The sequence below is a fragment of the Cibotium barometz genome, chromosome 24, assembly GCF_041138505.1.
Source record: "Cibotium barometz isolate CiBa-2024 chromosome 24, ASM4113850v1, whole genome shotgun sequence".
Lineage (NCBI taxonomy): Eukaryota > Viridiplantae > Streptophyta > Polypodiopsida > Cyatheales > Cibotiaceae > Cibotium > Cibotium barometz.
The window spans coordinates 33,860,176-33,932,264 of record NC_141069.1 but is presented as its reverse complement, the minus strand read 5'-3'; the positions used below and the strand labels follow the sequence as shown (position 1 = coordinate 33,932,264).

The 72,089-nt window shown below is 39.5% G+C and overlaps 1 protein-coding gene across 1 annotated transcript; it reads right to left on the bottom strand.

The window, feature by feature from the left end:
- Positions 1 to 54,915: 54,915 nt before the first annotated feature.
- Positions 54,916 to 55,544, bottom strand: LOC147625211 (histone H4). The gene has a single exon (XM_086818963.1). It carries the CDS (start codon positions 55,393 to 55,395, stop codon positions 55,084 to 55,086), a length of 312 nt encoding a protein of 103 aa, XP_086675089.1. The 5' UTR covers positions 55,396 to 55,544; the 3' UTR covers positions 54,916 to 55,083.
- Positions 55,545 to 72,089: the final 16,545 nt, after the last annotated feature.

The following is a 72,089-nucleotide window of genomic DNA, read 5'->3' as shown; positions in this document are numbered from 1 at the left end:
CATGGTTATCACCCAAATAAACCACTCCTTCATTGCCAGCAGTATACCTGACAAACAAGTCTCTGCAACCTGTGACATGAAAGGAGGCACCTGAATCAATGATCCATGAGTGCATACCATGACCACCTGTAAGAAGTGAATGGGCATCAAGTGAAGACGTAAATAGGACCTTATCCTCACTGCGACCTGTATGTGACACATTGATTTCTTCAATCTTGACTCCACTTTTGCCCTTTGGCTTTACATCTTTGGCTTCATCTTTCTCTTTGTCTTTGCCTTTTCCTTTTTCCTTTTGATCATTTTTCCATTTGTAGCATTGCTTTTTAATGTGTCCCTTCTTGCCACAATAATGGCATTCCAAATCCTTTTTGGAGCGAGACTTGCATTCATTGCATTGGACTTTCCAATAGAGTTGTTTTTCCTGTTCATCTCTTCTTGAAGAAGAGCACCCTCAACATCTGCATATGACAGCATAGCATTCGAATTGCTAGTGGATGTCCTGAATGTATCCCAACTCTCTGGCAAAGTGCATAACAAAAAAGTGGCTTTGAACTCATCGTCCATTGCCAACTTTTGATTTATAACTTGGCTGACAATACCATTAAACTCATTTAGATGGACTGTCATAGATGCCCCTTCCTTCATCTGAAGACCTATGAGTTTCTTCAACCAATACACTTTGCTTGAGGCACTTTGCTGGGCATACAAGTCCTGCAATCTCTGCCACATTCCCCAAGCTGTCTTCTCTTCACGAATGCTGAAAAGTAATGAGTCTGACACAGACAACATGATAGTAGATCTTGCCAGCTCATCCATATCTTCCCACTCTTCAGCAGTAAGAGAAGCGGGCATTAAACCCCTTTCTTTGATAGGCTTGTGCTGCTTCTTCTGGAGCAACACATTATAGCACTAAGCTTGTGCTGCTTCTTCTGGAGCAATACATTATAGCACTAGGTTTGCCAAATATCATAATTATGTGACCCTTCAAGCTTCTTGATGTGAAGCAATGAAGAGCTCTCACCTGTGGTTGCCATAGCAATATGCAACCTGTCAATGCCTGACTCCCTGCAAAATGTGCAAACACTGCACCAAAAGCACACAAAGTGCTCACAGTTATTCTCCCAAGCTTTATCTCCCACTGCGGAAGCACGAATGCAACTTTACTCCCACTTTATGTGATGAAATCACCAAAATCTGGTTGCTGCAGATTTAGAACAGCACCTTAAATGTGATCTGTTGCCCTTCCAAAGTACTGTACAGCAGTACTAAGTGCTCACCAATGATGTACCAAACCTGTACCGGCAAGTATAGCAGCTGAAATTGAACCTTTTTCTCACTCAAATCAGTGTACAGCCATGCCAAAACTTGCACAAAGCTGTGCCAAATCTGTACCAGCAGGTACAATAGCAATAAATGCTCTCCTGGCTGTCCAAATGAGTGAAAATCAGATTTTTACAGTCTCGAACACTGCATACAACAGTTCCTAACAGAAATTGGGCAAAAGCCCCTTGACTGCAAGCTGATTTCTGAGGATTCAAGGCATAAAAGTCTTGCCTGCTGCTTTGCCAAGCTCAACAAGCATAAAATCTTGAAAAGCCCCTTGATTTGAGATCAATTTCTGATCATACATGGTACATTGACGCACATGAAGGCATCCAGAGTGTTCACGATGCTTCCCCCTGGCCACATATACATCCAATACATGAAAGCCCCTTGATTTACAGGCACATTGAGTGCTTGTAAGGCATCAACACATTGTCCACAGCATCAAATGCGATTGCCTACATGCAAATCAATTCAATCGGCACAAAAGCCCCTTGATTTGCACTACAATTTGCTGCAATTTTGCCCGAATGTGCGATTTCTCACATCATACAGCATGTATGACTGCTTAATTGCACAATTACATCAAAAGCCCCAAATTTTGACATCCAATTTCCTGCAAATTGATCCTGATTGTGACCAATGTCACCCAATTTTGCCAATTTTGCTCAAAAATTGAGCAATTGGGCACCTGTACCTGCTCAATTGATTATTGTACTTGCTCAATTGCAAATCCCAAAAAAAAATTTGAGAAAAATACCTTGTAATTTCTGATTTTTCTTTTTGTTGCAGGAAAAGGGGTTGATGATTTTTGCTGTTGCAGAAAATCTGATGCTGTTTTACAGAAGGGGGGTGATGAAGCTGCTGTAGCTGATATATGGATGGCTGGCTGCTATGAAGCTCTCCTCAGCAGGCAGCGAAGTGCAGGAGGCAGCTCTCCTCAACTGGCAGCGAACCAGAACAACACAGCGCCGTAGGCCTGGGTGCAGCAAGCGACGACATCTCTTGCACGGCTGCGTCTTCGCAAGTAATAGCGTCGGGTTCACCACTTCGCGTCGGGTTCACCACTTCGTGCAGGCCTCCTCGCTACCTTTTGCCACGTGCTCGCCCAGTCTGCCTGCGAATGATTCAACGCCCGCCACCTTCGCCTTCGCGCTACGGGTGTTTTGTTGACGTCGCCTCCAGCGCTACACGTCGCCACTTCGCCTTCTTCTCCACCTGCACCGCCTGCCCTTCTACATGCCCGAGCTGCCACCTCTCGCGACTGCTGCCTTGTGGCTTGCTACACGTAGCTCTACCACGTCAATAATTAGTCGACCTGATTCAGCTCTGCAGCCTACGTAAGTTGCAGAGAGAGAGAGCTACGCTTTCCTACATTCAACACAGACAGCTGTAGGCGCCTAGCTCCACCATCATGTTGGAAGTAAACTACACATGCAGAGAGCTGTAGACTGGCTCTGATACCAGTTGAATGGGAGAAGAGATTAGGGTTAGAGTTATTCATGTGGGAGACATACACAGAGAGAACAAGGGAGAGAGAGAGAGAGAGAGTTGTGGGGATAAGTCAACTCACCAAGTGTGAGTGTGTGACTCCCCTATCACACATGTATATTGCACTAGTACACATAGTGCACTTAGTACATTAAAAGTACTAAGTGTACTATGTACTATAACTTATGGGCTTGTACACACTATAAGGGTGGGCATTATGCCTTTACCCCAACACTCGATATCACCAAGCAAAGCCCTGAATCTGCGGAGCTTCTCTGTACCCAATGCTTTGGTGAAGATGTCAGCGACCTGATCTTGTGTGGTGCTAACATAAACAAGGTCAACGTCTCCTATGCCAAAACCTTCTCTCTGACAAAATGGTAGTGGACCTCTATATGCTTCGTACAAGCATGAAAAATTGGGTTCCTAGGCCAATTGTATTTTGCTAATGTTGTCACAAAAAATGACAACTTGTCTATCCCCACTGATAGACCCAAATCTACAAGTAGCTTTCTCAACCAAGCTACCTCACATGCTGCCATAGCAGCAGCTCTGTACTCGGCCTCTGTACTAGATAGAGCAATCCTAGGCTGCTTCTTACTGCTCCAAGTCACAGCAACACTCCCCAAAGAAAACATGAAGCCACTAGAAGATCTTCTATCCGAAATACTACTAGCCCAATCAGCATCTGTGTACCCATGTACACATATCTCTATCCTAGTTTCATAAAATAGTTGTTGAAGGCATAGTTCTCTTAGGTTGAATGTTGCTGAGTCGGATATGTGCTGAGTCGGATATGTGCTAAGTCAGAATTATAAGGCGGTAGGAATGTATGATGACTTTCTTGGGAATCTTGGAAGTTAAGATAGGTAACGGTTACTCAAGAATATGTTTTGGAGAACGAGTAACGATTTTGAGCAAGGTAGAGAAGAAGGAGAAAAGGAAGAGAGAGAAAGAGAAGAGGAGAATGAAGCAGATTTTTAGGGTTTTATCTCTTGTGTGACCTTGCTCTGTCAAAGTTCTATCTGTGCATTACGTTTCTGTTGTGTCTGAATCTCTGTTTTTGCCTAATCAACATGTTTCTTGTGGAGAAATTGTATCTGCTTAACTGCTTGGCTATGTAACCATTAAACACTGTGGCGATTCGCGGTGGTTTCAACCACAATGGTTGATTATGGAGCCTACAATAGGAGCATGCAAAACAAGTGCTGCAGATTTAGGCACTGTTGCAGATTTAGGAGGCAAAATCAGATTCAGGAGGCAAAATCAGATTTAGGAGGCGAAATCAAAGGCGAAATCAGATTCAAGAGGTGAAATCAGATTGACATAATTAGTTATGGTTCTTGGAAGTCAGATACTGAATGATTGCTCTGATCTTGTAGAAAGCAGACTACTCTGAATCTGTAGAGACTGCTCTGATCTTGCAATAGACTACTCAGAACTTGCAGGTGGAGCAGAATCAAAATCTGCAACTGCAGCAAAATCACAATCTGTAGGTGCAGCAGAATCAAAATAATCTGCATATCCTTGGATGGGATGGTGGAATTCCTCATTCAAAGTGCTACTTCACATTGGAGGTTGACGTGTTCCAAGTAAGACATCATTCAGATTTTGCATAATAAACACCTCAAATTCTGATCATGAGTGGGGTGGATCTCAGTATAGCACCGCAGCTCTCCATTCCAAGCATACATATGGACTCTATTTGGTGTGGTGCATTGAATATGAGAGCTCACATAGCTATCTAATTTTTAACTTCAAATATGGGTAAAAAGAAGTGTTTGATTTGCATGAGTCATAACCATGCAGCAAATGAATGCTCATACATGTGTGAGCCATGTTCAAAAGGAGATCAATGCATGAAATTTTGCATGGTTGGTTCGAGCGCTCAACTTCACAAAATCATTTCAAAGTTCAAATATGCATCCAAAAATGGGTCTTGTGAGAAGATGGAGAGAGCTAGAGAGAAGCTAGAAGCCTTTGAAGAGGTTCTTGATGATGCATATGTATATTGTGAAAAGCATGAGGATAGGAAGAAGAGAACTTGTTCAAGCCTTAAGCGGATAGCTAGATTGCAAAAAGCATGTGCAGCATTGCATGAGAGTTATGAAGATGAGTTTGAAAGTGAATCAAGTGATGACGATGATGAGTGGGGATACCCAATGGGAGTGTCGATGATTGAGGGAAAGGGAGTACAAGTGGGAGTGAGCCAAAGATGCCACCAAGAACCCATAGATACCCCCAAGCCAACATCGGGCATTCAACCAAATGGGGAAATTCTTCACCACACGCATCCCAACAACCAAGATGATGAAATCATGTGCATGAGCAATATTTTTGCATCACAAAACTCCAACTCTGAATTTTCAAAAATGGAATCAAAACATATTTCAGTTCAAAGCTCTCAAAGAGAATACTTTGAATTTGAGAATTCCATGTTTTTTGTAAGTTTCCTTGACCTAATGATGCAAGGTGATGAGAAAGTGATGAGCCATGCTCAATCTCAGCAAGTTGGGACTAAAAATCAGCAAAATTCAGATCATGATGGGGCCAAAATCAGCAAAATTCAAATCAGGGTAGTCACCTTGAATGCCAAAATTTTCCAATTTCATGCAAAACAAATGAAAACAAAGCTAACATGTTTGATGTTGATTCTTTACATTCTATTCCAACTCTCATGGCTGAAAATGACTTTGAAAGTGATCCCATGGATCAAAATGGGGATTCTCTGATAGTTGAGGTAGATCAAAACCAATTTTCCACACTCTCTAATCCATGTTTTAGCATGAAAAAGAATTTTTACAGCAAGCAGGTGCAAATCTCATTCAAAGAGGCTGCTATGTCGGATTCTTGGTATGACCAATTATTGACATTTTTGACTGAAGGCATTATTCCAGGGTGTTTTGATCAGTTGTTGCAGAGCTTGAAATTTCCTGAAGCTTTTGTGAGGGTTTGTTTGACTGAATTATGCTGTGTTGGAAGTTGCTTAGTCGGACTTTACTGGCTCGAAGTTTTTAAGTTGGGGACTGCATGCACACTATGAGTGATGATTACTTTATGGAGATGTTTTGAGATTGAATATGCAAATATTTTATGGAATCAAGCTGATTTTCACATGGAGGTGGATATTCCGAAATCAGATTTTCAGGTCTTGATGCCTAAATTGCAAAAATCTGATTTTCAGAACCAGATTTTAATTTTGCAGAGGTTCCAAAGATTGATTCTACTCATGTCTACTCCATTATCTTGGAGAAGGGACATACTCATTGAATTTTGGTTTCATAAATTCATTTTGTATGATGTACATTGGATGTTGATCTATATGAAAGGTTCCCAGCCTTGGCATGTTGCCTTAAAGTGGTTCACATGTATTCACATACTCATAAGGGATGCACAATGGGTATGCACTTGTAATGCCTTTAAGCTACATCTTTTTGAAGAATCTGGGGGAAAGTAATTATCAATCTAGTTGTATGTTTAAAGTATAATAAAGCTGAGGAGATAGCAATCAAATGGGTGGATGTTATGCCAGAAGTTCTAGTGGAAGATTCAGCGGATGTGACTGATTATCAAGGTAGAAATGCTGACATATGGCTGCGGAGTTGCAGCGGAATGCGGATCGGATGCGGAAAGGAGGATGTTGAGAAGGTGGTAGTGTTGATTGAAGACAAGGAGGCGGAGCCAGATTTAGTCGAATGTCAAGCAGCGGATGCAGTAAAGAAGTCATCGGAGGCTGCTGATAAAGAAAGTGGCTAAGCTGATCAAGGGATATGTGGATCCGAGTCAGATTTCTTCGAAATCTACCACCGGGACGTGCCATGTGTTGAAGGCATAGTTCTCTTAGGTTGAATGTTGCTGAGTCGGATATGTGCTAAGTCGGAATTATAAGGCGGTAGGAATGTATGATGACTTTCTTGGGAATCTTGGAAGTTAAGATAGGTAACGGTTACTCAAGAATACGTTTTGGAGAATGAGTAACGATTTTGAGCAAGGTAGAGAAGAAGGAGAAAATGAAGAGAGAGAAACAAAAGAGGAGAATGAAGCAGATTTTTAGGGTTTTATCTCTTGTGTGACCTTGCTCTGTCAAAGTTCTATCTGTGCATTACGTTTCTGCTGTGTCTGAATCTCTGTTTTTGCCTAATCAACATGTTTCTTATGGAGAAATTGTATCTGCTTAACTGCTTGGCTATGTAACCATTAAACAATAGTCCACAATGCAAAGTGGACCTCACATACCTCAGTATGCATCTCAATGCATCCAAATGCAGCTTCCAAGGAACCTGCATAAACTAACTCACCAACCCAACAGCATAGCTCAAATCTGGCCTGGTGATCGTCATGTAGATCAAGCTTCCTACTATGCGCCTATACATAGTAGGATCCTCCAAAATCTCTCCTGAATCTGCACTCAACTTGCCATTCTGATCCAATGGTACTGAGATAGGCTTACAGCCTGTCATACCATACTTGCACAACATGTCCAAGCCATACTGTCTCTGCAGCAGTAATCCAATACCATGTGGTGACCTAATCACCTCAATGCCCAAGAAATATCTGAGCTCCCCCAGATCCTTCATCTCAAACTTCTCTCTAAGCAAGATCTTTGCATCAAAGATCTCGGCATCATGGTCCCCCATAATTGTAAGATTCCTCCCCCAGCCCCTCATGATGTCCAGTATCTTCCCTTGTAATCAATTCCCTCTTCAGAAATAGAAAAGATCTTGTTTCTATCAGTTTTGGCCTAGAGAGAGAAAATCTTCTAGAGAGTGGTTATTCAGATTTTAAATATTTTTGGATAGAAAAATACCTCATCTTATTAAAATAAGTTTCCCTGAAATAGAAGTTCAAAAAGATTTTCAGAAGGTGCATTAGAAATTAAGTATAATCTGTTCAAGAGGCATTATCTTGGGGGTGAAGATTTTTTCGAAATTTTAAATTAAGGTTCCTATGGACCAATAAGATTAAGGTTCCTATCTTGGGGGTGAAGATTTTTTCGAAATTTTAAATGAAGGTTCCTATGGGACCAATAAGATTCATCCAAATGTAGGGAGGAGATAAATGAAGAAATAAAAGAAAAATACCCCAAAAATGAGTAAATACTCACATAAGATGAAGAGTTGACTAAGGACAAGGTTAATAGTTAAAAAAGGGAGATATTTAGAAGTAATGATGCATTTTTGACACCTCTGCATGGGGGAATTTCCCTCATGAAGAGGGCGCCTATTTCACATGCTTGAATGAGTTTTAAACTCCCAAATAATGAGATATTTTTATCTCTCCTCTCTCCTGTTTCAACTAGATCCAAAAAGTGAGCAAAACTGACCTAAAAATGGTCAAAAATTGACCAAACTGATTTGGAAAATTCTAGAATCAGTTTGCTTGGTTAGAGGCTCACTTTTTCCTAAAAATAGAAGCCCTCCCCTTTGTTGAAACTTAATAGTGTTTTATGCACTGTTACTCTGCTCCTCCCAAGCCAAGAACTGTGAATTTATTAATAATTCACTAGTTTTTGACATTTCCCTCCTCCAAAGATTAGTGGCCACTCTTGTTACAAACAAGAGTTGAACCCTTAAACCATCAAGCCAAAGGAAAGCTCCAAGAAATTATGTAAGTAGAGATTCTTGTAATTTTCTTTATTGATTCTATGTTTTTCTAATGTTTATGATTGTTTGAAGTGGTAAATGGATGTTATGCCTTGATCGAAAGGCTTTTCCCCTCTCTCTTCTTAGAATCAACCCTTCTTTATCCTAGTTAAGTGAAAATTGTTGGAATTAAACTTTTTATAATGTTTTCTCTTTTATAAGTGAAATTTGATTAGTATAGATTACTTTAAATCAATTAGAGTTAATTTTTAAGATAAAATTAAGTAAAAAAATTTGAAAAATGGTCAGCCATACAAAGGAGGTTATAGCAAAATTTTTGGAAATAAGAATTATCTTTTATTATGCTAAAAGAGTAATTCCTATCAATTCTATACTTTAAAAGTGTCATTTTCTTGCATAGAAGATGCATATTGATTATTATTATTTTTATGCATAAAAGAATAATATTCTTTTATTATGAAAGTGTTACTTTCATCAAAATAGATTTTCATGCATAAAGAAATAATTTTCATGCATAAAGGAATAATTTTCTTTCATTATGAAAGTGTTACTTTCATCAAAATAGATTTTTAGGCATAAAAGATTATTTCTATCATATTTAATTTTTATGCATAAAAGTATGCATAAAAGATTATTATTTTTATTATAAAAGTGTTACTTTTATCATATTTGATTTTCATGCATAGAGGTATGCATAAAAGATTATTATTTTATTGTAAAAGTGTTACTTTTATCATAATTGATTTTCATGCATAGAGGTATGCATAAAAGATTATTATTTTATTGTAATCCGCTTTTTTATAAAGTATGATTTTCATCATAAATGATTGTATGCATAAACATATGCATAAAAGATATTTTCTTTATATTAAAAGTGTGATTTCCATCATAAATGATTTTATGCTTAAATTAGATGCATAAAAGGAATTCTTTTATATTAAAAGTGTGATTTTCATCATAAATGATTTTATGCATAAACAGGATGCATAAGAAAAATTCTTTTATTCTAAAAGTGTAATTCCTACTAAATCAATTTTATGCATAGAAAGATGCATAAGAAATCTATTTTTAGTTCAAAAGAGTTATTTTCATCCATTTTGATTTTATGCATAAGAAGAAGTATAAAAGATTGAATTTTAATTCAAAAGTGTCATTTTCATTTAAAATGAATTTATGCATATGAAGTTGCATAAAAGATTGATTTTTATTTCAAAAGTGTTATTCTCCTTAAAAATGGAATTTATGCATAAATAGATGCGTAAAGAAATCTTATATCAAAAATAAAAATTCTCTTGTATTCTATAAATAGATACGAGAATGTGAAACGAATCAGATAGATGATAATGAACGAGGAATAGATGGAGATATATGTATGTGAAAGAATGGACGTAGTTATATGTATGTGGAAGAAATGATATGGATGTATGTGAATGTTGATGTGGATGTGTGCATGTGGATATGGATGTAGATATGGAATGTGGATGTGGATGTATGAACGTGAATGTGGATATGAATGTGGATATGGATGTATGTGAATGTGAATGTGGATGTGTGAATGTGGATATGGATGTAGATATGGAATGTGGATATGGATGTATGAATGTGTAATGTGGATATGGATGTATGTGAATGTTGATGTGGATGTGTGGATGTGGATATGGATGTAGATATGGAATGTGGATGTGGATGTATGAACATGAATGTGGATATGGATGTATGTGAATGTGAATGTGGATGTGTCAATGTGGATATGGATGTAGATATGGAATGTGGATATGGATGTATGAATGTGTAATGTGGATATGGATGTATGTGAATGTTGATGTGGATGTGTGGATGTGGATATGGATGTAGATATGGAATGTGGATGTGGATGTATGAACATGAATGTGGATATGGATGTATGTGAATGTGAATGTGGATGTGTGAATGTGGATATGGATGTAGATATGGAATGTGGATATGGATGTATGAATGTGTAATGTGGATATGGATGTATGGATGTGAATGTGAATGAATGTATGAATGTGAATGTGGATGTGGATGTATGAATGTGGAATGTGGATATAGATGTATGAATGTGGAATGTGGATATGGATGTATGGATGTGAATGTGAATTAATGTATGAATGTGAATGTGAAAGTGGATGTACGGATGTGAATGTGAATGTGGATGTATGAATGTAGATGTGGATGTGGATGTATGAATGTGGATGTGGATGTGGATGTATGAATGTGGATGTGGATGTGGATGTGAAAATGGATGTATGGATGTAGATGTGAATGTAGATGTACGAATGTAGATGTACATCTACATTCATAGATGTACATCTATGAATGTGGATGTGGATGTGGATGTGAATGGATGTATGGATGTATGGATGTAGATGTGAATGTAGATGTACGAATGTAGATGTAGATGTGAATGTAGATGTACGAATGTAGATGTACGAATGTGGATGTGTATGTGGAATAATGAATGCAAATATGAATGTGAATGGATATGAAGTCGATATGAACGAATGGATGAGATGAGATGTCAAGTGAATCAGAATGTGAATGAATAATATAAGATCTGAACGAATGAGATGTAATGAGAAATGGAAGTGATGAGACGTAATGTAAATTAAGAAAGATAGGAATGGATGTTATGCGAAGTGAATGAATCTGATGTGATGGGATGATGTATCTGGTCAAGAATGGATACACTTATGATTTGGATTTGGATTAAGTAATATGGATTGATGTGGAACAATCTGAAAAGATGTGAGCTCATTATTGAAACTGTATTTGTGAACTGTTTGCAAATGACTGTTTTATGTCAAAGATGCTGGGGAAGCATTTTGACTGTCTTGAGTATGTGGTCGTGGAGACCTACCTGATAAAGTTGCAACAGCTGACGGAGAGTCAACGGAGGACGTCTCGCGTAGCAAGGTCGGATGAGGTCTTGACCAGCCTCGGTTCGATTTAAATGGTGATCTTCCGATACGGTGGATGAGGGACCAAGGAAGCGGCCTATGAGTGAAGCGCTAGGTGACTTGCGAAGGATCCTAGAGGGTGCTGACCATACGGTGCTCGGGCTCTGGGTCGCTGAAGATACCCACACGTGCGTCGTGGAAGATATTGGAACAAGGAGTAAGAGTTGTTTTCTGAAACCGGGCATGGACCTGGTTGATTGACCTTGCTGGTCCTCTCAACGGATAAGTCCATGGCTCTTTTATATAGATCGGTTGGTTGATCTTGCTGATCTTCAACAGAGATTCCATCTTGATTTTTATAAGTGATTATATTACTGGGTACTATGGTCTAGGAGCTATTGAAAAGGCCCCTGAGTGGACAGGTGGTGAGCGTTCTGGTTGCCAATGATGCCATAGATATTCCAATGAAGGAATGATTGGAAATAAGGACTCAACCAGAGATTTTGAGGATTGAGATCAGTGAACAATGGTTTCATTAAAGGATTGTTTTAAAGATAGCTGATGCTGAGAAAAAGGCAATTTCATATTGGGTGTGTAAGTGGTGTGACTAGTTTATGTTTGCATGAACATCCAGCTAGGGGGCCTGGGAACTCTTTTCCCTGGTACCCGGGACAAAACCTAACCAAAATCTAAATTGGATCCTATCACTACAGTGGTTGGGCGGTTGGCTAATCCATGGGACTGGATGGGGTTAGGCTGGACTGATGGATCCGTAAATCGAGACTCAATTTCAGTTTAGTTCAATAGATGAAGTAAATCCCGGACAAAAATTGTTCTATGGAAAAAGAATCAACGGCTGTGCCTCTTGATGAGGAAAAAAGTGTTGGTCTCTATGATCCAAGTGCAATCTGTCCCTTGATCTGATTATGGAACTTACGAGTTCGGTCAGATCAATTCAGTTAGTTAAGGTTTTTGACTACGTTAGGAAAAAGTTATCTTGGTGGAATCACCCGTGCTTTTCGGGCAAAGGAAGTTTTTCCGGGTTCGGTTTGGAAAAATCGACGGATTAGTCTCTTGTCCGGATATCCGTGGGGCGATTGACATTTCCCTCTTCCAAAGATTAGTGGCCACTCTTGTTACAAACAAGAGTTGAACCCTCAAACCATCAAGCCAAAGGAAAGCTCCAAGAAATTATGTAAGTAGAGATTCTTGTAAATTTTTTTATTGATTCTATGTTTTTCTAATGTTTATGATTGTTTGAAGTGATAAATGGATGTTATGCCTTGATCGAAAGGCTTTTCCCCTCTCTCTTCTTAGAATCAACCCTTCTTTATCCTAGTTAAGTGAAAATTGTTGGAATTAAACTTTTTATAATGTTTTCTCTTTTATAAGTGAAATTTGATTAGTATAGATTACTTTAAATCAATTCGAGTTAATTTTTAAGACAAAATTAAGTAGAAAATTTTGAAAAATGATCAGCCATACAAAGGAGGTTATAGCAAAATTTTTGGAAATAAGAATTATCTTTTATTATACTAAAAGAGTAATTCCTATCAATTCTATACTCTAAAAGTGTCATTTTCCTGCATAGAATATGCATATTGATTATGATTTTTTTATGCATAAAGGAATAATATTATTTTATTATGAAAGTGTTACTTTCATCAAAATATATTTTCATGCATAAAGGAATAATTTTCTTTTATTATGAAAGTGTTACTTTCATCAAAATAGATTTTTAGGCATAAAAGATTATTTCTATCATATTTGATTTTTATACATAAAAGTATGCATAAAAGATTATTATTTTTATTATAAAGGTGTTACTTTTATCATATTTCATTTTCATGCATAGAGGTATGCATAAAAGATTATTATTTTATTATAAAAGTGTTACTTTTATCATAATTGATTTTCATGCATAGAGGTATGCATAAAAGATTATTATTTTATTGTAAAAGTGTTACTTTTATCATATTTGATTTTTATGCATAAAAGTATGCATAAAAGATTTTTTTATTATAAAAGTGTTACTTTTATCATATTTAATTTTCATGCATAAAATATTATTATTTTTATTATAAAAGTATTACTTTTATCATATTTGATTTTCATGCATAAAAGTATGCACAAAAGATTATTTTTTTATTATAAAAGTGTTACTTTTATCATAGATGATTTTTATGCATAAATGGGTGCATAAAAGATATTTTTTTTATAAAGTGTGATTTTCATTCATAAATGATTGTATGCATAAACATATGCATAAAAGATATTTTTTTTATATTAAAAGTGTGATTTCCATCATAAATGATTTTATGCTTAAATTAGATGCATAAAAGAAATTCTTTTATATTAAAAGTGTGATTTTCATCATAAATGATTTTATGCATAAACAGGATGCATAAGAAAAATTCTTTTATTCTAAAAGTGTAATTCCTACTAAATTGATTTTATGCATAGAAAGATGCATAAGAAATCTATTTTTAGTTTAAAAGAGTTATTTTCATCCATTTTGATTTTATGCATAAGAAGAAACATAAAAGATTGAATTTTAATTCAAAAGTGTCATTTTCATTTAAAATGAATTTATGCATAGGAAGTTGCATAAAAGATTGATTTTTATTTCAAAAGTGTTATTCTCCTTAAAAATGGAATTTATGCATAAATAGATGCGTAAAGAAATCTTATATCAAAAATAAAAATTCTCTTGTATTCTATAAATAGATACGAGAATGTGAAACGAATCAGATAGATGATAATGAACGAGGAATAGATGGAGATATATGTATGTGAAAGAATGGACGTAGTTATATATATGTGGAAGAAATGATGTGGATGTATGTGGATGTGGATGTATGTGAATGTTGATGTGGATGTGTGGATGTGGATATGGATGTAGATATGGAATGTGGATGTGGATGTATGAACGTGAATGTGGATATGTAAATGTGGATATGAACGTGGATATGGATGTATGTGAATGTGAATGTGGATGTGTGAATGGAGATATGGATGTAGATATGGAATGTGGATATGGATGTATGAATGTGTAATGTGGATATGGATGTATGTGAATGTTGATGTGGATGTGTGGATGTGGATATGGATGTAGATATGGAATGTGGATGTGGATGTATGAACGTGAATGTGGATATGGATGTATGTGAATGTGAATGTGGATGTGTGAATGTGGATATGGATGTAGATATGGAATGTGGATATGGATGTATGAATGTGTAATGTGAATATGGATGTATGTGAATGTTAATGTGGATGTGTGGATGTGGATATGGATGTAGATATGGACTGTGGATGTGGATGTATGAACGTGAATGTGGATATGTAAATGTGGATATGGATGTATGTGAATGTGAATGTGGATGTGTGAATGTGGATATGGATGTAGATATGGAATGTGGATATGGATGTATGAATGTGTAATGTGGATATGGATGTATGGATGTGAATGTGAATGAATGTATGAATGTGAATGTGGATGTGGATGTGGATGTGGATGTATGAATGTGGAATGTGGATATAGATGTATGAATGTGGAATGTGGATATGGATGTATGGATGTGAATGTGAATGTGGATGTATGAATGTAGATGTGGATGTGGATGTATGAATGTGGATGTGGATGTATGGATGTGGATGTGGATGTGGATGTGAAAATGGATGTATGGATGTAGATGTGAATGTAGATGTACGAATGTGGATGTGTATGTGGAATAATGAATGCAAATATGAATGTGAATGGATATGAAGTCGATATGAACGAATGGATGAGATGAGATGTCAAGTGAATCATAATGTGAATGAATAATATAAGATCTGAACGAATGAGATGTAATGAGAAATGGAAGTGATGAGACGTAATGTAAATTAAGAAAGATAGGAATGGATGTTATGCGAAGTGAATGAATCTGATGTGATGGGATGATGTATCTGGTCAAGAATGGATACACTTATGATTTGGATTTGGATTAAGTAATATGGATTGATGTGGAACAATCTGAAAAGATATGAGTTCATTATTGAAACTGTATTTGTGAACTGTTTGCAAATGACTGTTTTATGTCAAAGATGATGGGGAAGCATTTTGACTGTCTTGAGTATGTGGTCGTGGAGACCTACCTGATAAAGTTGCAACAGCTGACGGAGAGTCAACGGAGGACGTCTCACGTAGCAAGGTCGGTCGAGGTCTTGACCAGCCTTGGTTCGATTTAAATGGTGAGATTCCGGTACGGTGGATGAGGGACTAAGGAAGCGGCCTATGAGTGAAGCGCTAGGTGACCTGCGAAGGATCCTAGAGGGTGCTGACCATACGGTGCTCAAGCTCTGGGTCGCCGAAGATACCCACACGTGCGTCGTGGAAGATATTGGAATAAGGGGTAAGAGTTGTTTTCTGAAACCGGGCATGGATCTGGTTGATTGACCTTGCTGGTCCTCAAAAACGGATGAGTCCATGGCTCTTTTATATGGATCGGTTGGTTGATCTTGCTGATCTTCAACAGAGATTCCATCTTGATTTTTATAAGTGATTATATTACCGGGTACTATGGTCTAGGAACTATTGAAAAGGCCCTTGAGTGGACAGGTGGTGAGCGTTCTGGTTGCCAATGATGCCATAGATACTCCAATGAAGGAATGATTGGAAATAAGGACTCAACCAGAGATTTTGAGGATTGAGATCAGTGAACAATGGTTTCATTAAAGGATTGTTTTAAAGATAGCTGATGCTGAGAAAAAGGCAATTTCATATTGGGTGTGTAAGTGGTGTGACTAGTTTATGTTTGCATGAACATCCGGCTAGGGGGCCTGGGAACTCTTTTCCCTGGTACCCGGGACAAAACCTAACCAAAATCTAAATTGGATCCCATCACTACAGTGGTTGGGCGGTTGGCTAATCCATGGGACTGGATGGGGTTAGGCTGGACTGATGGATCCGTAAATCGAGACTCAATTTCAGTTTAGTTCGATAGATGAAGTAAATCCCGAACAAAAATTGTTCTATGGAAAAAGAATCAACGGCTGTGCCTCCTGATGAGGAAAAAAGCGTTGGTCTCTATGATCCAAGTGCAATCTGTCCCTTGATCTGACTATGGAACTTACGAGTTCGGTCAGATCAGTTTAGTTAGTTAAGGTTTTTAACTATATTAGGGAAAAGTTATCTTGGTGGAATCGCCCGTGCTTTTCGGGCAAAGGAAGTTTTTCCGGGTTCGGTTTTGGAAAAACCGACGGATTAGTCTCTTATCCGGATATCCGTGGGCGAGGCCCCGAGTGTGGGATCGTGCCCCACACAAGAAGTGCTACTTCCGCTGCTAGCACCTAGAATTCGTTGCGCGGTGGGGACAAGGATCTCACAATAATGATCAGGTCATCTACATGGATGACAACAAGCACAACCCCTCTATCACTGTTTCTCACATACAGCGAGAAATCTGCATTGGCTACATGAAAGCCAATAGTGACAAGATATTCAAAAATCTTGTCAGACCATGCTCTTGGTGTATGTTTTAAGCCATACAAGGCTTTCTTCAACCTGCAAACATGCTTGGGGTGACTCACATCCTCATAACCAGGTGGCTGCAACATATACACCTCTCCTGCAAATCTCCATGCAAGAATGCATTCTTTACATCCATCTGATGTAAAGACCATTGCTTTGACGCAGCCACTGTTATCACAACTCTCACTGTTGCCATCTTGGCAACTGGGCTGAAAGTTTCCTCATAATCAATGCCATATGTCTGCGCATATCCTTTGGCTACTACCAATCTAGCCTTGTACCTGCTTATGCTTCCATCACTGTTATGTTTTACTTTGTACACCTACTTGCATCCAATGACTTTCTTACCTTCAGGCAATTGCACTAAATCCCAAGTCTCATTTCCATATAGTGCATCCATCTCCTCATCCATAGCTTTCTCCGAACACACATTTCCAACAGCCTCATCAATGCATGTGGGCTCTACAACCTACACAACTTTTGCCATGTATGCATAGTGATGTGCCACATAACCATCATAGGCAAACCTTTGCACAGGATTCTTCACTCTCCCAGATCTTCGCATCTTTGCATTCATGGCTTTCATAGCCTTCTTTATACAAGGTATTCTCATAGCTGGTATCCCAAGATCCTCATCAAGGCTCATCTCTCAGCCACTAGATTCTTCATCAACATGAGAATGCCCTGCAGAAATGCCAGGCATACTAAGGGGCTCAATCACTTTCTCTTTGCCTTATATGTGATGTACTAATCACATTTACACGATTGGTATTATGACGCAGCCTGCCACTCCATGGTCTATCAACTGAACCACTAGATGAGGACTCTCCTGGTCCACTCAAAGACTGTGAGATTGCTGACTTGCATTCTATGCAACCACATTTCCACGTACATCAGCCACAACAGCTTCTTTTTCAGCAGCATACCAGTTGCTCATCTCATCAAAAACAACATCCCTTCTTACCCTCAACTCACGTGTAGCAGGGTTATAACACCTCTATCCCTTTTGCTCAAGGGAATACCCAATAAACACACATTTTTCAGCTTTTGGATCCAGCTTAGTTCTCAGCTCATATGGCACATGCACATATGCAATGCATCCAAAGACTTTCAGATGAGACAAATTAGGTTTTGTGCCAGTAAACCTCTCCTCTAGAGTTACATCATGTATGGCTGCAGTTGGAGTCCTATTCATAATGTAAACTGCTATAAAAACAGCCTCAGCCCAACCAGCCTCAGCCCAATAGCTATGCGGCATATTCTTCTCTCCCATCAATGCTTGCGCAATCTCAGCAATGTGCCATTTGCAAACATTGCAGCACTCACTTTAGTTATGTTTACATTCAATGTAAACATTGCAGCACTCACTTTAGTTATGCTTACATTCAATGTAAACATTCTGCCCACTCTGTTGCCTTTTACAACCAACGTGCACTTGTCTTTAAAGTCTTCAACATAACAACCATCAGAGGGTTAAACCGAACCTGCAAACCCTGCTCAATCATCTGGCTAACTGAAACCGAATTCTTTGTTATGTTCAAAAAAAATGAAGTACATCTGCAAGGTACTTCACTTTGCCATCCTGCATAGACAATGGCACATCTCCAACATGGGCAATTGGATGAGCAGTGTCATCCCCTGTTTCCACAAACTTGGTCTTTCAAGGTTTTTCATCTCCTTGAACCACTCCCCATGACTTGTCATGTGGTTCGAAGCACCTAAATCAACGTACCATACATCATCTTTATGTGCTACTTCAACATTTTCAGACATGGCATTAACGACATGCTGCATAACAAACAACCTTTCACTATCCTCATTGCTTGTACTCGAGGATACATAGTTGTTTTGCTGCAATTTCCCATTTTGCATGTCAACCTGCTTCTTATAACAATCTGCCTGCACATGTCCAGGCTTACCACAATAAAAGCATCCACGTGTATCATTGTACTGCCTTTGCCAATTTCCACGACCTCTTTGACTCCCCCTGCCTCTGAATTGGCCTCTTCCACCTGCGTGTTGTTATTGTTGTTGTTTAAAATTCTGGGAGTGTTGTTGTTGCTGCTGCTCTGCTGGCCATAATTCTGATTACCTGTTTGGCCACCTCCTTGGCCGCGTCCACGGCCTCCTCTACCTCGTCCTCTTCCCGAACTTGTGTAGAAGGCCTATTGCTCGGAATTGTTTTTGTTTCATGAAGACTGTTGGTCTTCACCTAAGCCCTTCTCTTCTATAATCAACATAGACACCAAATATGTGAAATTGGAAATGTTTTCCCGAGTCTGAATAGACGTATTGAATGCCTTGTATTGTGGCTTGAGACCACGTAGACAGACTTCCACCTTATCATCATCATCTACTGAAACGCTAATAGATGCAAGGGATTCCACAATACCCTTGATCTTCAATGCATAGTCATTCACAGACATACTCTTTTTCTCCACAGTATGAAGTTCATTCTTCAACTGTATCTTTCGTGCCTTGGTATTCGTTTCATAGAGTTTTACCAAGGTGTCCCACGCCTCCTTGGGAGACTTGGCATCCTGAATGTGCCCAATCATGGTCTCCTGTATACTGATAGAGAGTCAATACATAACTTTTCTAGCTCCTTGGTTCCAATCCTTAAACTCTTTCATATCTACAGTAAATCGGATTGATCTCCGGTATCTCCGGTGCCTCTTTATGCTATGTAGTCCCAGTAACCCTTTCCCATCAGGAAATTTGTCAACCTGAACCTCCAAGCATGGAAGTTGTTCTTATCAAGCTTCTCAGCAACAATTTGGTTTATGCCATCATTTGACATCTTGCCAGACACACAAATTTACCAAAAACAGCACTCTGGTTTGTCCTGCACAAACTGCTGTATTTTCTGTAGCGGTACTGTACTACACTCAAATGTCACAACCAGTTACCTCAATGTGCATACATACACCCAATGACAACTGTTGACCTCCTTGCAGCACACACAATGTCTACACAACCAATCTGTCTTCTTTGTAATTCTTAAAACAGAGTTCTGCACAGAATCGATGGCTGCCCGAAACAATGGAGGTTCTAACGCACCCGAAACGCGTTTTCGATCCAAAAAATTTTGTCCGATAGGTCTGATAGTTGCCCTATAGCTTTACTCCTACAAAGAAAGCTCCTCAATCAGAGATCGTTTGCCGGTGCCTCCCGTAGAGCTCCCGACAAGGGTGTAGTCGCTAATACAAATAGGGAAGTGTAGATGAAGCTCTTACCCTCGTACAGCTTCTTGTGCTTCTCTTGCTTGCAACTTAGCCCTTAGGATGAACCAGGCTCTGATACCATGAAAAGATGTAGGGGAGAAGAGAGCTTGAGCTCTTGCAAAGCACACACACACTCACAAAACCCTAAAAGAGAACACACAAGGTGAGAGACTGAAAATCTTCTTCTTCTTCACACAACACTCAACACTCCATATACAAAGATAAGAGTACACACAATATGAAAAGGTACTCAACCAAATACATACTAGGGTTCTCTATAGTGTGAACCTCACAAGACTCATCTAATGCATTTTTCTCAAACATTCTGAACATTGTGTTTGCTTGAGATCCCTCTTTTGTTTCTTCTAGAATCAGAGCAGGTACGTCCAGTTCCCTTTCCCTTGTTGTGGCTCGTTTCGTGGTGGATACATTGTATCCCTAACCCAATTAGCCCTTAGCTTGTCTTCATGAAGCCGTTGACATTCTTCTTCTAAGGCCTTGGCATCTTCGAGCTTTCTTATCTCCTCATCGACATTGGGGTACTCACCGACTCCTTTCAAAGTTGAGGGTCGCTCCCTTTGCTCCTCTAGGTCCGGCTCTTTGTGGTTGATTCTTTGATCGCCTTATTCTCTCGAATGGGTGGATCCGGTGTTGATCGTATCTTCTTCAAATCCATCTTGGATTGTGACCCTTGTGTCACCCTTACCCACTTTTTTCACTCTTCTCTACGGCCAGTTCTAGAAATGGTCGTATCTGCTCGGTTATTCCCCTTGTCTCCCAATTGGGCTTGGGCTCGTGTCACGACATTGAGTGGTAATCGAAGTCGAATACATGTGTGGACAAAGACATGTATTTATAAAGAGTAATGTTTGGACATGTATATAGAGGTGCAGTTGAATTAATGGACATGCAAATAGACACATGCCCATATGGAAACGAGTACAAAATTTTGTATAGCCGCATGTTCACAAACTAGTGTATGGACACACGAACTATGTATGGATAAATTCCTATAGACATGCAAATGGATGCATGTATTAGGATATGTGTATAGACGCATGTTTAGATGTGTGAATGGATGCATGTGAAAGAATGTGCACAAGCAGAAGCAAATAAACATGAGAGAGAGAGAGAAACATTGCAAGCAAGAACAAGAGCTTTATTAGCTTGAGGTTACAGAGTACAAGAGCCAGCAAATAGGGCAATGTAAGATGATTAAATGAATAAAAGAGAGCAACTCTTATATACTTGTGCATGAAGTAGGTCGGCTGTAGAAAACCAGACGACAGGACCTCCACAACAGCATAAGAAGATGCAATATTTTAACACCCCCTCTGCATCTTGAAGTGTGCCAAAAAGTCAGAAGAAAATTGATGACGAAGGTGCAACAATGGACACCTTTGCATGGCCAAAACTGAGTACACCTCGAAAAATGCACATGTCAGCTTGTTGTCTTCAGAAAACATAATGCCACTATAAAGAGCAAAAGAAAATCTGCTTGGCTCCAAACTCAAAGTAGAATTGTGAACACATCACATTTAATAACCTCAAACAAATGAACATGAAACACATCCTGTCCATAGTCTCTGTTGACCAATAGTTCTGGAACTCATCCAAGCAATGAAGGAAACTTGGTTGATCCTGGAACTCATCCGGACCATCAAGTGAACTTGCCTGTCTTTATACTTGGAACTCCAACACACGGGTCCCATGCTCAAGATTTAATATAAGAGAGCTTTTGAAATCCCCCTCTCCCGCCCACAAGCCGTTTCTAGAAGACAGCACGCGGGGGGATGCCCTCCCTTAGGATCAGAGCAGGACACCAGTCATGTTCTCTCCAGTCTGTAAGGCCTTGGGAGAGCTGGGGTTATCACTAGACGAGTCTGTGTCAGTGTCCTGTGACTTGTCTTTGCCCTTCTTTGAAGACTTGCCCTTGTCTTTGGCTTTGCCTTTGTCCTTTGACAGGTGGCCTTTCTTACCACACTTGTAACACACCGACTCCGAACTTTCTTCTGCACTGTCCCCGCCGCGAGTGCCTAATATCAGGTCCAATAGATGATGAAACTTTCAACTTCCCCTGTGAAACTAGGATGGATTCCTCTTCCAAGAGAAGAGTACACAGATCATCAAACTCGAGGGAACGTGTTGTGATCTGAACCCGCAAAGCTCGGGAAACCATGTCATAATCTGTAGGAAGCCTGATGAGGAGGAGAGCAGCTAACTGAGAAGAGGTTAGGGCAGTACCCATTGCCACTAATTGGTCATGGATTACCTTAACCTTCCCTGCTGTAAACTCCAAAGAAAAGAGCTGACCCAATAGGTTGACAAACCGCATTGTAGAGTCCCATGCATATAGATCTGTCAGCTTTCTCCAAACAAAAGCAACACAATCCATGTTTGCACGGCGGGGGAGACCTTTTGGTGAGATGGCTCGTACAAGTGCAGAGTGAGCTTTTGAGTCTTGATTCTCCCAAGCTGAAAGTTCTGCGAGAAAGGCATCCTCTTGGTCCTAAGTCCACTTCCTAGAGCTAGTAGGGCGTTCGGGCTTTCGTTCATGGCCCTAAACAATCTCCGAGAGTCCCTTGTCTGTGAACCAGACCTTCATCTGTAGCTTCCAGTGATCATAGTTTGAACCACTGAGCTTGTCCTCCTTGTTCGTGCAGGGGGGACCCATGTCTGCCTCAAAGAAGCTATGTCTCAAACAACCTCTGTAGCTAAGCAATCCACGTGCTCTCTCAAGCACCTTTCCACAGGATCCAACTAGGGACTAGTAGCCCCCTCTGAAGATGCAGGCTGGATAGTAGCAAAAGAAACCCAAAACACACCACTGCGACCTCCTACCTAAAGGGGGAGGGGATCTTGGAGGGAGAAGAGCTGATGTGCCACTTGTCAGGCAAAAAATATCCTTCAAGGATCTACCACAAAATTGATGCTCTAGCGAGAACTCCTCCACTTGCTTCTATAGAAGAAAACGCAGCCTAGGGGCTAGCCAACAGCAATAGGAGGGCTTGTAGATCAAAAAAATGCAGCTAATGTAGAAAATGCAACCACTGTTGAAGTATCTACAGCCTGGAGAATCTAGGGAAGCAAAATACGCAAGGCATAGTTGAAGAAGGAGAGAGACAGAGAGCAAATTTTGTGCAACAGCTGGAGCCTAAGCGTATGATACCATGAAAGAATGTGCACAAGCGGAAGCAAATAAACATGAGAAAGATTGCAAGCAAGAACAAGAGCTTTATTAGCTTGAGGTTACAGAGTATAAGAGCCAACAAATAGGGCAATGTAAGATGATTAAATGAATAAAAGAGAGCAACTCTTATATACTTGTGCATGAAGTAGGTCGGCTATAGAAAACAAGCCGACAAGACCTCCACGACAGCATAAGAAGATGCAATATTTTAATAGCATGCACATATGGACATGTACGAAAAAGTGTATATGGATAGACATGAATGTATGGACATGCATATTTATAAACGAATGTATGGACATATAGGTGCATATCATGTATGAACATGTATCAATATTCAAGTTTGTGGAGAGCTTGCTCAAATTTGTTGGAGAAGAATCATCTTCCAAAGTTTCAAGTCTTAGTTATATTTTGCAAAATTTATAGAGAAATGCCTTCTCGAAATGGTCAATTTCCTCTTCAAATTACAATGAGAAGGTTTTCAACCCGGCTCAATAAAATGCACTTCCCGAACACTGACACAAGGCTATTTCCACAACTGAGCCTTCCAGAGACACTCTAATGAGGTATCATTACACAATGCATTCTACAAAGCAAGTTGCATTTTATAGACATCCATAGATATACCTTCATACTCAAGTCTATCTGTATGTGTTCATACATAGGCCTATGGATATGCACATGTTCATACATGCATACTTTTACAAAAAAAATAATGGGCAACACATACAAAACACATGCGTCTACATACAATTATAGATATGTGCCCATACACATTTCTTTAGAGTAACGTGCTCCATAGACGTGCGCCTACACAGATGTTTGAATATGCTCATGTCCATAGGCATGCATGCATTTGCACATCTCTAAACATTTGTCCAAAAACAATTCTATGGACATTCACATGTCTAAGTTCTAGGCTAAGTCGAACCTATCTTTTCCCGAACCCTGCCTTGTGTGCATGGTGGGGGGTGCACGATCATTCTTGTCAAGAGTAACCTATCATGATTGACGACATTCTTAGGTGTTCTTGACTGGCTATCTATGGAGTTCCTCTTGGAATCGTCATTCCAACAAAGAATGAATTGGCATGATGCTCAAGGAGACGATCAACGTACCTTCTCAAACCCTAGACTGGGGGAGAGTTTTCCATGAAGAATAGGCCTTTCATCTACCCCACTGCTGCCTAGAGGTGTAACACAAAGGGAGGGATGGAAGTGTTGAGATATCGAGCTCATCTAGTGAGGCGGTGGGACACTGATGACCCACCTGGGGGATAGGCCCCACACTTACACCATTGGCATGGTTGGTGAGATCATGGGTGATATGCGGCCAGTGGGATGACAGGCTGTGTAGTGACAGCCATTCTAGAGACTGCTGCTGGCATAGTTATAGCGCCAGCTCATTAGTTGGGTTCACACTATAGATAACCCTAGTATGTATTCGGTTGAGTACCTTTCATATTGTGTGTACTCTTATCTTTGTATATGGTGTGTTGAGTGTTGTGTGAAGAAGAAGATTTTCAGCCTCACCTTGTGTGTTCTCTTTTAGGCTTTTGTAAGTGTGTGTGTGCTTGCAAGAGCTCAAGCTCTCTTCTTCCCTGCATCTTTTCATGGTATCAGAGCTTGGTTCATGCTAAGGGCTGAGCTGCAAGCAAGAGAACCACAGGAAGCGGTACGAGGGTAAGAGCTTCATCTACTCTGTTGGCGCGACTACACCCTTGTTGGGAGCTCTACGGGAGGCACCGGCGGCAAACGATCTCTGATACTGAGGAGCTTTCTTCGCGGCGGGAGTAAAGCTATAGGGAAACTATAATGTCTTATCGAATAATTGGACATAAATTTTCGAGCCGAAAACGCGTTTCAGACGCGTTACGACCTTCGTTTTTCAGAAAGCAGGCAATTTCGAGTACTACGGGTAAGTCATCGATTCTCTGCAGAACTGTTTTAAGAACTGCAGGAAGACAGATTGGTTGTGCAGACATTGTGTGTTCTGCAAGGAGGTCAATAGTTGCCATTGGGTGTATGTATGCACATTGAGGTCACTGGTTGTGACATTTGAGTGTAGTACAGTACCGCTGCAGAAAATACACAGCAATTTATGCAAGACAAACCAGAGTGTTGTTTCTGGTAAATTTGTGTGTCTGGCAAGATGTCAAATGATGACATAAACCAGATTGTTGCTGAGAAGCTTAATAAGAACAACTTCCATGCTTGGAGGTTCAGGCTTACAAATTTCCTGATGAAAAAGGGTTACTGGGACTATATAGAAGGTGAGCACATGAAGAGGCACTGGAGATACCGGAGATCAATCCAACTGCTATACATATGAAGAGGCACTGGAGATACCGGGAGATCAATCCGACTGCTGTACATATGAAAGAGTTCAAGGATTGGAACCAAGGAGCCAGAAAAGTTATGTATTGGCTCTCTATCAATATACACGACACCATGATTGGACACATACAGGATGCCAAGTCCCCCAAGGAAGCGTGGGACACCTTGGTAAAACTCTATGAAACGAATACCAAGGCACGAAAGATACAGTTGAAGAATGAACTTCATACTATGGAGAAAAAGAGTATGTCTGTGAATGACTATGCATTAAAGATCAAGGGTATTGTGGAATCCCTTGCATCTATTGGCGTTTCAGTAGATGATGATGATAAGGTGGAAGTCTGTCTACGTGTTCTCAGGCCACAATACAAGGCATTCAAGACGTCTATTCAGACTCAAGAAAACATTCCCAATTTCACAGATTTGGTGTCTATGTTGATTATAGAAGAGAAGAGCTTGGGTGAAGACCAACAGTCTTCACAAAACAAAAACAGTTTAGAGCAACAGGCCTTCTACACAAGTTCAGGAAGAGGACGAGGTAGAGGAGGCCGTGGATGCGGCCAAGGAGGTGGCCGAACAAGTAATCAGAATTATGGCCAGCAGCAGCAACAACAACATTCCTAGAATTCACAACAATAACACACAGGTGGAAGAGGCCAATTCAGAGGCAGGGGGAGTCAAAGAGTTCGTAGAAATCGACAAACGCAATATAATGATACACATGGATGCTTTTATTGTGGTAAGCCTGGACATGTGCAAGCATATTGTTATAAGAAGCAGGCTGACATGCAAAATGGAAAATTGTAGCAAAACAACTATGTATCCTCGAGCAAAAACAATGAGGATAATGAAAGGTTATTTGTTATACAGCATGTCGTTAATGCCATGTCTGAAAATGTTGAAGCAGCACATAAAGATGATGTATGGTACGTTGATTTAGGTGCTTCGAACCACATGACAAGTCATGGGGGGAGTGGTTCAAGGAGATGAAAAACCTTGAAAGACCAGGTTTGTGGAAATAGGGAATGACACTGCTCATCCAATTGCCCATGTTGGAGATGTGCCATTGTCTATGCAGGATGGCAAAGTGAAGTACCTTCTTGCAGATGTACTTCATGTCCCGAACATAACAAAGAATTTGGCTTCAGTTGGCGAGATGATTGAGTAGGGTTTGCAAGTTCGGTTTAACCCTGATGGTTGTTATGTTGAAGACTTTAAAGACAAGTGCAGCTTGGTTGCAAAAGACAACAGAGTGGGCAGAATGTTTACATTGAATGTAAACATAACTAAAGTGAGTGCTGCGACGTTTGCAAATGGTTCAGGAATTGTTGCAGACATAGACATTTGGCATAAAAGAATTGGACATGTGAATGTGCAGAGAATGAAGTCTATGCAGACTAAAGGAATTGTGACAGGACTGCCAAAGTTTAAAGTTGAAGGTATGCAGAAAATATGTGAAGTATGCCAATTTGGAAAGTAAACAAAGCATGTATTTCCACATGACAGAATGTGAGCAGAAATGCACTAGATGTTATGCATTCAGATGTATGGGGTCCTACGAAGACCATGTCTATGGGAGGCTGCAGGTATTATGTGACATTTATTGATGACCACACAAGGAAAGTGTGGGTATACTTCATGAAGGAGAAGGGTGGGTGTTCACTCATTTTCAGAATTTCAGAGTTATGGTTGAAAAACAAAAAACAGTAAAGTGCCTAAGGTCAGATGGAGGGGGCGAGTACTTCTCCAATGAGTTCTCTAAATTTTTGAAGAAGAATGGTATTCGGAGACAGTTTACATGCAGATACACTCCACAGCAAAATGGAGTTGTTGAGCGAAAAAACAAGCACATTGCTGAGATTGCGCGAGCATTGATGGAAGAGAAGAATATGCCGCATAGTTATTGGGCTGAGGCTGTTTCTATTTGTCTCATCTGAAAGTCTTTGGATGCATTGCATATGGCGCTAGATGAGCTGAGAACTAAGCTGGATCCAAAAGCTGAAAAATGTGTGTTTACTGGGTATTCCCTTGAGCAAAAGGGATACAGGTGTTATAACCCTGCTACACATAAGTTGAGGATAAGCAGAGATGTTGTTTTTTATGAGATGAACAGCTGGTATGTTGCTGAAAAATGTGTGTTTACTGGGTATTCCCTTGAGCAAAAGGGATACAGGTGTTATAACCCTGCTACACATAAGTTGAGGATAAGCAGAGATGTTGTTTTTTATGAGATGAACAGCTGGTATGTTGCTGAAAAAGAAGCTGTTGGAGCTGATGTGAGTGAAAATGTGGTTGCACAAAATGCAAGTCAGCAGCAATCACAATCTTTGAGTGGACCAGGAGAGTCTTCATCTAGTGGTTCAGTTGATAGACCATGGACTGGCAAGCTGCGTCCTGCAAATGTGATTAGTACATCACATATAAGGCAAAGAGAAAGTGATTGAGTCCCTTAGTATGCCTGACATTTTTGCAGGGCATTCTCATGTTGATGGAGAATCTAGTGGCTTAGAGATGAGCCTTGATGAGGATCTTGGGATACCAGCTATGAGAATACCTTGTATAAAGAAGGCTATGAAAGCCATGAATGCAAAGCTGCGAAGATCTGGGAGAGTGAAGAATCCTGTGCAAAGGTTTGCCTATGATGGTTATGTGGCACATCACTATGCATACATGGCAAAAGTTGTGCAAGTTGTAGAGCCCACATGCATTGATGAGGCTGTTGAAAATGTGTGTTCGGAGAAAGCTATGGATGAGGAGATGGATACACTATATGGAAATGAGACTTGGGATTTAGTGCAATTGCGTGAAGGCAAGAAAGTCATTGGATGCAAGTGGGTGTACAAAGTAAAACATAACAGTGATGGAAGCATAAGCAAGTACAAGACTAGATTGGTAGCCAAAGGATATGCGCATACATATGGCATTGATTATGAGGAAACTTTCAGCCCACTTGCCAAGATGACAACAGTGAGAGTTGTGATAACAGTGGCTACGTCAAAGCAATGGTCTTTACATCAGATGGATGTAAAGAATGCATTCTTGCATGGGGATTTGCAGGAGAGGTGTATATGTTGCAGCCACCGGGTTATGAGGATGTGAGTCACCCCGAGCATGTTTGTAGGTTGAAGAAAGCCTTGTATGGCTTAAAACAAGCACCAAGAGCATGGTCTGACAAGATTTCTGAATATCTTGTCACTATTGGCTTTCATGTAGCCAATGCAGATTTCTCGTTGTATGTGAGACACAGTGATAGAGGGGTTGTGCTTGTTGTCATCCATGTAGATGACCTAATCATTATGGGGGACCATGATGCAGAGATCTTTGATGTAAAGATCTTGCTTAGACAGAAGTTTGAGATGAAGGATCTGGGGGAGCTTAGATATTTCTTGGGCATTGAGGTGATTACTGCAGAGACAGTATGGCTTGGACATGTTGTCCAAGTATGGTATGACAGGCTGTAAGCCTATCTCAGTGCCATTGGATCAGAATGGCAAGTTGAGTGCAGATTCAGGCTCCCCACATTCATCCCAGAATTTAAGATTTCAAATTTTGATGTATTTATTATTTAGGGGGTGGGGAATACATTATTTAGGGACACCCACTCCACGAAGAGGTGAAAGAATAGCGTGTGTGTTTTGTACTCCTCGCATGGATTTGTCGATCGCGTGTTAGTGCAACGATTAGAATAGATTTCGAGAGTCCCCAGGTTGTGGGTTCGAATCTCCCCTCTGCGAGATGAGCGATGGCACTTGTGTGTGGGTGTGACCAAGTTGTACTTTCTAATTTCAAGCCAGTATTTTTAAAAAACATGGATTTGGGTACTTAATGGAACCCTTCATATATTATTCTTCAATATGTTTAGAGAGCCTTCCCACCATTTGTCTTGCCTTAGGCAACACATCGAGAGGAACAAGGGGAAACTATTCAGTGAAAGCTATTGAGATCAACCATTAAGTGATCCAAGCATGGAAGTTGTTTTACAATTTTTGCTTTTGAAAATTTTTTGGTGCAGATATATTTTGATTAGCATTTATTGTTTTGTGTAAGTATAGTTATTGTTTTGATTAGCATTTATTGTTGTGTAAGTATAGTTATTATTTACAATTAAAAATCAACCATCAAGTGATCCAAGAGTGATGGGTTCTTTTGCAATTTTGTTTTTGAAAATTACGATTTAACATAGATATGTTTTGATTACCATTTATTGTTTGTGCATAGTTATTGTTTGTGTAAGCATAGTTATTGTTTATAATAAAAACACTACACAATGAAATAGTAGCAAGACACTCTTTAATTAGCATTTATTGTTTATATAAGTATAGGTATTGTTTATAATAAAAACACTACATAGTGACATAGTGGTAAGACAAACTTTTGCAAAAGGGTATTTGCAACTTGTTTTTAAAGGTAGAATTTGACCTTGCTAGAAGTATAAGGAGCACTTAATATTGCTAGTAGAGAAGTGCTTCAAAAAACAATTTCCCTTCACATTGAAGGGTGAAAAAATGTGAACCCTCTTTGCATATGAAGGGCACTTTTTATATAAAAAAATGATACATTGAAATAGGAATCTTTCTCTAAGTACAAACTCAACCCATATACTCTTAATTGCTTGATCAAATTGAATAGAGAAAATAAGACAAAGCATAGAAGAGGTGAACGTAAACAGTTGAACGGAAAATACTTCACCACATAAGACAAACCATTGGGTTCAATCTCTCCCCCCCCCCCCCCCCATGCATGTGGCTCTCTCCATGACATGGGTATTTTAATCATACTCCAAAATTTAGCCCTTGAGCCAATAATAGAGTGCACTTAAGAATGGGCTTTCTTTTTACAAAATTGGCAAGGCACTTATCCTATTCACACCTATATGCCTTCCACCATAAACTTTATTAACGTGCACCTATAATTTAAATGAGCATACCCTCACACAAAAGGGGCGAATAAAATAGATCATGGCGCACTGCCATAAAATAACCATATGAAATAATAATTTGAGTTGAACAAAATAGGATCCTCTACATGTGACACACTCACACCGCTCATTTACCTTATGCAAGCTTTAAATAATTTGCTCGCACATTCATTTTAGGGTTTGGTTCCTACATACATATCACTCGAGCATATACTCTTTTTAAAATAATGAGCATTAAAAATCTAATAACCCATAAGAGTCCTCCCGTTTGAAGAGCAGCTATCCTTAATTGTGAAAAGAATTTGAACTCCTTAAAGAGTCCTCTTGTTTTGAAGAGCAATTGTCCTTAGTTAAATGTTCCTCCCCACCACAAAGTATACTCAAACGTTTAATGATGAAGCATGGCTCATAGGCTTTATGGACATGGAATACTTCAAATATCCAATGATCAAGCATGGCTCGGAGGCTAATCAGCTCAAAGGTTGATCCGCTCTCAAAGGCTCATATAATCATGGAATCTAAATAACTTGTACAACACCTCAATTGGTACCCTCGTATGGTTTGTGCGACACCTCAATTGTTTTTCCTCGCACGAGTATGACACCTCATTCGGTACCCTCGTACTCATCAGCAAATAAATTTGTTAGGTGACAGGCAATGAAACACAAGTAATAAAAATCACTAGCAAGTAACATAGAGATATTCCTACATGGTAATTTCTAGGGTCCCATATCACCAGAAAATACTGCACAGAATTATCTCTATCTCAGGAATAAGGCTAGAGATATGTATGCATCAAGATTTCTCATCTAGGATTAGTCCTCGTGTCCCATACCATGGAGACTAATCCTAGATTTCTCATCTAGGATTAGTCCTCGTGTCCCATACCATGCATCAAGATTTCTCATCTAGGATTAGTCCTCGTGTCCCATACCATGGAGACTAATTCGTAGAGAAAAAAATCATAAAGTAAAGCTCAAGATGGAAGGGCCAGTTCCCTCAAGAAGATCTACTCTTATGCATAAAATATCTTCCCTTAAAACTAAGAAATTTGAAGTAGTATTATTTCACTAATTATGGTTATTGTTGTCTACAAAACTTCAAAAGAAGAAATAAAGTAATGAAAATCTATTCAATAAACTTTTAAATTAAGCTTTGAAATGTGTTATATTTTCTTAAGAAAGTTAGCAATAAAATACTATATAGTTTTAATATGAAATAACAATGAATATGTATTATTTGGTGTGATCAATCGAAGTATTTATGTATAGATCATTGTTTATTAATATTTTCAAACTTAATTGTTTGGAGTCATGATAGTTAATGATTCGATATGTATTTTCTCCCACGTGTCATTAAAATATCATAATTTTTCTCAATTTGAGTTTACTAGAATCTAACCCTTTTGGTATCAAATAAAATTTATAACCTAAATTTTTATAACCTAAATTTTTTGAAATATCTATATAGGAAAATAAATATCATAGAACTATTTAACAAGCATGCTCCTCCAATTGAGGACATTTATAGTGTCATGAAATGGCACTATAAAAGTTGTACATTATGAGATATTGGCCACCCAAGGCCTAGTTAAGTAAGTTTTGGGCACCTAAGTGTAAATAAGGACCAAATGTATGTAAGGCATTTTCTCATAATGAAAAGACACAATCCCCCTTTATGCTATAGAGAGCTCTTCTTTATGTCTTGAGAGAGATTAAGAGAGAGAGAGAGAGAGAGAGAGAGAGAGAGAGAGCATTCTAACCTTGTGCCTCTTCTATGCTTGTATGATTCATGCTTGTGTGGGAGAGTGAGAGAGAGTGATTGCCTTATGCGACGGTGTGAGCGACTCTACGATGATAGCGTGGACGTGGATCTTGGAGGTTTGGAGCTTAACAAGTGAGCTTGGAGGCCTCAAGGGACTCAATTTTGAAGCATTGGTAAGTGCCCTACGATGGTTGTGATTTATTGCTCATCCTTTAGGTGAATGGATTGAGTTATCTCTTGGATGTGTGGTAGCCCATAACCTTTTTGGCACCGCTGCCAAGGGAAACACCTTTGTTTCTTCCTTCCTCTTGGAGTTTCAGCTCCCATTGCATAAGATTCATAATTGCCTTTGCATTTTGGTAGTGCATTGTGTAGGAAATAAATGGATAATAATTGTGAAGAAGTAAAAAATCGTGTGAAACTGGTTGTGTATATGTGTGGTGGAGTGGCCTTGGAATAGAGCTTCACTGTTTTTCTAGTTAATTTTGATATTTGCATCATTGGAATTTGTTGTGTATATTTGTGGTGGAGTGGTCTTGGAATAGAGCTTCACTGTTTTTTCTAGTTAATTTTGATATTTGCATCATTGGAAGCATCAATGTGAATGAGCAGGTTGGTGTTCTATTTTTTTTCTTTTCCAAAAATCCACAAAAATCTAAAAAATAAGGAGCCATTGATTGTACCTTGAACTTGTATTCCACTCCTTAGATGTGGCACAATCATTTTGGGAACGGTTGGATAAGTATTTTGCACCCAAAATCATAATAGTCAACGCGAGAAGTTTCCACGTAAAATTGCAAGAAAATGTTCACGTCGTGAACCATTTTCTGCAACTTCATGCTGCGAACAGCTCCCGACATCAGTGCCATGATTAACGCCGCAAATCACGGGATTACCTTGCCAAAAAATAGGTAACCTTATCCTGACACCTCTGATGCCACAAGGTCTGACAAAATCAAGAATCGTGAAGGTGTAGAAATTCGTTCACGACGTCAACTATTTCAGAACTCCTCACGACGTGAACCATTTTTTGTTCATGACGTGAAGACTTTCACGGCGTGAACCCATTATTTTTCATGACGTGAACTTTTTCCTACAAACTCACGGTTTAGTCCAATCCAACGCACGAGTTTGGTATAGTCAGGTTAAGACTACGAAGGTCTGGAAAGGAGTGACACCTACAACAAGGACGAGGAATTCAGACCCCAAGAGCAAAATTTGAACACATGAAAGTGTAGAAAAATGTTCACGACCGACGTGATCTATTTTCTAACACTTCACGCCGTGAACTGTTCTCTGCAATCTCACGACGTCAGAAACATATCGACATAATCTGATTAAAACTAAATTGGGTCATCAAAGTAGCTTATCAAATCATACATACATGCACTTAAGATCTAGAAAGCTCATCGAAGACTATCTTACACATGACGATTAAAACTAAATTGGGTCATCAAAGTAGCTTATCAAATCATACATACATGCACTTAAGATCTAGAAAGCTCATCGAAGACTATCTTACACCTGACAATAGTGCATCAAATCACCCAGGATATTCCTATAAAAAAAGTGTGGGTTTAGGTCACTCGGTAAGCACTCACTTGAGTGTCTTAAGGAACCTGACCACCGTTGAAACTAGTAGTAAAGAGTCCATGGAAGAAGGGTTGAGGTACTCTGGGTTTGGGGAAGAGGAGAAACCACCCTCCCCAACCAGATCTAGTGGTATCATTGATATCGCCTAGGGATTTTTTGGTCTCCAAACTAGTCATGAGACGAAGAAGCGCAATCTACAGGCATGGGTCCGTCAACCAGCGCTGGACTTGGTCCAAGACAAGAAGTGCCCATCCAAACGTCATATTCAAGGCTGTTGAACACTAGCACCCCCGAATGAGGCGGGACATGGAAAGTGCGGCCAAGACGGGTCAAGTATTCTTTCCCACCTCAGAGGAAATAGAGTTAGATCTAAGAAGGATCAAGATAGAACAACAGTGTACGAGAGTTGAGCTTAAGGAAACAAGAACTCGACACTCAAAGGACGAGAGCTGAACTAAAGGAGATGGGAGGGTTAAACTTACTCCAATCACAAGGTAAGGAGCCGGAATTAGTCATGGGAAGAAGTGAGAGAGAAATTCCAAACTTGGAACCCATAAATGAAGAGCCCAGAGCTGAGGAGGGGTTTGTAACCCTAGAAGAAGAGGATAATCTAGCAAGAATAGCGGGTGAAGTGGAGGACCATCTGTACACCAAAAAAGATATTGAGCAGATGATCAATCATCCTACGTTCCTACAAAACAAGTACCTTTTAATTTTGCAAAGGCGTACAGAGGCAACTAGTGATGAGCCACTCCAAGGTGCAGTGACCGGAGATACCTAGAAGAGCCAACACATAGGAAGAGGATGAGGTCTAGGTAGGGGGGGAGAAATTCCTCAAAGATCAGGGGTGGATCCACCCATTAACCTTAATATATAGCCACAAGGACGGATCTGTTGAATATGGCTATAGAGATGGGCCGAGGAATGGTCAGGGAACTAGGCACCGCTCTAGAATCCCGACCCTCCCATATGAAGCCACATATAATTTCCAAACTCGTCCAAAAATTCTCTGGGGGGACAGAGACCCTATCCAACATGTAGAGATTTTTGAATCCACATGCAAAACCTGCGAACCTGTCAGTGATGTGACAATGATTCATGCTTTCTCACTGACCCTCGAAGGGAAAGCGCATCAATGGTTCCGAACCCTCAAACCCGAGGATAAGGTTAACTTCACACGACTCAAGAATGTGTTTGTGCCCAGATTTGCCAGAAGTGGTGAACCGATGGAGCCCGATGACACAATTGCACAATATCAAACAAAAGGAAATGGAATCAATGAGAGACTATGTGTCTCAAATTAAGCACTTAAATTCAAGGTGCAAACTATGGGAGAGGTTAACTGACGATCAATTATTGCCTTGCTTTCGGAGAGGGGTTAGAGACCACAAGATGCGATACTAGCCCGACCAACCACTCTAGATGCATGTTGCAAACTAGAAATTGAATATGAAGATAATATGCTGGAACTGCCACAACTAGAAGATGTCAGAATATCTTCAGCAACTACGACTTCTCATGTCTCGAGTCACCAAAAAATTGAACTAGGAGCAAGCAAGTTGGAAACATGACTGTGGATGAGCTCAGTAATGCAATACTAGAGAAATTGAAGATAAAGGAGGGAAGAGAAACATCTGGGCATGGGCATAACCATCTTTACCCCCGCAGGGAATTGATGTGGTGCAGATTGAATCACACTACCACCGAATGTCCACAATTAAGAGCAAGGCTATTACTCTATTGTGCACACTATGTAAAATTAGGGAATCATGACACTTCAATGTGTAGATATCCAAGATTCCAAACTATTGCACAGCTACCAGCACCTAGAGCTCCATTGGCTTTACCAACACCACCTGGATAGATCACGGTTGTTGCAGGACAACCCAACTCTTCCTATTTACCTAGGGGGATGTTTTGGGTACAAGACACCACCTCTACCACCACAGGCTAAAATCACGACACCACCTCTACCACCACTAGTTCTACCACCACAAGCTAAAATCAAGACACCACCTCTACCACCACTAGTTCTACCACCACAGGCTAAAATCAACCAAGTATTGATTGAAGAGCCATCAGAAAATGTTGATGTGGTACGTGAAGTAGAACTTAGCAGACAGTACTATGAAGAAGATGCGGAGGTCATGCCTAAATTCTATGTCCTACAAAAATAACACGCTAGTACCTGTGTTTCAAATCATGGTATAGTGGAAGGGCAAGGACATGAACTCAAACATGACGAGAGGACCGCTACAATGTTTTGGCTGTGGAGGGCTACAATGTTTTGGCTGTGGAGGGCTACAATCAAATCATTGATGAGTGCCCAACCAAGAATATGGTTCATACTCACCAACCCCAACAAGTGACTGCTACACCCAATGACATGCCAGTACTCACTTGTACTAAATGTGATATTGATCATTTGATCAAGGATTGTCCATATCGCACAAGTGGTTCGACTTCCACTACTAATCACGCCACCATCCGAACCATTAGTGTGCAGCCTGGAAATATCATACCACTCAATATCATACCACTCAATGTCCTGACACGAGCCCAAGCCCAATTGGGAGACAAGGGGAATGAGCAGATACGACCATTTCCAGAATTGGCCGTAGGAGAAGAGTGGGTATGGGTGACACAAGGGTCACAATGTCATACCACTCAATGTCCTGACACAAGCCCAAGCCCAATTGGGAGACAAGGGGAATGAGCAGATACGACCATTTCCAGAATTGGCCGTAGGAGAAGAGTGAAAAAAGTGGGTAAGGGTGACACAAGGGTCACAATCCAAGATGGATTTAAAGAAGATACGATCGACACCAAATCCACGCATTTGAGAGAATAAGGGGATCAAAGGACCAACCACAAAGAGCAGGACCTAGAGGAGCAAAGGGAGCGACCCTCAACTCTGAAAGAAGTCGGTGAGTACCCCAATGCCGATGAGGAGATAAGAAAGCTTGAAGATGCCAAGGCCTTAGTAGAAGAATGTCAACGGCTTCATGAAGCCAAGCTAAGGGCTAATCGGGTCAGGGATACAATGTATCCACGAAACGAGCCAACAAGGGAAAGGGAACTAGACGTACCTACTCCAATTCCAGAAGAAACAAAAGAGGAATCTCAAGCAAACACAATGTCCAGAATGTTTGAGGAAAATGCATTGGGTGAGTCCATCCATTCCTTCCATATGGATGAATACGAGACACACACCTCGGGGGGACAAACCCTCAATCACCAGAGAACCCATAGATATCGGAAGTCGCGACTGTACTGTCCACGCCGTACAAATGCCATTGGGGCAATTGTTACACAATTCACCAACCCTATGGACAAACATAAAGGAATGGGTAGAAGGTGGACTAAATCAAGCCGATACTGTAGAGAAGGTTCTATCACCTCTGGCAAAAAGAACCTTAAGACACACAAGGAAAACCTAAGTCATCAAGGTACCACTTAATCAATTGGGACGTTATTACGAAAACGACACAAATACTACAATCTCAATTCATCATGGCGGATACTAGGCACTGGCTATCTTGGATGGTGGGGTGGGGTGGGGGTTAGCATCATCACAAAGCGTTGCTGGTGGGAAAATTGTGGAAAACCAGATCTGAAAAGAGCAAATTCAATCGTCGTTAAAATGGCTGACGGAACATCTTCAAGGCCCATTGGACTTTTGGAGAATGTGAAACTCAAACTCTTTACATTTCACTACCATCATACATTTGTGGTAATGGACTTCCTGCGCCATCCTGACTCATATGACATAATATTGGGGAGACCCTTCATGAGGGAATCCCAATTGGTGTATGATTGGGCATTAGATCATGTGTATGTGCATAGGGATTCACAAATTTTAAAGATAGATATGAGAACATGGAAAGCACATCCCATGGAAGGGCCATCGTTCAGTAATGATTCGGTCACAGCGGACCACATCTGTACAAATATGCCAAACCACAGTGGAAAATTCCAAGGAAGAAGAGGAAACGAAAAAGTATGGTATCACTTCCTCCTCCAGACTTCAGTGAAAACTGGATGCATATGCTAGCTACCATAGATGTGATGCAACGTAGGGGGAACCTAGTATGTGGAATCTGGAAATGTCCCTAACGACCTTTGTTTGTCCCTAACAACCTTTGTTTGTATGGTTAAGTGGCAAACCATTGATGAAGAATCAGAAGAGGAAGCCTCTAGCATAGAAGGGACTGTAACACAAGGCCGTACCAATGCTCAACACCTCAGAAGATAGCGAAAACAGAAACGATATATCGCCTGACAAAATGCCCTATTACGAAGAAAACCCACGGATGCCCAATGGTGCTGAGATACCTCAAAGCCACTAAGGTACATGATGAGTTTTCTAAGGATTGGGGTGATGAGTTAAGATATCATTGGAAGGAAGACACAAGGAGACAATCACCCTTCAAGATCCAGAAACACCGAAGCTTACCAAAGCTGGGCGTTGAAAACAGAATAAAGCTTTGGCAGAAGCTGAACGACGTGAGACTAGAAAATTCATGGCTAAAACAAAAAGTGAGAATGAGGATAAACCAGACTTGCTCTCAGTGCCAGACCACTTCAAAACCTACACTATTGATGAGACGAATGGAAAGTGGTCCACCGACTGACGGAAACAAGGGTTAAGGAGGATGGGCTATCCACATCATAAATACAATGGCCCAGCAGAAGTCAAGGAAGTTGATATTGCGGGACCAAGGGAGGAAGCCAGACCTGTACACATTGCTAATAAGGACTTGACTTCGGCTGAAGAAGATGAGCTCGTTGCCCTCCTTAAGGAATTTAAGGATTGATTTTGCCTGGAATTACAAGGAATGAAGGGTGTACCAATTGAGGTAGTGCAGCATACGATTCCAATCATGGAAGGATCAAGACCAACCAGGTAGAACCATACCAGATGAATCCTAAACTTATGTGGCAATTGTAAAGGAGGAAATAGACAAGCTCATTGTTGCGGATTTCATCTATGAGATAGAACACATGGATTGGTTGTCACCAATCGTAATAGTGCAAAAAAAGAATGGAAAACTTAGGATATGTGTCGATCTTAAAAAGGTCAACGCAGCTACTAGGCAAGACCATTATCCATTACCCTATACTAAACATGTTTTGGAGAGAGTGGCTGGTGAAGAAGCTTACAGCTTCTTGGATGGATTCTCCGACTACAATCAAGTGTCCATAGCACCAGAAGACCAGCATAAGACAGCTTTCAGGGGATATTTGCATACAAGGTTATGCCCTTCAGTCTCACCAATGCCCCAGCAACATTCCAACGATTGATGTGCACAGCCTAAAAAAAATGTGGCGGCTTATCAAGCTTGCTGCACCTTATCAATTTATTGCGGGGAGAACTATATAAGCTAGGTAAAGATAATGTGCTAAGAAGATGTGTGAGAGAAGATGAGTTCGTCATCATTAGATGAAGCTCATCTAGGGATAGCAGGTGGGCATTTTGCTGGAGAGATCACAGCTCGCAAGAGGTACTTCAAGAAGGATTATGGTGGCCTCTGTTATTCGGAGATGCCATATAATTTGTCGAGGTGCGAAGAATGTCAGCGCTTCGCTATCCCACAACAAAGGGACAAGATGCCGCTCACCCCTATTATTGTAAGACAACCTTTCAAAAAATGGGAAGTAGATTTTGTTGGACCTATTAGTCCCGTGGCACACCTATCACAAACCCAATATGTGATTGTGTGGCCCACGGACTATTTCACCAAATGGGCAAAAGCCAGAGCCTCGAAGTGAGCTGATGCACGAACAACAACAAAATTCTTATATGAGCAAATTATCTCGAGGTTCGGCTGCCCATTAGAATTAGTTAGTGATCGCGGCTCACATTTTATTAATGAGGCGATTGATCATTTACTTACGGGATTCTTAGTGGTCCATTGGAAATCATTAACTTAGTATCCACAGGGCTAATGGTCAAGCAGAGAGTACAACTCAAATTTTGTGTACTATCTTGACAAAAACCTTGGAAGCAAGTCGAACGGACTGGGAACATAAGCTGACAGCAACCCTATGGGCATATCGAACATTGTTGAAATATGCAAGTGAATGGGAGTGCATGGAAACAAGCTCTTAGCGTGCAAGAGACTGTAAAAGGGAGTCTGTAATTGAGTGGGTAGTAGTGAAAATGTGAGAGGTATCTATTGATGAGAGAATCAACGGTAGCATGAGTGAATATAGGGGTGTGGAAAGATTCTAGGAAAAGGTGCCCTAAGATGTAGGGGAGGTGGCACAATCAAGGAGAAATCGGTGGGATTAGATGCTTGGCATCTTGTGGATATACAACCTATAAATTGAGGCATTGGCCTAATGAGAAATTGCTGGTTTTTGAGTACCCATGCCTACATTATCATATTAGATTAATTATTCACTAATCTCATCTTAATCACAAGCTAATTATGTCTATTCTTGCATTTGATTAATTATTCACTAATCTCATCTTAATCTCATCTTAATCACAAGTTAATTATGTCTATTCTTGCAGTTGATCCACCATAGCTCATCACATTGCTGCAAATTTAACATGGTATCAGTGCCAAGCTTAGGATTCATCTGATTTTTGAGCCTAATTACTTTGCTAATTACTCTACTAATCATAATTAGAAGTTAACCCAATTTTTAGCTCTTTTTTACTAACTGCCTACACCCCTAGCTAGCGGAGGGGCTTGATCTCCCTCCAGGCTTAACATTAGGCAACAAACTCTTAGGCATACATAGCCACCTTGCCTACAGTCCATCCCATCAAATCAGTGTGTCAAACCGCCACCACGTGCAGAAATCGATGATTTCGCTATGCCTACTTTTCTGAGGAAAACTTCAAATCGCTCTTCACTACTTGGAATTGGGAGCAAAGGAGCTAGCCCAAGGGGTTTTTTGGATGCTCTAAACATGCTGGTCTCAGATTTGTGAAATTCCTTAAGGAGAAGTGGCATCAAGCTCTGCATCAAATCTACAAGGGACTTTGGTAAAACAGAGATTAAGCATTCAATGTTTGGTCAAATCTTTTGTTTCTTGGCTTGATCCTCTACTAGACTAATTGTTATTGATGCTCTTGAAAGGATCTGAGCTCATTTGAACTCTAAGGCACCAGATCTGGCCTCCCTGCACACTCCATTTTTTGCACACAAAACAAGGGATTATTTTACTAATCAATGATTAATTAGCACTAATCACTAATTTTTGGTACAATTGATGGTTCAAATTTACCATTGGGTGTCTAATACAGATCCCTATCACTTCATATTGAAATTCGAAGATGGTTTGATATTCCAACCATTTAGTACAAATCAGCTACCCTTGGTCTTATGTAATTTTTGGTGAATTCATGCTGATAAACTTGTTGTAATCATCATTAAACATCAAATTTGAGTTGTAAAAGGGTAGACACTGCCCTTGAATCTTGAATTGGATCAAGAGGCAAGACCCCCTTCACATCATCATAAGCAATGCACAAGAAATAGCTAAATTTAATGGGGAGATGCAAGGCATTAGAGAGAAATAATGTGATCCTTAGCCAAACCATTGTACGAAGGATCAAAGAAAATACAAACCTCAAGGGAAAGTTGGAACAAGATAAAGAGTAACTCCAGAAGGATGTTGCCCACACCCATGAGCTCACACCCCTTCATGCCCAATAAGTATAAGAACTCCAACACAATTCCATGGCCAAAGAAGAGGAGCTACAACGACAAATCCAACAACTATCTACCAATCTGAAAGCAGCAGAGGACAAAGCCACTCACTTACAGTAGCAAGATAGAGAACAATCAAACAAGGCACATGCAGAGAAAGTAAGAGCACTTAACGATGCCATCAGTGCTAATCAAGTCAAAATGCAAAAGATGGTATTAGCACACCAAGAAGCAATGGCACAAATCACGCAGTAATTACAAGTCAAAGGCTGACTGCCGAAACACTCCAAAGAATCACATAAGCTCAAGAAAATGAAGCAACAGCCACGTGTGCCCAAGAGGAAGCAACCCGGAGATTCGAAGAATTGGATGCTACAAGGAGGGTTCGTGAAACTACAATATCAAACCTCCTCAGCAACAATGACTCTCGTCTACAAGAGTTGGAACGCCAGTTGGCGATACAAGACCGAAGAATTGGGATGCTGCAAGGAGGGTTTGTGAAACTGCAATATCAAACCTCCTCAGCAACAATGACTCTCCTCTACAAGAGTTGGAACGCCAGTTGGCGATACAAGATCGAAGTCAATGGCCAGAGCCTGCAGATTACCTATGCCTACTCCTTGAGCATGCCTCGGAGTTGGGTCAGTTTTGCTAGTAACTCCTCAGGCCCCTCCTCAAACTCTTACTTGTTTTTGTCTACACTAACCCTCTCTTTACTTCAATACGATATAAATCTATTTGAAGACCTAGGCCTAGGTAAACTAACCCTCATTAAATGCAGAATCTTGAACACGATGTTGACCCTACAATTATAATGGGAATTTTAAGGGGGAAATAGTCTTAACTAATCCACACGATATCTTCTTTTATTACTACCCATTACATCCTATTGTGTTGAACCTTCATAGTTGGTGTTGGGTACTCCAAAATTCTAAAATTTTAGACAACAGTGTCAAAAAATTAGACATGTTTGTTCCAGATGACATTCTCGAGACACAAGCCAACTATGAAGTAGCGCATAGCTATCAGTGGATTATAAGCCATGGGTGGCTCGAAGTTTACAATACTCACCAACATCTTAACTTATGTGAGTCTACCTTATATCATCCTTTTCGAATTCTAAAACTATACTCTAATATCTACAAACACTTAGAATCCATGTTAACCAATGTACAGTACAATTTTGATCCCACCCATATTTCCTGAGGATATCCCTGACCTACAAGAGTTTATGAAATCTGACAAGCCTAGCCACCCCCTAGCACAGGTCAAGGTCAGGAAGAAGCCTCGTCTTCATCTTCAATCTCCACTTACCTCATATATTCTAATGTCGCTAGTAAACTCCTTAATCCTTATCCTCATGCCCCACCTACTAACACATCTCAGGCCAACTGCATATTCTCTACTTTCACTCCTCAGCATAGATAGATTTAATCACTAACTCTTGCCCTCGAGGAGATATTGGAACCTCACCTATCTCCCCAATGGCAACCTTAGGAGGTACGCTATCCTATTCCCCAAGACAATATTGAAGCTTTCACTGATGATACAATTTTGGAATCATTGTCTAGTGCAGAATAAGAGGGCTTCATTCGTGGTGGCAATCCTCTATTAAAGCCCAAGTTGATGTTCAAGGTGTCAATGCAAGTAACACCCTTTGAACCAACTCGATGGATTCTGCCAAAAGCCTACTCCGAGGTCACACCATCAAAATAGCAGCAATATGTGCCATACCCTCTATGAGCACCTTGACCGGATTTAGAAGAATTACTTCCCTTGGTTGGGGAATGTGGCGCAGCACAGAAAATTGGCCAATCCCTAATTGGCTGACCTGCTAGAAATTAGGATTTTCACTTTCATGATCAGCTCTTGCTTTTGTAGGTGGAGAAAGGCTCACCCCGTACACACAAGAGGTGACTATGCCACAATTGTCATAGATGAGGCACAACCCAAACTAGAGGATTTTGGAATACAGACAGACTGGCGGCAAGAGTACTTAACAATTCCAGAGTATAGCCAAGTCTCTATGTGCACGCCAACAACTCAGCGAGTTGACCCATTGTACAGGCCCCTTAAGAGAAGATGGACTCCACTGGAGTTTCAAGAGGCCAAGCGACGCGACTCCCATGTCTATTACAACTTCCCGATCTTCATGCCAGCAACCTTTCTAGACATATGGGAGCAAAGAAAACAAATGCTTACATGGATACAAGCATGGCGACATATCCCGGACCCACAGCAATCATGGCAAGTGTTAGATTTTTGAAATTGTTGGTGGTCCTGATTAATCAACCTAAAGAGCCCTATGATGGCCATGACACTGAACACCTGTAGTTCGACATGAATCACCCATCTGACAGAGGCATGATGTTGTATTACCATCGTCTAAGGTGTCTTCCGGCTTACATGCATGTCACGTTTGAGGACATGGTGGACACAGGGTTTTAGCGCTCACACTCAGTCTTAAGACGCACACTCAGGTTGCTTCAATCACACGAAGGAATTTCTACCGACATGAGTTCGGTGACCAAGTCTTTAGACCTCAGTAATAGGTTCTGGAGGACAGAACCTACATCAAGAAGGGGGGATTAATAAGCATGCTCCAATTGAGGACGAGAGAGAGCATTCTAGCATTGTGTCTCGTCTATGCTTGTATGATTCATGCTTGTGTGGCAGAGTAAGAGAGAGTGATTGCCTTATGCGACGGTGTGAGCAACTCTACGGTGATCGCGTGGAGGTGGAGCTCGGAGGTTTGGAGCTTAACAAGTGAGCTTGGAGGCCTCAAGGGACTCAAGTTCAAAGTATTGGTAAGTGCTCTACGACTGTTGTGATCTATTGCTCATCCTTTAGGTGAATGCATTGAGTTACCTCTTGGAGGTGTGGTAGCCCATAACAATTGGTTTGAAAATAGACATAGTACAAAACATATAAAAAGTACATAAAGCTATAGAATAGTATACTTTTCTAACATGAGAAAGGCACTAAGAAGTTTTATCTATGGCCAAGGATGTCATATGCCACACTCATACAGTGTAAAGAGTTGGCAAGGAAAAGTTTTCATGAGAAGGGTAATAGTTACAATCAAAAATTCTTCTTTGGTCTTTGGGATATGGAGTCGAATTTCTGTGACCATGTTCAAGAAAAAACAAAACCTAAAGTCTAGATAAGGCATCTGGGTAGGCATTTCGAGTCAGGGAAGTGATGTCAAAGTTCACCACTTTTGTCGTCGGGTCCCAACCAATTCCATGAACCTAGAGCATGAAGGGTCCCCATCTGTCAAGGGCCAAGGCATAGAACCTATGTTTGCACATATTAGGAGCAGCACACGGAAAACCCCAATTTTTTGATGTTGGAGGCTTAATGCTGGAAAAACCCTAATTCCTTAACGCATTGGATCTCCAATTTGATTAATTTTCTCCATATTGGAGAAAAACCCCAAATTTCTCACGTTGAAAAAGCTTTAATTTCTAATTTCTCATTCAATTTGTGAAATCCCCAAATCTTTGTAGAGAAACCTGTGAAAAAATAGCTCTCAAAATATTAATCTCAAACTTTTAAAAAACCCAAAATTTTGATGTTGTATAGAAGTTCCTATGTAGCCACCCTTTGCACACACAGGACGTTGAAATTCCTATGTAACCACCCTTGCACGTGTAGGAGGTTGGAGCAGAAGAGGAGTATAGGGAGGTGGAGGCAGCTGCTGCAAGTTTACCCTGCAAAAGAAAAAAAAATAGCAATGATGATGATGAGTAAAACACGTGATGGTGATAATGGCAGCAATAGCATTAAAAACGCATCCCTGATGATGATGGTGCGGTGGTGCTAGGAAGGATAAGAAACACAACCATGGATATTAATGCATAGATTCTGAGATGGTAAGATCTAAGGCAAGCAGCAGTATATATATGGATAGAAGATGATTGAAACACGTATAAAAACCCTCAAACATAGACAAAAACCCTAAAATGCAGATAAAAACCTTAAAACATAAAAATTAGAAAAACACAAACAAAAACCCTAAACATAGACAAAACCCTAAAATAAAAAAATAAGAAAAAACACAGACAAAAATCCTAAAACTTAAAAATTTATAAAAACAACATGAAGCATATAAACCTACTCTAATTTCATGTTAGTATATCCATAGAATCAGAGAGCATGTTGGTATATCCATAGACTCAGAGAGCATGTTGGTATATCCATAGAATCACAGAGCAAGATGGAGGGTGGAAGACATCCATGATGTGAGTGTGGAAGGAGAGATGAGGATTCAAGGAGAGAGATGAGGATTCAAGGAAAGAGAGATGATGATTCAAGGAGAGTGATGAGGATTCAAGGAGAGAGATGATGCTCAAGCTCTGACAATGGTGGAGAGAGAGAGAGAGAGAGAGAGAGAGAGAGAGAGAGAGAGAGAGATGTGATAGACTACAAGAGAGATTTTCTACATAACTTAAATGATACTTATTGCTATAATAGAACCACCCAAGTATATGCTTTTATAGGCATGAAGCCTCATCCTTTAACCTAGACCTTAATAAGGGTTGCTCACACCAATATACATAGAACTAGACTATAAAATACAATAGTCCTTAGACTTTCCCTATAATTTGACACTAAGCTCAAGGTAAGGCCACTTTATATGTTCTAGCACCTTACAAAAGATAAGTGCCCATTTGAGGGGGTAAGATGGCCAAGCGCCTTACACTAGGCACCATACCGTAGGTTGTTATTATATGTCAGAGATGAAACCATGTTAACCAAAAAGCTCCTCAACTTGAAAACTTACCTTCACCATTAGAACCCCTCCCAACATAGCTTCTATCCCTTTATCTCCAGTCTCCACCATTAAAAGAATAGGCTTCTACCTCTAACTTGAAAGTCCTCTAGTTGAGGACTACACTAGAATGTCCCTTCTTATACTATGTCAACACTAACAACATAGTTTGAATCTTACTCTAGCAAGGGTAAGCCCCCAGAACCTTCAACATCATAAACCCTTTGTCCAACCTCTCCAGCGACATCCATTGCTAATAAAGACCTACCCTCTACAATGGTAGTACCTTATGATGAAGTCTCTACTCCGAGAGCCCCTCTTCAACCAACTTTGCCAAAGGAGTAAAAGGTTTTCATCACAAAAGCTTCATTGTCTCGATAACCCCTCTTGAAAACAATCCTAAATCACCGACGATGATGACACCAAAGGATCACTCCAAGTGACCTCGCCACATCATAGCCTCTCTCATGTGAAGACCCAAGCCTCATCATCGATGTTGGCCTCAAACCAAAAAATATCACTACTCCTTTATAAGCTAATGCTAAGAAAGGTACCAAGCCTTTAGTTCCATAAAATCAAGCCTCCTCATCGTCGATGCTACCCAAACCAAAAAATATATCTCTGTGCTCCTTTGCAACCTAATGCTAAGAAAGGTACCAAACCTTCAATTCCATAAAAGAAGGTATATCCACCACATAAGTCAATGTCAAGATATCTTCATAGTCTTAATAGGTGGGTGGAAAAGCAGTTATTAGTAGCTCAAGGCTACTATGAGGGTGGCAATCCAATTTGGTTACCTTGCCAACCCAGGCAACGCTCATAGCAATGCTCACAATGCAAATATCAAAATCCTAGAAAGCAACATACTTATCAACCTCTTCTGCATCAAAAACCTATACTTTGAAGGCAACGAAAAGGTGTGGATTCCAATCCATAAGATCTCCTCAACTTGCACAAAGGAAGAAACCTCGACAACAACGTAGGCACCAACCCCCAAATCACAACGTCCATCATAAATGGATGCCTACATTCCTACTCATTACTCAAGGGTATTATGATGGTAATTCCACCATCTTGGTTCCCAAAGCCATCAACAAACAACGAAAGAATAGCCTTGCCATTTTGTGTCAAGAAGAAGCACACTTGCATCTCAAATGGTGTGGTAGCCAAAGCCACAGCAAGCAGACCATAAGAACCCTCTCCCAAGAACAAAGAAGCCACAAGAACCTTGCTTGCACTCTAAACAACAAGAATATGTAACAAGTCACGTTATTAGATGCATCAACATCTGAAGAGCTACATGACAAAGATTTAGCATCAACATTTATTACTACAAGAGTAGAGTCTAACCACTTAATGGCACGGCTCAAGCTATTTGTCAACTCACTATGGTATGCAATGCCACATACATAAAAACCTACAACATTCAAAAAAGAAGCTAGAGCATCCTCGCGCGAGCAATACCCCTCAAGGAAGAGAGTGGAAAAATATACTAGCAAGTCGATAAATAAAGTAAGAGTGGAAATAGAGATTTATTGAAAGAGCATGAAAAAAAGTTACCTATACCTAGAAACAAATCATGAACAAATAGGTCTGAATGTTCATACATGAAGTGAAAAACTCCAATTCTTTATGCCCAACAAAGTAACTCCAAAGGGATCAAAAATGATGCTTGATATTCTGCAATGGTCTGAGAAATCAGAATATCAACTCAAAAGCATAATTCTTAAAAGTGTGGTTTGCATGAAAAACTAGTGAATATTGGTCGTAATGAGTATCTTGAGTTTTTCATGCTCAAGAAAAGTGGTTTAAAGGCAATGTGAATCCTACCAACGCCTTCAAAGTGATTAGTTTCTCTAGAAAGTCAGCTCAAAACATGAAATTCAAAAGTTCAGGAGAAAGTCACACGTGAATAACCACCCTGGATTTTCACAAAAAGATGCAGGTTTAGTTCCAATATAAAATTTAGCTTCAAATCAATAGAAGGTCATGGATTCGGAATTATTCGATTGTAGTAATGGTTGCTACAGTTAGTGCAAGGGATGATCGGCCTAATGAGGTCCACATCTCCCAAGACAACAGGTTATGGCTAGCCCCACCTCGATGTTAACCAAGGTGGGACATGCATCTAGGTGGTCTTTCTAGGGGAATTTGGTTCTATTTTAAATGAATGGAGAATGAACTAGGTTGTGATTTCGGCACCATCTAATTCTACAAACCTTGTCGTAGGGTTTTGTGGAAGAGTGTCCATGGTTGTGCCAAAATCTGAATCCAATCCCCTCAGAGTAAGGGTCTCATATTCTTGGTCCTCATCTTCACCATCCAACATCTTGTTACAAGCTCTACAATTAGTTCCCATTTCAAATGCCATCTTGAGCATGCCTTTTAAACATGGCAGTGGAACATAAGGGAGTGGTTCCATAAACCCTCTATTTTAGGGTTAGGGATGTCCTTCCCGTGGGGTTGGCTATGCGGTTTCCAATGGCACTTTTCCTCCTCCAACTTGGGTTTGGCGGTTTCCAATGGCACTTGTCCTTCGCCAACTTGGGTTTGAGCAGGCTTACTATGCTAAGGACATATTATGTGAATGCCCTTATGGATCCCTTTGGTTTGAGGTAGTCCTATACATTGGCTCTTTACCCTTCCCTGTTTTTCATGTTCCTCATCCTAAGAGAGAAGAACTAGAACCTGGTTCCATGATGAAGACGCTTCTATAAATGAGCTCCTGTGGAAAGTGAGTCTCTTGCTGCTTGGTATAATAAAGGAGACATGTCCTGATTTGGTCATAGTCAGCTTGGGATAAACCCAGCTGAAGATCTATACCAAATGTTTGAAATATTGTAACATCGGACATGGTTTGAACTTCTTGAGTGAGTACACCTTGAGGTTCATAGTCCTACTCCCACTCCTTCAACTAGAGCTTTGCCCAAAGATAGGACAACGATTTAGCGTTCTTTTCATGACGCTTATGGTGTTGTTTTTACAGAGCAAGATGATGAATCTGGGGCTTAGAGTGCCGTTGACGGCGCTTATTTTTACATGTTTTGATCTTACTCCACTCACGTTTATGTTTAGTTGGCTCATTTCATCCCAAAGCTCCTTGCAAGTGGTGGATCAGTTGTTTGCTCTACTAGGACTGAAGGCGATGTGGGTATAGTTGACTATATTGTCGTTTCTAACAATTAGTCCAAAAGATGGTTTGCATCAAGGGTTTCACTTTGGTGAAATTATCTCTAGTGCTTTTCAAGAAGCAAGTTTGAAACTAACTTCAGACACATCTATTCTGCTTAAGCTACCAAAAATAATAATTAGTTTTTTGAACTTTTTGATTTTTTGCTCCACTCACGTCCCTAGGTTCATGCCTCTCGACTCACGTGTCTAGGCTCATGTACATGTTCACATCTATAGGTTCACGTTTAGGCTCATGTGTCCAAGCTCATGTCTCTAGGCTCACGTCTGTAAGCTCACGTTTGTAGGCTAATACCTTTTTTGTATGAACTATGATCACGTATTTTATTTTTACAAAATTCCTACCTGAGGTATGCATAAACTTTTATGTAATAGGCCTATGGCAATGCCCCAATAATTACGAAGGATAAGAATTTTTTTAGAATTTATAAGCTGATACAGATTGTATCCTTAAAGAACATGACTAGATATTTTCTTATAAATCTTTAAGACAGTAATAATGGGTTTGTAAAGTGTTAGGTATACCTACTCTAAACTCACCTCTACAGGCTCATGTCTATAGACTCGCATCTATAGGGCCACATGTTATGAGAATTACTCTTGAGTACTCTTATTTTATCTCAGGGATGCCCGTGTGTACCATGCCTATTGATACGTGTATAGGTACTAAGATGTGCAAGGGTACCGATTACAAGGTTATTTATATGTAAAGCAAAATCCCAAAAGTGAAAAAGATGCTATTATTGGCTCCAAGGGCTAAAAATATGAATATGACATAAATACCACATGTCAGAGAAGGAGCCACACACGTCGAGGGGGAGATTGCACCCAATTCTTATGTCTTATGTGGTGAAGTATTTTTATCAAGTGTTCACGTTCACCTTCTCTATGTTTGAAGTATTTTCCTCTATTCAATTTATTTGTTATTGTGAGAATATGGTTTAATTTTGTACTTGGAGAAAGATTCATGTTTCACCAAACCTACAGGTTCACGTCTGGAACCTCACGTGTCCGAATTCACATCTTTTTTTACGAGACTATGGACTCGCGTCCCCAGCCCAAGAGCTACTTAGCCTAGTTTTTGAGTTTTTTGATATTTTAAGACTTAATGAGAGGTGATTAATGTTGGATGATACCCTAAGTCATCCCCTAAGGCCTGACATGTGGCACATATCCCACATCGTGTCTTCTCTCACTCTGGTGTAGAGTTCATATGGCACATTCATGCAACCCCCTGTCTCGGATCCACCCTTTTCGGGATGGTGGGGGAGTTTGGGTGGCTATGCGACAGGGGAGTGGGACCCCCCTGCACGTGACCATTCCTACAGTGGCTCCTACCATTTTCGACATTGTATCAAAGCTGGCGTTCATGTTTGCTCTCGCCTTGACATCATTATGGCAGCCTTGACACCCTTCCTTCGTTGACGTTGGCTTCTGCTAGTCCTCACCTTGGCCTTGATGCCCTCATTGGCATGGCATCCTGTTGTGCAGTCTGTGCGTTGGCATTTGCATGGAGGGGAGCTGTTCGATGATACCCTAGCTAATCCTCCATGGCCTGACATGTGGCACATTCCCACATCATGTCCTCTCACTCTAGCATAGAGTTCATATGGCACATTGATGCAAAACCACCCCCGCCCCATTGTCCGAGATCCACCCTTTTATAGGGATGGTGGGGGGCTCGAGTGGCTAGGCAGCATGGGAGTGGGACCCCTTGCGTGCAACCCTACAACTCCTTCCGTTTTCGACATGGTATCAGATGCTCCACATACACACACAAACACACACGCACACAATCACACACGAGCTCAAAGAGCGAGAGAGACGAGATGCCATAGCTCGAAGTACTCAATGACCATGATAATAATGAATGTGTGGAGTAAAAAGTACTAGTAGCCCTAGCCCTAGGGCTAATGTGGTTAACACACTAGAGTGTGTTCACACGGGGGGGAAATCCCTATTAGTACAAGGTAAAAAGTGTAGGACTATTCACACCAAGACTTCCTAGAGACCAAAGGCTAACAAACCCCCTTGAAGTGAATGGTGTGAGCTAGAAGTGGCCACTGTCCGACTACTTCTTGCTAAGAACTGTCAAGAAGGAAACAATTACCCACTAGTTGACACCCTCGTGTCATAACATCTTGCCCAATCACTGTCAGTGTAGGCGATCAAGCATAAAGAAGATACATTGCTATAAAACAATGCAAAGTGCTGAGTGCCTTGAAGGTAATGAAGGACACGCTTCATTGCTTGCCATTACCCAAGTGCTTGAGCAATGAATAAATCTAATCAACTATGACACTACATACTGAATATCAAAACAGGTAGTGCATAGATATAGAAGGCATCCGACAACCTGCTACTAATAAGTGGCAACATCAAAAGGCTTGGAAGAGTCCTCGATGTATCTTCTCTGAGATAGCATAATGCTCCCCTCAATTGGTATAAACTGGATACCCAAATAATAATGCAAAGTTTCATGTCTAAAACATCAAATGCATTAAAATTCAGCAGATGAAAGCTGAAATGTGCCCTTCAACAAGGCCAATCATGAGCAAATCTGCAACCGATGCATTTTTCAATGGAGGCCAACTCTAAACGCATGGTTGTAACCTAATGATCATCCTCCAATGCATCAAAATGAGAAAGTGGCTCCTCATTGAATGCGAAAGCAACAAGGGATGTATCAATAAATGAGATGCATGTCGAGAGGCAACACGTGTCCGACCTGGCATAAGACCTGTAGTAGCAGTGGGGAACTTTCTGTGAGTCACGAATGGTTGCATCCTCTTCAATTAATGCATCACCCATGGCATCCTGATCAAAGTGTGGCTAATCTAGAGCAATATAGAAAATTTGGGTTGCTGAATTGATTGATTGTTGTTAGTAGTTAGAAGAATAATAATTTGAAGCCAAATGAGGCTCAATTAATTCAGTACCAATACCAAATAATGGCATGAAGATGTAAGCACTTTGCACAATGTGCTATAGTCACAATTTCTAACAACAATGCATGAGCTGTGAAGAACATCACCAAAGGTGGTAATCAACAATGGAAATGGGTTGATATAACAAATTTCTAGCATTGTAAGTGGGCTAAAAATGCTAAAAATAAAAAGCATCTATCAAGTGGGGACACTAAGGCATACATCCAACCATTACTATGAGAGTATAAGGCAACCTCTCAATAACACCATGCGCAGTGGTGTGTATGGCAAAATATATTGAATGTAGAATCCCACACAAATTGATGCAAAGAAACCCTGAACTATGCATAGTGACAAGGCAACAACATTGAAGACAATGTAACATTCTGACACCATTAGCATCCATGTAAATGAGCTGCAAAGGGGAGGCAACTCGAACAAGAAGCTAGGAAAGAGAGCAATACATCTCAACAAGTAAACATCACTACATAAAGGTATGTCTCCAAAACATAGCACAATTGAGAGGTCAAGTGCATAAGTGACCATGGACCACCAATAGCTATACACAACATGTGTCCTCCCTCAAATGCAACAACCATAGAAACAACTCAAGGTACAAGTGCTATAAAGCATAATCATCTGAGTACGAATCTTCACCAAGATCGATGTCAGGCATAGTAACATCATGCAATGAAGATATAGTGACTAAGGCATAAGCATCATGAGACAAATTAGCCTCTTCTTCTACATCAAATGAACCAACACCTTGCTGACAAACTTGCATCTGTATCAAAGTATTAATCAGTAACCAACAATCACAAACAAGAGGTGGACAGAGCACTGCATATGACTATTAAAGCATAGCCATCATGTGCAAAATTGGCTTCCTCTGCATTGTCAACTATGGTGACAAGCAACAAGACCTTGCTGCTTCTAGTAACTCTGTTTCCGCGTCCGACATTCCTCAATGGCACGACCAAGTTTCCGACAATAGTTGCATCTCTTCTTCTCAAATTTCTCCTCTTTGGGCTTAGGAGGATCAGAATGGGCTAGTGCTTTACCCTTAAGTTTAGCACGAGAAAGACTCCCAAATTTTTCTTTGCCATAATGGGAGGCAATAAAACCTTGCTTGGAAGCAAGCCTGTTCTTTCAATTGGAACGCGACTGCTCTAATACCAATGTTAGATGAGGGAGTAGATGCTCTACACACACACACACACACACACACATGCACACACAAGCTCAAAGGGCAAGAGACGAGATACGATAACTGAAAGTACTTGATCATGATAATAATAAATGTATGGAGTACAAAGTACTAGTGATCCTAACCCTAGGATTGATGTGGCTAACACACTAAACTATGTTTACGCAAGGAAAAATATCCCTACCAACACAAGATAAAAAGTGCTTGTGTGTAGGACTATTCACACAACTTCCTAGAGACCAAAGACTAACAATTAAGAATCATGCAAGTAATTACGTTGTTTTAATTGTTTTTATTGAATTAGCATGCTTCTAAAGCTACCAATTCAAATAATGTATGAAATTTTTATTAAATGCATGAACACAATTAGCTATCACACTCTAATCCAATGGAGCTTAATGCTTATAGTTTTAAATCAAATTATTACACTCATAATCATAATTACTAAACTATTCCTTGGCTTAGTGCAATGAAATCTAAGCTTTTTGGACTCCAAAATCATGTAAATCACCAAAAAACCAAGATTTTCCAAGATATAACAATAGAATACCCTAATGCAACAAACTTTTAATTAAAATAAAAAATTACCCAAACACATCCTAGACTCCAAAACTATCAAGTTTTTAAAAGTGTGACCTTTTAATTAGCATCGCAAAATTTAGATAAAATCCAATTAACTTGGAATGGACAAATAATCAAAAGCTAAGCTCTAAGCTAGTCCCCATCCATCAAATATATCTTAAGTAAAAAGCTAACCTTAGCCTCGTCAAATCATGTGTCATTGGACACCCTACACACCTCCTTGGATTACCGTGGAGTAAGACTTAAGGTGTTCTCCTTTGGAAAGAAGCATTGATCACACACAAAATCCTATTATTATCAAGTCAACTTGGATTAATTTAGTAGCTCTTATATTAACTTTTGAATTCGTCCCTTAATTAGAGTTTCTATAATATTTACACCTAGTGATAGTAGTTTAATTATTCAATCATAGATGTAAATTGTGAGAATCCATTCTAGGTTTTTCACCTTTCAATTTGAGTAATAGTAATAGTAACTTTTGTATTTATCCTTTGAATGCAATTTCTACAATTGTCTTCACTTTGAGTAATGATAGTTTTGATTATTCGATCAAATGCGTGAATTGTGGAAATCCATTCAAGGGTTTTCACCTTTCACTCATGCTTATAGGTTTGATCACCCTTGTAATTTAACAAGGGTGATCAATCCGTAAGAGGCCAAACTTTGTTACCGCAAACTAACGCCAAGGTGCATATTCAGAAACAGACACCTTATTATACTCATCAAATAATCTTCATTTCTACAGTTCTTGATGTGGCATACAAGGCATAACGCAAATTGTTGGCCCTAATGTCAGCAGCCCATTGGAACCTGTACAGTTGAAGCAGATCTCCAGCAGAAAGGTGGTGCTGAAAAACACCCTTCAGCCGCCGAAGCCGTAGAGGGTGCGGCCCTGGCGCTTGAGGGCGTAGACGACATCCATAGCCGTCACGGTCTTACGTCGGGCGTGCTCCGTGTAGGTTACGGCGTCTCTAATGACATTCTCCAGGAAGATCTTCAGAACACCCCTTGTTTCTTCGTAGATGAGGCCACTGATGCGCTTCACTCCTCCTCTCCGCGCCAGCCTACGGATGGCCGGTTTCGTGATGCCCTGGATGTTGTCACGTAGAACCTTCCGATGCCTCTTGGCGCCGCCCTTGCCCAGCCCCTTGCCGCCCTTACCACGCCCAGACATGACTGAAAGGAGATGGATATGAGAGTAGGTATATTAGGGTTGAGAGACGGCTTTACTCACCGTCCGATCATCTAATCGACGCTCAAGAACTCCAGCTCTTCTTGGTCGATCGATCTTTCCAATCGACGAAGCATGTTCCTTCTTGTCGATCCATACCCCGGATCGACCGCTAATTTTTTATACAAGCCCATCGGACGGTCATTTTTTATACAAGCCCATCGGACGGTCATTTTTGAACTTCAACAAATGCATAGGGTAAAGGACGCTGATTATATATATAAGGAGCTTCTTAGGGGCTGTTCCTGCAACACTGGCCCTTGCCATCACATATCCAGCCTGCCCAAATCAAGACCACTAGGCCTCTAATTGCCTATGTGGGAACAACCCCTCATTAAGCCTATTTCAACCAGCATGCCACCAAAATAATAAATATTAAATACATGAAAAGATCTCCCCCTATGGGCATGGTAAGATTGTCTTTGTTTTATCACAATCACAACATCCTTATAGTAAGGATGATTCACAAACCACACCAAAGAAATGTAATGTTTGTTGAATGTATTACTATGAACCACACCCAAGAATTTGCACATGGGCTAAGCTTGACTGTGTCATGGGCATGTTAAGATTGTCTTTGTTTATCACAGTCACAACATTATTATAGTAGTAAGAACTTAAAAAATTATCTAGTTTATCATACTCTGTTCTCTCTAAAAGATTAGTATAGCTCTCAATTCATTAAGCTAGTTCTTAAGGCAATATTCCTATTTGTGCTTTCATAGCTCACATGTGTATGTTGATTATAATAGGCCATAACATTCCTAGCCTACGTTGTGCTTTCATAGCTCACATGTATATGTTGGTTACAATAGGCCATAATGTTGGTGTTGAGATATGAGCTCAAATACTATGGATATAGGTGACACATCAAGATGACAATTCCACAATTAGCCACTTACATAGTTGATGAGATTATATGGGTGATATGCCACTAGTGGTTTAATTGTGTGGTAGCAACCACTTTGGTGTACTAGAGTTATGGCATAGTTATAATGCCTACTCATGTAGTCGAGTTCACATTATGGACCAACCATTTGTATGTTATAGAAGTAGGAGAGTACTTTCCCTTATAATATGTTATAGTAGGAAAGTACTTTCTGTTACATAGTATGTACTCTTATCTTTATGTTATGGTTGTAAGAGAAGAGAAGAGAATAGAAAAAAATTCAGCCATTCATCTCTCTTCTTAAGGAGCTCAAGCTTACCCTCTCCCCTACATTCTTCTCATGGTATTAGCGCGTCGATTTGTGTGAAGAGATCAAGAGGCAAGCTCCATCTCGTTCCCTTTTATTTGGAAGCAAATCTCTATAGGTAGCTATTTAGGCAAGAGTAATATGCAGGCAGCACAGTATCACACCTAGAGCCACCCTTTGCAGAAGCAAAGGAAAAGTATATTGTGTGGGACCTTAGTGATTTCAAAACTTGGATTCGAGGCCGTTTTAAGGCCCATTTTGCCTTTGCAAAGTGTTTACAGCAGAGTGCCTATGTCGAGTTTAACTACATATGCTTGATTTCTGGTTCAATGCAAAGTTATAACAAAAATTTGGTTGCAAGATAGTCTGTGCAAAGAATCTAAGATTTACAGGTTGGTGGTGGATTTATGTTTGTGTGACTGGTCCATATTTAGTTGCAGTATAGCAAGTTTACAGTACCGCAATAAGACATGATTGTGTTAGACATTACACATTTGTTATGAGTGCAGAAGCATTGTTAGTTGTTGTTGCAGTAGGTAACCATGTCTAACAATCTATCCCATTCTGTGAGAGCAAGAAGCTGGACAAGAACAACTTCCAAGCGTAGAAGTTTAGGATGAGAAACTTCCTTATGGGAAAAGGATACTAGGAGTTTATTTCAGGTAGCGAGAAGAGGCAGAGCTTCTAAAAGAAAACAACACTCCTCAACAGGCGTAAGCCTTTAAGGATTGGCATGAGAAATCTAGCAAAGTGATATAATGGTTGTCTGTCAGTGTGTTGAATGTTATGATAGAGCATATATAGGATATAACACCATCTAAGGATGCATGGGATACCTTGGTTAAGTTGTATAGCACAAGTACCAAGGTAAAAAAAGATACAGTTGAAGCAAGAGAAGTATAATGTGCAAAGGAACAAGATGAATATCAATGATTACTCACCGAAAGTGAAAGGACTTGCAAATGCCCTCGACTTTATTAAATGGGCTTGGCAAAGAGTATGATCAATTTGGACATCTATCCGAACTCAAGAAAACTTCCCAAACTTTGAGGATCTTATAGCCCTTCTTATCAGTGAGGAGATGAATGTCAGGAGTAAATCTTCTTTAGGATCTTATAGTGCTTCTTAACCACTAAGGAGATGAATGTTGGGAGTAAATCTTCTTTAGGAATATACAAGAGTAGGCCTATACAGTCACGCATGTAGAGGTAGGGGAAGATTTTCATCTAGAGGCCATGATGTGCAGGTCTTTTTTGGAAACAGAAATCATGGGCAACAACAACAGGAATCTGATACATAAATAGGTGAAGAGGCCACTTTAGAGGTAGGGGGAGCTAGAGAGGCTGAGGTGGATGATGGCAAATAAATCAAAGTGAGAATAGAATGGAGTGCTATTATTGTGACAAACCAAGTCATATAGCAAAGAAGTGCTATAAAAAAGAAAAATGACATTAAAAGTGGGAAGGTACAGTAGCAGGAAACTATGCATCTTCACGTAAGCAAGTTGAAGATAAAAATGAGCAGCTTTTTATGCTAAAGCATATGCTTATTAGTTCCATGACTATAGATGTATGGTATGTCGATTTAGGTGCTTTTAATCACATGACTAGAGTCATGGAGAGTGTTTAATGTAGAAAATGAAAAACAAGGCTATGCAAAAACAAGTGATGATAATGTGCATCCTATTACCCATGTTGGTAAGGCACTAGGAAGGTGCCACACTAGGAAGGTGCCATTGTCTATACAAGATGGAAAAATTAAGTAAATGACTGATATACTTCATGTTCTAAACATTACAAAGAACCTGGTGTATGTGTGGACAAATGATTGAGCAAGGTCTACAAGTGAGGTTTAACCCTCATGGATTTTATGTAGAAGATTTCAATAACTAGCAAAGGGCAACATAATTAGCAGAATGTTTACATTGGATATAAATTGGATATAAACATGCCTGAAGATTGCAATGTTTGGACATGGTACAGGTGTGATTGTACACATTGACATTTAGCATAAGCACATTGCCATGCTAATATTCAATGAGATTGAAAAATATGTAGGCCTAAAGCATTGTTACACGATTGCCAAAGCTTAAAGTAGATGAATGCACAATGTATGTAAAGCATGCCAATTAGGAAAATAGTCTAAGCATGCATTTCCACATATAGGAATGTGAGTCAAAGACCTTTGGATGTGGTGCATTCTAATGTTTAGGGACCGATAAAGATAGAATCAATCAGAGGATGCCACTATTATGTATCATTTTGATGACCACACCAGAAAGGTGTGCGTTACTTCCTAAAAGAGAAAAGTGAAGTGTTTATGCACTTTTAGAACTTCAAGACAATTTGTGAGAATGACAAAGGTGGTATATACATAAAAATCCTAAGATCAAATGGTAAGGGATTTAATTCATCTATCGTACCATAATAGAATTGAGTCTCATTTTAGGGATCCATCAGTCTAGCCAGTCCCATGGGTTAGCCAGCCGCCCAGCCACTGTAGTGATAGGATCCATTTAGGAACTTGGTTATGTTTTATCCCGGGTACCAGAGAAAAGAGTTCCCAGGCCCCCTAGCCGGCGTTTCATGCAAACTTCAAGATAGTCACACCACTTACACACCTAATATAAAATTACCTTTTTCACAAATTCACATGTCTTTAAAACAATCTTTTAATGAAACCATAGTATCACTGATCATAATCCTCCAAAATATCGGGTTGAATTCTAATTTCCAATCATTCCTTCATTGGTGTACCTATGGCATCATTGTTGGCAACTAGAACGCTCACCACCTGTCCACTCATGGGCCTTTTCAATAGTTCCTAGCTCATAGTACCTGTAAAAATATATTAACTTATAAAAATCCAGATGGACTCTTCGTTGAAGATCAGCAAGATCAACCAACAGATCCATATAAAAGAGCCATGGACTCATCCATTGAGGACCAGCAAGGTCAATCAACCAGATCCATGCCCGGTTTCAGAAAACAACTCTAACTCCTTGTTCCATTTTCTTCCTCGACGCACGAGTAGGTATCTTCGGCGACCCAGAGCCCGAGCATCGTATGGTCAGTACCCTCTAGGATCTTTCACAGGTCACCTAGCGCTTCACTCATAGGCCGCTTCCTTGGTCCCTCATCCACTGTACCGGAAGCTCACCATTTAAATCGAACCCAGGCTGGTCGACCTTACTACGCGAGACGTCCTCCATTGACTCTCCATCAGCTGTTGCAACTTTATCACTTAGGTCTCCATGACCTCATTCACAAGACGGTCAAAATGCTTCCCCAGCATTCTCGACATAAAATAGTCATTTAAAAATAGGTCATAAATACAGTTTCTAATGAACTCTCGTCTTTCCACATTGTTTCATATCAATCTACATTTCTTAATCCACGTCCAATCATATGCATTACCATCGTCCTTCATCCATTCTCATCACATCATATTCCATCTCATCACATCTATCCACATTTATCCTCATCATATCTCATCCATTCGCATCTACCCATGTCTATATCTCATCACATTACATTCATTCACATCTCATCCATTTATATCTACCCCGATCCACATCACATCACATCTCATCCATTCACATCTATCATTTCACATCACATCTCATCCATTTACATCTATCCCGATTCACATCACATCACATCACATCCATTTCACATCACATCTCATTCATTCACATCTATCCGGATTCACATCACATCCATTTCACATCACATCTCATTCATTCATATCTATCTTGATTCACATCACATCTCATTCATTCACATCTATCCGGATTCACATCACATCCATTCACATTCATCACATTTATTTATATCACATCCATTCACATCCATCACATCACATCCATTCATATCCATCATATTCATTCTCATTACCATCCCATCACATACATTCTATCCACATTACATCACATCCACATCTATCCACATCATATCTCATTCATACACATGTGTCGACATCATATCTCATTCATACACATCTCATCTCATTCATCCACATCCATCCAATCTTGCACATGCACGACTATTCACATCCATCTATTCATTCACATTCACACCTCTCACTTCATATCTCATCACATTCACATCCACATCACACCACATCACATCCATTCACATCCACATCCCCTTTACATCACATCACATCTCATTCCACATCCGCATTCACATCCATTTATATCACATCACATCCACATCCACATCCATTTACATCATATCACATCCTATCACATCCACATCGACATCCATTTACATCACATTCTTTCACATACACATCCATATCCATTTACTTTACATCTCATCCTTTCACATAACCTCACATCTCATTCTCATCTCATCATTTACATCCACATTCATTTACATCACATTCTTTCACATACACATCCACATCCATTTACTTTACATCTCATCCTTTCACATAACCTCACATCTCATTCTCATCTCATCATTCACATCCACGTTCATTTACATCACATTCTTTCACATACACATCCACGTTCATTTACATCACATTCTTTCACATACACATCCACATCCATTTACTTTACATCTCATCCTTTCACATAACCTCACATCTCATTCTCATCTCATCATTCACATCCACATCCATTTACTTCACATCTCATCCACATTCATTTACATCACACCACATCCTCTCACATCCCATTCACATCTTATCACATCCATTCACATCCTATCGCATCCCATTTACATCTTATCACATCCATTCAAATCCTATCACATCCCATTCACATCTTATCACATCCGTTCTCATCCTATCGTATCCCATTCACATCTTATTCCCATTTAGTAGCTTTTCCTACTTCGATACCGATAATGGGACTTTTTCTAAGTTTATGCCAATTGCTTGGCCTAGATAAAGGTACTTTTTCTCGACAGCTGTTTATCAAATACTAGAATCAACATCATTAACAAAGTGATTAACAAATAATTAAGACGTAATTAGTGATTAGCAAATAATTAAGTCGTAATTAGTGAGTAATTAGCAAATAGCTTAATGTAGGCATGGATAATCAAAAACCAGCAAATTCTCATTAGGCCAATGCCTCAATTTATAGAGTTTACATCCAAGCATCTAATCCCACTAATTTCTCCTTGATTCACTCCACCTCTCCCAGAATATCTCCACCTTGCTTGATTCTCTCCACCTCTTCACTTTTCCCAGAATATCTCCACCTCTTTTGCTTGATTCTCTCCACCTCTTCACTTTTCCCAGAATATCTCCACACTTCCTAAATCTTCTCATGCTACCCTTTATTCTCTCCCAGTAGATTCTTCTCACCTTTTCACGGGTTCTTTCACATTTACACATTCTTTTTTACAACCTCTAACCAAGGGCTTGTTCCCGCACACACCCTATTCACTTGTATATTTCAACACCTCCCCTCAAGTGAATACTCCTAGTACACCTAGACCCTATACCAAGTTTCCCTCTTACTTGATAGTCTACGAGACTAGTGTGTAGCACACCTCCCCTCAAGTTATCTTAGCACACTTGGACCCTATACCAAGTTTCTCTCTTACTTGATAGCCTGCGAGACCAGTGCCTCAAGTCCCTAAACTCATAGTTAACACTCTCTCTCTCTCTATGTGTCCAAGGCTTACTATAGTTGCCCGCGACCTTGACTAAAGTACTCACACATATATCTATCTACCACGTGGCCTATATCATCAGTGGCTCAGAGGTGGTTTTACTTTGTTGGGGCAGGTTACATTGGGTTGTGGGGTCTCTCTCTCTCTCTCTCTCTCTCAGAGATTTTCACATGGCTCCTCACTCTTTGGAGCCTCACATCTTCTCTTGTCTTCAGTCTTCTTGTCGTGGCAACTTCTCTCCACGCGTCCATGTCGTCCTCTTCTTTCAGTCTTCTTGGGGCAGCTTCTCTTCTCGTGTCCATGTCTTCCTTCAATTCTTCCTCTAGCTTTTCTTTTCGGTCTGGATCCTCTTCTTGGAAGGAGATGTTCTTCTTCTTCCATGGCTGGGGCCATGAGCTTGTCCGTCAGGTCTTTTTGCTCCATGTGAGCAACATGTTTAAATGTTTTGCTGACAGTTCCTTTGGGCTTTTGATGTTTATCTTGTATCATTATGCAATGCAAACCCAAATCTATGCGGGAGGTCTTACCTCTTGCCTTATTCTGGACAAGGGCAGTGTCTGATCCCATTTTTACACTGATGCAATGTGCCCAATACATAATGCGTACAGCATTCATTCTTATGCACATTCCCAAATGCAACTCTGGCTGTGAATAATCTTAAATTTGAGTGAGATTTACAGGCATTAACCAAGGGTTAAATGCAAAATGATAATTATCACAAATTTATCAGCACAATTTTACCAGAAATTACATTAAATCAAGGGTAACCAATTTGTACGGAATGGTTGGAGTATCAAACCAACTCTGAATTACAATCTAAAGTTATAGGGATCTGTATCAGATACCTAATGGTTAATTTTAACCCTCAATTGTACCAAAATATAGTGATTAGCACTGATTAATCACTAATTAGCAAATTGATCCATTGATTAGCACTGATTAATCACTAATTAGCAAATTGATCCACTGTTTTGTGTGCAAAAAACAGAGTATGCGGGGAGTCCAAATCTGGTGCCTTAGACTTCAAATGAGCTCAAATTCTTTCAAGGCCATCAATAGCAATGAGTCTAGTAGAGGATTAAGCCAAAAAACACAAGATTTGACCAAATATTGAAAGCTTAATCTCTATTTTACCAAAGTCACCTACAGATTTGATGAAGAGCTTGGATCTCACTGTAGACTTGATCAAATTGAATTGTGTCTTCACCAGCTTGTAGAGCATGCTTGAAAACCCCTGGAGCTATGAGGAATTAGACCAATTTGATTTGGAGCAGCTGCAATGTCAAATTTTCTTAGAAAAAAATGCGCCTGCAAATCGAGCTGTCGTCGGCGTCCTGCGCTGATTTGCTTCAATTCCTTTGAGGTGAGTGTAGTCCCTTGAGTCTAGTTTGAGTACCTAAAAGGGCTTGGGCTAATTTGATGTGTGCAAGGAGAGGGAGCTCCTCCACTGGCTGGGGGTATAGAGGCTAGTTGAAAAATAACTAAAAATTTGATTAATTTCTAATTATTTACTAATCCTAATTAATTAGATAATGGGCTCATAAACTTGATGAATCCTATCGCATCCCATTTACATCTTATCACATCCATTCACATCCTATCACATCCGTTCTCATCCTATCCCATCCCATTCACATCTTATTCCCATTTAGTAGCTTTTCCTACTTCGATACCGATAATGGGACTTTTTCTAAATTTATGCCACAATTGCTTGGCCTAGATAAAGGTTCTTTTTCTTGACGGCTATTTCCATATTCTTTCTCAATTTCTCAAATGAATTATATTCAATATTCTTCTTTTGAATAAAAGAGATCATGGGATTTACAAAAAATCAATTCTACCCATATTTTCCAATAATGCTTAAAATTCTACTTTTGATAAATACTTATAATTTGAATTATGCTAAAAATTTTCCTTTTTTCCATTTAATTTCTTGGATCTCAATTATCATGGGAACTCCTCTTTTTGTGTTTAAATGATTACATTCAAATGTCATGAGAATTCCTCTTTTATCATAAAATAACTTTATCTAAAATTTCTCTTTTCTTTAATAAAAATATCCATTAATTCAATATGCCAAGAATTTCACTTTTACTATTTTAATGATTGAATTCCAAATGTCATGGGAATTTCTCTTTTATCATTTAAATATTTCTCATGCATAAAATAAATTTATCTAAAATTTCTCTTTAAATTTTAATAAAAAATATCCATTAATTCAATATGCTAAGAATTCCACTTTTCCCATTTAAATGATTGAATTCCAAATGTCATGGGAATTCCTCTTTTATCATTTAAATAAAATTACCATAATTTTCTCTTTTCTTAATTATTTAATTATGCATAAACCTTAAAAATTAGTTTTCCATTGAATGTGATGAAAATCATTCTTTTAGTATAGGATGACCAATCCTAGAATATGGTAGGAAGTCCTCTTTTCACGTTATGCATGAGAATGAATTATGTATTAATTTCTTAAAAAATTTACCATAGCTTCGATGCTATTACTGATAATTTTTAATATTTTTGAAAAGAATAAACTTAGTAATACAATTATGATAGTATAACTATCTTCTAAACTTAAATCCAATTTATGGATTTAAATCATAAGATTATCATAATTTTAGAAGCATAAAAGTATAAAAAGCCACTTTCTTAACCTCTAGCTTCACAAGCCTAGAGTTTGATTTGTGAATTGAGAATTTATCAATGAGAAGCATCATTTGAATAGAGAATTGGTCATAGGAATGACCATTCTTTTGGGGAGAGAGAGATAGACATAAAAAGCATCCTAATTAAGCATAAATGTAAACTTTTCTTAATTATTCATTACAACTCTCAAGAAAAGCTTGATTTGCATTATAAACACTTAATTTAGAAACTTCTCAAGCTTGAGAGGGGTTGAGAAGTGAAAACATTGAGAATAGTAGAGAAAAACCATAAAATTACACTTTACCTCTTGTTTTTGCTTGCTTCTCTATCTTAGAAGAAGCTCCCAACCAATCCCACGACCTCATTCACAAGACGGTCAAAGTGCTTCCCCAGCATTCTCGACATAAAACAATCATTTAAAAACAGGTCATAAATACAGTTTCTATAACGAACTCTCGTCTTTCCACACTGTTTCACATCAATCTACATTTCTTAATCCACGTCCAATCATATGTATTCCCATCATCCTTCATCCATTCTCATCACATCATATTCCATCTCATCACATCTATCCACATTTATCCTTATCACATCTATCCACATTTATCCTTATCACATCTCATCCATTCGCATCTACCCATGTCCACATCTCATCACATTACATTCATTCACATCTCATCCATTCATATCTACCCCGATCCATATCACATCACATCCATTTCACATCACATCTCATCCATTAACATCTATCCCGATTCACATCACATCACATCACATCCATTTTACATCACATCTCATCCATTCACATCTATCGCGATTCACATCACATCACATCTCATCTATTCACATCTATCCCAATTCACATCATATCACATCACATCTCATCCATTCACATCTATCCCGATTCACATCACATCACGTCACATCCATTTCACATCACATCTCATTCATTCACACCTATCCCGATTCACATCACATCACATCACATCACATCCATTTCACATCACAACTCATTCATTCACATCTATCTTGATTCACATCGCATCACATCACATCCAATTCACATCACATCTCGTTCATTCACATCTATCCGGATACACATCCATCACATCACATCCATTCACATTCATCACATTTATTTATATCACATCCATCACATCACATCTATCCATACACATCCATCCATCACATCACATCTATCCATACACATCCATCACATCACATTCATTCACATTCATCACATTTATTTATATCACATCCATTCACATCCATCACATCACATCCATTCATATCCATCATATTCATTCTCATCACCATCCCATCACATACATTCTATCCACATTACATCACATCCACATCATATCTCATTCATACACATCTCATCTCATTCATCCACATCCATGTAGTCATTCACATGCACGACTATTCACATCCATCTATTCATTCACATTCACACCTCTCACTTCACATCTCATCACATTCACATCCACATCCCTTTACATCACATCACATCCATTCACATCCACATCCCCTTTACATCACATCACATCTCATTCCACATCCGCATTCACATCCATTTATATCACATCACATCCACATCCACATCCACATCCACATCCATTTACATCACATCACATCCTATCACATCCACATCGACATCCATTTACATCACATTCTTTCACATACACATCCATATCCATTTACTTTACATCTCATCCTTTCACATAACCTCACATCTCATTCTCATCTCATCATTCACATCCACATTCATTTACTTCACATTCTTTCACATACACATCCACATCCATTTACTTTACATCTCATCCTTTCACATAACCTCACATCTCATTCTCATCTCATCATTTACATCACGTTCATTTACATCACATTCTTTCACATAACCTCACATCTCATTCTCATCTCATCATTTACATCCACGTTCATTTACATCACATTCTTTCACATACACATCCACATCCATTTACTTTACATCTCATCCTTTCACATAACCTCACATCTCATTCTCATCTCATCATTCACATCCACATCCATTTACTTCACATCTCATCCACATTCATTTACATCACACCACTTTCTATCATATCCCATTCACATCTTATCACATCCATTCACATCCTATCGCATCCCATTTACATCTTATCACATCCATTCACATCCTATCACATCCCATTCACATCCTATCACATCCCATTCACATCTTATCACATCCGTTCTCATCCTATCGCATCCGATTCACATCTTATTTCCATTTAGTAGCTTTTCCTACTTCGATACCGATAATGGGACTTTTTCCAAATTTATGCCAATTGCTTGGCCTAGATAAAGGTAATTTTTCTCGACGGCTATTTCCATATTCTTTCTCAATTTCTCAAATGAATTATATTCAATATTCTTCTTTGGAATAAAAGAGATCATGGGATTTACAAAAAATCAATTCTACCCATATGTTCTAATAATGCTTAAAATTCTACTTTTGATAAATACTTATAATTTGAATGATGCTAAAAATTTCCCTTTTTTCCATTTAATTTCTTGGATCTCAATTATCATGGGAATTCCTCTTTTTGTGTTTAAATGATTACATTCAAATGTCATTGGAATTCCTCTTTTATCAACTTTATCTAAAATTCCTCTTTTCTTTAATAAAAATATCCATTAATTCAATATGCCAAGAATTCCACTTTTACTATTTTAATGATTGAATTCCAAATGTCATGGGAATTCCACTTTTATCATTTAAATATTTCTCATGCATAAAATAAATTTATCTAAAATTCCTCTTTGAATTTTAATAAAAAATATCCATTAATTCAATATGCTAAGAATTTCACTTTTTCCATTTAAATGATTGAATTCCAAATGTCATGGGAATTCCTCTTTTATCATTTAAATAAAATTACCATAATTTTCTCTTTTCTTAATTATTTAATTATGCATAAACCTTAAAAATTAGTTTTCCATTGAATGTGATGAAAATCATTCTTTTAGTATAGGATGACCAATCCTACGTAGCTACTCTATGTTATGTGGGATACATATATGTTCCATTTTTTCGATTAATTGGGAAGGTATATGACATGTTGTGTCATTTGGGAAACGGGTGTAAGCTTCCTCGGTTTTGTATTATAACTTCATACAATTTTATATTCCAAGTGGTTGGAGTTACATGTAGCGCAAGATTTATTGGTTTAATAACACATGGTTAAAATAAATTGTGCCTTATATAAATGGTGATATTTTGCATCACTCTTGGGTTTTGGGGATGTGGAATCATCGAACCAAAGAGAAAAGGTTCACTTTTTGTGTCACACTAGCTTTCCTAATCATTTAATGGTATGGAACATCAAATGTTCTATGCATGCTTTTGTGACCTTGGTGGTATGGGACACCAAGGAAAACACATGAAAGTTCACTTTCTTGGATTTTGTTTTCGTGGTACATAGTCACTACGTAGATTATGTTATTGATAGACTTTTCTAACCATTGGCCATAGTCTACTGAGTCTAGAGGGGGTGTTGATCTGGAGTGATCAGTGGGTTCTCTTGACATGGATATTGAGTTTAGAGCTGAACAAGGTGATTCAAAAGTAAACTCAAGGTTGAGGATTAATCTAAACAGATCAAAGGCAACAAACCACAAGAAATTTTATGTTAGGCTAGAATGATTACACTCAAATCTCAATCTTGATGCTGGTACGGAGTGCCCAACAGTTAAGTTGATTGTTCTATTATTAGACATGGCTTTCTGTATGCGTGTGCACTTTCTATCAATCATCACCTTCCTCGTCACAAATGAGTGCTGATCTAGAGTGAGTAGCTGAGGTTTCTATGGGAGTGAGTGTTGATCTAGAGCGATTAGATGAGTCTCTTAGGTTATGTATTGAGATGGAGTGTGGACTCTTCATGTCTAGTTGAACTTGTGTTAAATGGGGGTAATAAATTTATCAAAGCAAAAAGTGGTAGTTTAATCTAAACAATATTAGGTGTTGGCTTCCAATGAGCTCAAATTTTATGGTGGAAAGTCACAAACCTTAGGTGCTTGATATTTTAGACAAAACCCATAACTTGTCAATTTGGTGTGACCAAATTGTCAAGAATGTTCAGTGTGTAGTTGGGTAGGTGTGAGAGTGTTTTCACACTATGCTCAAGCATGGCAGGTAGTCATAAGATGGATCCACAAAGTATTTGGGCAAGTTCTTGAAGGACTTTGCTATTTATATCCACACTAAAGCTTGATTCTAAGGCTACTATCATGGCCTAGTAGGACTTGTAGTTAGATGTTGAACCATAGAGTTTAGAGATTGACATAGATGTTCATCCAGTGACATTGGATTAACAAGGATTTGGTGATGAAATGCCCTAACTTTGTGCCATAGTTCCAAGGGTTTAAAGTTGATCTAATGACTACTTTGTAGTACGTGGCTTGAGCATTTTGTAGGAGATGGCTCCTTAAGATATTTCAACTCGGGAAGAGTATATCCATGTGTACAGAGTTACTCAACCAAATCGAGGGAAGGATTTGGAGTTTTAATAGATAGGATAAAGTGGACGCAATTCAACTTATCAAGCAAACATTACAAAAAATTAAAAAGCCAACTTATACTAATTTGTGTTTTGGAAATATTTTATGAAGTTTATATGAGGACCCTGTATTCCTTATTTGCCAGCGATTACTGTTGGCTAGTATATTGCCACCTACAAGTAGGTAATGCATTGCCATTGTAATGAGGAGACAACAAGGAAATGTTATACGTCAAACTTCATATTGGTGCTAAACACAATTTGATAGAAGTGATGTTCATGTTATAGAAATCTTGAAGTATTGAGATTGAGATTGTTTGTCTATCTATGTAAGGTATGTTGGAGGCATACCTAAACCACATATCATAGCATATGTATATACAAACCGGTTAAACAAGAAAGGAATTCTCAATTCTTTCTTTGAAGTAAGCCATTGTCTGCTGTGGTTGAGAGTGGTTTGCGGTTTGTTTATGTATTGTGTATACTATACGCTTTGTCAATTGAACATTTTACCACACAAACAGTACAAATTGCTAAAGACTTGTAACAGTCATGCAAATTAGTTGTGCTAATATGGTTTGTAACCGATAGAAAAATATCTTTGATGTTGTAGAACATGTAAAGGAATTTCTTAAATGTCAGAACACATTCAATATGAAGTTTTTGAGGATATGAAAACTTTTGGCATATTATTTGATGCCTAAGTAGTAGTTTGTGTTTTATTGACATATTTCATAATTGCAAGTGGCGACTATGGTTTAGTGTTTCCAAATGAAACATGAGTGCTGCATGTTTCCTTAGTCGTAGTACTTAAGGAAAATGCATGATGTACGTCTTGCTTTCCTTGTCATAATACTTAAGGAAGTTACATGTGTAGATGATCGTATGATCTGCACACACACGGACACTTGTTTATAGTTTTTTTAATTGTTTTGTGGACAAAAATGCTTCTTTGAACAGAGGGGTAAGGTCGACCAATATGGAAAATTTTATTCCAACTAAAAGATTTGAGCTTGCTAGGCTCTTTATCAAACATATCTACAAACTATATGGCTTGCCTGCAGATATAGTGTTGGATAGAGATAGGACATTTGATAGTTACTTTTGAAGGGGAATCTTCAACCTATTGGATATTATTCTAAGCATGAGTATAGGCAACCATCTAGAGTTGATGGTCGCATCAAAACATTAACCAAGTTCTAAAGCATATGCTTGTGCATATATGAGTAGAAAGCAATCCAATTGAGATAAACATTCATCAACTAAATTTACTCCATTCAGGTTGATGCATGGATTCTAGTATAGATCTCCTATGGTTGTAGAGCTATATAAGGAGAAGATTCAGCACATTGGCAGCATAGCCTCGTAGCATAGTCTACAAACTTGAGTTGCTAGAGAGCTCTCAAGTATATTTAGTTTTTCATGTCAATGGCATGTGAAAACAGTATTGTTAACTCATTCCTATGGTTAAGAAGAGCTACTACCATTATCTTACATCAAGGAGTCAAGGTCGAGACACCAAAAGGTCATACATTCAAGATATGAAGCAACGGTGTCCAAATCTACAACTTGGACGGGCGCCCGTAATGGTCCTATGGAATACTTATGGCGATTTCTACTTCAAAAGCATGTGGTAGTAAGCTAGGAGGAAGTCCCAAGAGATTTACTTCATGGATATATTATGAGAGTAGCCATTGTAATAGCATTAGGCCTCTTATGAGCCTAAAGTACTCGATCTCGACAGTTAAGTGAGTGTGAACACTTATGGCCATGTATATAAGTGAATATCTCTCATAATATAAAGGACTCTCCCATTGTGCAATAGAGTCTTGCTCTTGCTAATCTCTCTCTAATCCATGCTGGTGAGTGTGTGTGAGTGAAGTGAGGTGAGAGGAGGGACGAGTACACGTAGTGCAACGCGGCAATATGACTATGCTCACGAGAGGCACTGTGGAATTGCTTCTCAAGGAGTTGCAGAGCTTGGAGACATCAAGGGTTACGAGCTCGGCCATTAGAAAGATCCTCACCACAGTTGCGGTTCACCAGGTAATCTTCTTGTTGGATGTGTTTCAAGGGGGGTTTTGGGTGAGCCAGAACAAGTATATCACCAGGGCAATGTAGTTTGCCTTGAAGTCGTAGTTGTGTCCTTATAGTTACAATCACTTCCATTTGAACCAAAGAGGATTCATGGGTTTAGATATTGGAACACGAGGCATACTGTGTACTGTAGTCAAAGGAGGCCTGAACATTAGAACAATTAAATACGCTTACCAAAAGCTTTTCCCTATTTGTTTTCACAGATGAAAACTATTCTTAGGGGGGGTAATGTCACACAACCTATAATGGTGCACGAGACTTCAATTGGATACAAAGCCCAAATTTCAAAGTGCAAACAGTGAGTGTATCCGGGGTCTAGGGGTGAGGGTGCCCAAATCAGAGCACTTGGGCAATCGGGTAGGCTTATGGTGGGTGGCAAGCCCCTATAAGTTCCCGAGAGTGTGGTGTTATCTACACTCCCCTCCATGGATGGGCGGTGACTAGATCTCCTTGCCCTCTTGTGTCATGGTGGTGACTATGGTGGGCATGGGTGTAACAATAAGTGTATTCTGCTATAA

Coding starts and splice junctions, on each gene's coding strand:
- LOC147625211 (XM_086818963.1), bottom strand. CDS start 55,395: ATGTCTGGGCGTGGTAAGGGCGGCAAGGGGCTGGGCAAGGGCGGCGCC.